The sequence below is a fragment of the Cryptomeria japonica genome, chromosome 11 (genome assembly GCF_030272615.1).
Source record: "Cryptomeria japonica chromosome 11, Sugi_1.0, whole genome shotgun sequence".
Classification (NCBI taxonomy): domain Eukaryota; kingdom Viridiplantae; phylum Streptophyta; class Pinopsida; order Cupressales; family Cupressaceae; genus Cryptomeria; species Cryptomeria japonica.
Genome location: NC_081415.1, coordinates 384,991,887 through 385,063,975, shown reverse-complemented (window position 1 = coordinate 385,063,975; position 72,089 = coordinate 384,991,887). Strand labels below are relative to the sequence as shown.

At 37.4% G+C, this 72,089-nt stretch overlaps 2 protein-coding genes across 3 annotated transcripts; one reads left to right on the top strand and one right to left on the bottom strand.

Moving 5' to 3' along the window:
- Positions 1 to 21,859: 21,859 nt before the first annotated feature.
- Positions 21,860 to 68,062, bottom strand: LOC131071624 (WEB family protein At5g55860). 2 transcript variants are annotated; one of them, XM_058007551.2, is made up of 4 exons: positions 66,967 to 68,062; positions 66,726 to 66,817; positions 24,429 to 24,616; positions 21,860 to 24,281 (listed from the first exon to the last, which is right to left on the bottom strand). In XM_058007551.2, the coding sequence occupies exons 3-4, from the start codon at positions 24,594 to 24,596 to the stop codon at positions 22,377 to 22,379; spliced, it is 2,073 nt and encodes a 690-aa protein (XP_057863534.1). In that variant the 5' UTR covers positions 24,597 to 24,616; positions 66,726 to 66,817; positions 66,967 to 68,062; the 3' UTR covers positions 21,860 to 22,376. The 2 variants fall into 2 exon arrangements, with proteins under 2 accessions (XP_057863534.1, XP_059069988.1); XM_059214005.1 differs by having other exon boundaries at positions 66,726 to 68,062.
- Positions 53,719 to 54,144, top strand: LOC131071568 (uncharacterized). The gene has a single exon (XM_058007453.1). It carries the CDS (start codon positions 53,719 to 53,721, stop codon positions 54,142 to 54,144), a length of 426 nt encoding a protein of 141 aa, XP_057863436.1.
- Positions 68,063 to 72,089: the final 4,027 nt, after the last annotated feature.

Sequence of the window (72,089 nt, the reverse complement as noted above, 5' to 3'; positions counted from 1 at the left end):
TAAATAACAATTTTTTGAGATATCAAAATCAGTCTCTGTGCAGGGGGTATATCTCTCACTTCAATCACTGGATCAATCTGGATTTCGGATATGTTTTATGAAACCTATTTTTATAAGCTCTCACCAAAGGAATCATGGAAATTCAATCCGGTCTGCAAGATACACTTAACATAATACAAGTCTAGAACAAAGAACATTTTCTGATTTTTGTGACAGAAAAACTATCATGTTTCGGGGGGAATATCTTTTCATTCCACCGTTGGATTTTTCCCATTTTTGGATATGTTGTGCACAAAAACGTTGTTCACGTTTCCACCGGAGAGATTAACCAAATTATGTCTTCTTAAAAGGATATGGTTGACTAAGTGTGGGTCTGTCCAAAGTGACCAACAACAACTGAGTTTCTTGTTTTCAAATATTAACAAGGCACGACTTATATTTGTAACGATGGAGCCCGTAATTAATTCATAAAGCTTGTGTATTTTAAGTTATAATATTTTCAGATTAAAACATTATCATTAAAGATTACATTGAAGCCAAGAAAGTGTTGAAAGAATGAAGACAATTATTTATATCCAGTTGTCAGTATATGATATGCTAGGATTCAGTTTTTGGAACTGAAAGTGTCTCACCGAGAGGAAAAGAAGGATAAATATGTAAAGAAAGGGATAGAGAGGGGGTTAGAACAGTTAGAGATAGACTTAGATTTTAGAAAATTTTGTTTTGTCTAAAAGAAGTGATCAGTTTTTCCAGAATCTGAAATTGGAAAGAACTTATACGTGTATCTTATGTCTTTGTTGCATGGAATATACAAATAAAGATCATATGCATTTTGAGGTGGAAAATCTTTGAGTTTGAATCCGTGAAGTAGTGTTTCTTTGCAAATACTAATCTAATCAAAATGTCTATGAATATCTTTCTGATGGTGAATGTTGTTATTAATCTGGGGCTTCTTTCTATTTTGTTTAAAAGGGTATATGTTTGAAGAGGAACTTTATTGTTCTTGTTTATTTTATGAAGTGTTGAGTTGGAGTTATTGAACTTTGTTTCAATTATTTCTGATTCTCATGGTGAAACATCTTGAAGATTGTAAACTATTAGCCTCTCATCTAAGAATGAAGTAGGCAGCCTTACGTGCTTTCAGGTTAAAAGCATATCAGTTTATTTAGTTAGATTATTCCCTGAATAACTAATGGAGGGAGTTGTATCTGTCTAAAATTCAGAGGGAAGTGATGTATGTCACACTTACCCAGCTGTTTAGTTGAAGTTTTTTCTTTCAAAGAGGGTAACGGAGTTGTGAATCAATCTAATTAAAAGAAAGACAAAATCTGTTCACTAACAGACGCCTACCTATTCCACCTTTTTGAGTGCCTTAGTGTCAGTTGAGGAAACAATTGACTCAACCTCCTAGGAAGATTGTGTGACTTTGAGAAGCACACTTGTCAGTTGATCACACTTTTGTTTTCACTCAATCTTTTCATCTCTTTCTTCATCCAACCTGCACATAATTGCATTCAATGCAACTTGAGAGTCTTGTTTGACACTCTCATGTGTTTCAACCTCAAGTTCCACTATTTGCATTGTTTAGTCGGTAGGCTAGACATTATCTTTTCTTTTGCCCGCTGCAGGTATCAAAAATTCAACATACTTTCTCTTAGTAGTAGGATCCACCAACACTCGAGAAATAGTCTTTGGATTTTTAGTCTCTTTTTCCGTGTATTGAACTAACTACTCGAACTCAAAGTCATCTAGTGAAATCACTTGTTTCTTCCTTTTGGGTGCCACAATATCCATCCATGGTGGAAAATCTGCTTTGGTGGTTGGAGTTGTGGCCTCCTTTTGAGTAGTCACTAGAATCTGAGACACATTCTAACTTGATGATGTGGAAGAAGAAGATGAAATTACTTGCACTATGCTTGTGGTAACATATGGTGGTTTTGTTGATAGAGAAACAGTAGTCATTATTGGTGCCTCCCTTGAAACAATTGTGGTTACAATAGTTGATGGTGTTTCAGTAGTGATAATGGTACATACAATAGGTGGAGCTTCAGCCATGATAGTTATAGAAGGTAGGGCCACTAACTGCTGCTCTACATCTATTTGCTCCAAAGATTCAGTGAAATCCAAAATTGAAGACTCAATAATGGATGCAGGAACATCATCAAAACTCGGGAGACTAGACAATGTAACATATTCCTGATCACCGTCCCCTTGTGGTAATTCTATATTCAACCCCTCATCATCATATTCTTCTATCTCTTGATCTGAATCTGATTCAATAGAATGAATGACGATGTGTAGGAGTTGATACCTGTGAAGTAGTGGGGGTAGTACTTTCTCCTTGTTGAGTTGATTCTTCTATTTCTTGCATTTCCTCTTCATGAGGAATCTCCCCTTCTTCTTGTTATTTTTCTAGTTCATTTGCAGCTGGTTGTTCAGAATCCTTAGATGTTGCTTGTGGGGTTGATGAAGATTCACCGTTCTTTGAACCTTTGATCATGAATTTGATTTTTGGTTTTTTTCCCTTAGGTTTTGGTGAAGGAATTGTTCTTGGTCCTTAATTCAGATGTTTTTCCAATTGGACCATCACTATCATCATCATTACCAGAACTGGAAGGAAGCTGCTTCATTCTAATCCCCATCTTCAACAACCATTCATTAGTATTAGCCAAAATAGGAGCAATTATTTGGGTAATAAACTTACTTTCCTTCTTGGACCATTGGATGAATGGCAGGGGAGAATCAACAACCTTTCATTCAAAGTAGACGGGGTCCACTATGTCATCAATATCTTCCATTGTATCTGGGATCCTAGCCAAATTCAATTTCTCAATCTGTTCTAAGGTGAGACAACTGAAACCCATCCTCCTCACATCTTCCTCAGCTTCACAATCTACCCAAGCATCTTCAAGCCGATATACATGTGTATAGCTCCTCTTGATTTTGTTCTTCATCCCACGAAAGTCAAAATTATCGTGGGCTTTGAACCTCCTCATAGTCACCCATTGCATTTCATCCTCCATATTTTTTGCCTTTGGGTTGGTCAACACCGAATATCGACCAATAGATTCTAAAAATTTGAGGCTAGTTTTATAAGCCTGTGTCTGCCTCTCATGCACATGAATCAATTGTCGACATAATTCCATGAGGATAATTTTATCTAAAGGATACCTTGGCAACATAAATGGTTCACCTGTAAAACATCCTATGCAGATATATGTGAAATTAGAAAATTGAAGGAATACACAACCAAAGAAAGAAACTTTGTAATTGTATGCCGCTTCTAAAAGTTTTTTCTTCTTTAAGCCTTTATCAAACATACACTTCCAAACAACAAAGGTGACATCATTAACCCTTCTGAAGTGACTTCTCTGATTATCAATTATAAGCTGATAATAGTTATCCCATACTGGCACTAGTCTTCTATCATCCTTGGTAGAAAAACCTGGATATTGCCTCATGGAGGCGATTGCATACACAAGGTATGAGGTCATATAGAATTTCAATGTTGTTTTGACCTTCTTCTGGTAACTTCTTCAATGCTGAACACCAAACTAACAATATGTAGGAACTTTGTGAATACACATTCATGCCCAAAAAACCATGTTTCATCATGAACTTCTGAATTTTCTAGAAACATTTGCACAATACTTCTCAAATAATGTTCTATTTCTGGCTAAAAAAAGTAATGCTCATAAATTCCTAGGGAAAAGGTTGCATCATTCTCACAATCACCACTATTAAGACCATCATTCTTAAAATAATTTTCAGCATTTGAACTAATCTCGAAATAGAGAGACACTTCATCATGCATGGGATCCAACTTAGCTGAAACAACTTCAACATCTTTTACTGAAATTAAATCTGCAAATTCCCTATCCAAACTTAATGCATGAAATGAATTAATACCTGAATCCTTCTCCTTGAAATCCCCTTCTTCAATGGATGACAAGAACTGCTCTATGATCTCTTCACAAAAAGAAGTACTATCCAAACTGGTCAACAGTTCTTGGGACTGCAACTCTTCATTAGGAAGACATAATATTGCTTTACTGTGAAAATGAAATGATTCTATGAAGGACTCATCACAAGCTTTTAAACATAAAGAATCATTTTCATCAATTTCATGTATAAGTTTGAAAGCTTCATACTCTGGTTGCATGTAAATCTGAAAATTTTCATCTTTTATACTTTTTGGAACAAGATAACTTTCCATACTATCAAAACTAAAAGTTTATATTTCTGGGTAAGAGAAAGACCTCAAAAAACCTTTTTCATTTAAGCTCGCAGGTTCTCCAATGTTGTCTTGATTATTCTCACTTACCATTGTTTGACTTGCATGAGATTGAACTGTTTCTTGCTGAACTTCTCGCTCATTCAAGACAAGGTAATTGTAGGAGTGAGATGAAACTGAGATGACTGGAGCCTCATCATCATCAAATTTTAATTCCTCTTTCAATTGGGATACCCTTTTTTCATAGTCATGCAACAACCATGTCTTTTCTTTCAGCTCTTTCAACTTGTGAAATCTAACACAAAGACTTCTCCATAGAAGAGTGGATGCATGATCATCTTCCACACTTATATTATTTCTAACAGCATGAGAAATACTTTCTTTGTAATGCTCCAAGAAGTCATGCAGTATTTTATCATCTATTGCAATAATTTCTAAGATTGAAGGATCTGGTCTTTTCCCTTTTCTCATTGCTCTTGCCTTGAGCATGATGTTTATATACAAAGTCGCCAATCTCCTGCAGAGAGATAAATATAAAAATCTAAGGAAACAAAATGCACTAATCTTTGATTTCGAATCCCCAGCAGAGTCACTAAAAATTTGTTAGTGAACAGATTTTATCTTTCTTTTAATTAGATTGATTCACAACTCCATTACCCTCTTTGAAAGACAAAATTTCAACTAAACAGTTGGGTAAGTGTGACATACATCACTTCCATCTGAATTTTAGACAGGTGTGGGGTAGAAAAAGTGACACTAAGCAAACATGCCCTAATCTCACTTTCAACCACACACTTGTGGAATACGAAAGAGCCTAGAGGTATCACACAATTGGCTACTTCTTCTTGTGGAAGAGAGAGCCATGGGCTACCTATTAGGATTTCTATTCCTTTGTTGTAATTGAAAGATGAAATGATGCAAGTTCAATCCCTAACCCCAAAGTGCAAGTATGAACTAATGACAAGATTGCAGAATTGAACTTAAATAATGAAAAGCTGTAAACACAAGGACAAGACAAGAATGCAAATGCGTACCCGGAGTTAAAATCTGACTGAAAATGTTCGGGACGAGGCCGCGGGCGCCACTGTCCTGATTCTACCCCTGAAACTGCTCCGAAAACTGCTGTTTTGCAAAGCTGTCAAAAATGCTGAAAACTGCTGTCAGAAGGACCAGGGCGCCCAGCGCCCCTGTCCCAGGGACCAGGGCGCCCCACGCCCCTGTCCTGGTCTTTTGCTTTGAGATTTGGTGTGTTGTTTGGTCTCCGTCTGCTTCTTCCGGATCTGTAACTTGCGGCGTCGTCCGGATTCCAAAACCTGCACTTATATCTGAAAAGGTGTTTGGGCGGCTATATAGGGTTTTGCCTTAGTCAAACCCCCGCTTCGGTGATTTCCACCTCCACGAATAGCCAAGTTGTATTGTAAAATGTATTGTGTGTGCAGACCTAGTGTGTGTGCAAGGTCCTAAAATGCAAGAAAGCAAACTAGAGCAACCTAGAAAGTAAACCCTAATTGCTTGTAAATGATAATGTAAATGCTCTAAATCAAGATGCAAAGTGATCTAAAGCATGAATAAAGGATATTTGAAGCTTATGCAAAGACATGAAAACAACATGAAATCATACCCAACCCTCAAGGGAGGAGTACAAGCCAATCTTCAGTCGGTAATCTCCTATTGTTCTTCAATGTCTTCCAAGCCCTAAATGGATGAATGAAATTGATAAATGCTTGATAGAAAGATGTTGGATGTTGTTGAAGTCTTCAAAGATCTACTCTTTCGCTGCATATGAGGTTCCTCAAAACAAAAATCGGATCCCTTCAAATGAAGAAAGAGAGCTCTTATATATGAAACCCTAGGTCTTAATTTCAACTTTAGGCCGACTTAGAGATTGAATCTCCCACCAATTTCTTGGGGTTAAGCTTTATTTTATGATTGGATCGCGCTCCTAAAATTTCGGGAAAAATGTCCGGGACCATGTTGCACTCCGGGCGCCATAGTCCCGACAACTTTTCACCAAATTTTCAGGACTGTCGAATATGATGATTTTAGAGAGAATCCCGAAGTTACAAGTGATTTCGAGATGTTTTGACCCCCGAAATCAAGCCCCCAAGTTCAAAATAGGACCTAATTAGGGTTTTTGATTAAATGATGTATTGGAAGAATAAAATGAAAGGGGCACACTTTAATGAAAGGGCCCAACTTTATGACGTGGGAGATGATGAAATAGGACCTTAGACCTAATTAATTTAATTAATTAAGTGCTAAGGGGAAATGCAATGCAAAATGCAAAATGCGCCAAGGCGGGTGCTAAACTAGGTGTGAAATTGTACCACCCTAGCAAGTGCGTACAATTTACGATGCTACATTTAGCCCCCACTTTAGCGGTCATATGAACACTACGTGCATATGCAAGATAAAGTACAGAAAAGTAAACATTATTTGAAAAAGGATATATCCATAAGTCTGTCGAACGAAGCCCCCAGCGGCATCTGCAGTACACAGTTAGGAACCGCACCCTACAAAACACACGTTAGATCACAAAATCACCTAATGCTTACTAAGGAAGGTGATGAAAATTCGAGGGTAGCTATATGCCCCCCCCTGTTTCGGCTTGCTAATTTTAGTGAGTTGAAACAGGGTATCATGTTTACCACTTCGAATTGTTAAAGAATATTGATGACAAATGCTCACAAGAAGATTTGATATGAGATCAAAAACTAATGGAGAATCATTTGGTAAGAAAGAGGACTAAATCTCAATTCCAACACAACAAAGAGTGTGAGGATTTGGGAGTTCTCTAACACAAGATGAAGGATGTAAATGGAAACAAAATGCAAAGAGAAGAAAAGAAAGGAAAAAAGCATGAATACACACATTGGTGATCTATGAGAAGAATAGTGAGAGAGAAAACATGGACTTCTCGCCCCTAGATCTTGTCTAGGTGATCCATGGGAAAAAGGACATGGAAAACTAGCCCCCAGAGTCTGTCTAGGTGATCCATGTAAGGGAGGAGAGTGAGAAAGTCTAGCCTTATGCCACTAGTTCCACTCAACCTCGTGCATGTGTGTGTAAGGGAGGTTAGAAGCACCTCATAGGAGTCTATGCCCGAGTATGCTACAACCTGTATATGTATAGTACAAAAATGTGACATCTCGCTCTAAGAGTCTGTGCTCTGGTTCCGAGAATAATCACCTTGCGTAAAAGAAAAATGGAGACATCTCGCTCTAAGAGTCTGTGCTCTGGTTCCGAGAATAATCACCTTGCGTAAAAGAAAAATGGAGACATCTCGCTCTAAGAGTCTGTGCTCTGGTTCCGAGAATGACCCATTGCTCAGAAAGTGTAATGTTTATGTCATAAGAAAAGTAGAACAAGGATACCTACTTTCATCACAAAAGAAGATACCCCAAAAATGCAACAATGTCATAGATCCAAGCAAGAGAGTTTTGCACTCTTTAAGCAAGGATAAGATAGTTGAGAAGGGATATCCTGTAGTATGTGTAAAGGAGATCCTTAGAGGAGAAAAGATCTTTGTACAAAAGTCACCTATCCCCGAGAGGAATTGTCTTAGACAAATATAACATCTTCTAGAATAAGACAAAGAAGAGAATAAGAATGCAATACTTCCTTCTTTTGTGAGGTGAAAGTGATTCTTAATGAAGGATGACGCTCCTTTTAACCCAATTAGGAGAGTGAATACATTATGGATGCATTTTACCAAGTGCAAAAGAGGTTGTAGTCAAGGACTTACACCTCTTGTAAGAGAGAATCCTTGAACAAACAACAACAAATGCATACAAGGAATAACATCAAGTAATAAAGTCCACACCATCCACGAAATAGGAAAAAAGTGGATCCTTAGATAAAAATAAGAAAAGATCATTGCCTCAATGAGAAGGACTTACACAATCTTCTAGGGAGAGATTTGGACATAAGCAAAAGAAGAGATATATGAAATCACTCTTGTCCCCATAGGAACAAGAAAATTAGGCTATTATGTTGCTTCAAAAAAAAAATATGATTGCACTTGAAATTGTACCATCATGAATGACAATGAGCCCCCAGTAAATGAGCTACCAATGTCACATAATGATGAGCAACATAATAGCCATTAATGTTATTTAAAGACATGATAGATTGAATGAGGTATTTGAATATGACATGCTAAATGCTCAACTATAAGTGAGATCAAAAATATGTATAAAGTGATAAAAATTGAAGAAGAAAAGTCACAAGAAATCTTAGAAGAGGGATGAGTGTAATTTATTAGAGCCTTATCCCTAGAGGAAAGGACTTTATGATGAATAGGAGATAAAGATTCATAAGTGGATTTAGAAATTTGAGGGGAGTCATAAAGAGATTTGTTCATCGCCAAGATTTCCTTATGAGGGGAATGAGAGTTGATAGAAGTAGAAGATGATTTAGTTGAAGTGAGATCATCATCACTACTAAATATAGCATTCACATTGAGAGATGGTCTTTTAGATGCTTTAGTGCGTTTGCAGGGATTATAGCCAAGTCCAAAGGCATAATTGTGAAAATTAGTCTCTAGAGGAACTTTTATCCCTTGTTCATGAGCACCACAACCTTTTCCATGATACCCATGCTTAGCAAAAATGCGAAAACCACGACCATAACGATCAGCCATTTCAGGAAGAGAAGGTGGTTTTTCATAAGACAAAGAATCAAACTCTTCATAATTAGAGGTGTGAGGAGAAGAAGTTTGAGAAGCGGCCACAAAATTATTGCTCATAGGTTCAGGTAAGATTGATTGATCTCTAGTTTCTTCCTTCTTTTTACCTTTAAGATCTCTAGGAGGAACCCTATACTCACCTACAAAGGTGGGATTAAAGTCAAGGGATCCCCAATCGTCTTCTGCGAGAACCTTCTCAGGATCAAAAGCCTTTTCATGTGTAAACTCAAGTCGAGAAGGATCTTCTTCAGGAGCTTTAGACTCATCCAAAGAATTTTGATTATTAGAGGGTAATGATTCATCCATAGGTATCTTGTTTAACGAGTCATCACTAGAAGAGGAAGGCTTAGAAGAACTCCCCTTGGAAGTAGATGTTTGCAAACAAGCCTGAAGATTAGTATCACCTATCAAGGTATATGTCTTATTGTTATAAATAAATTTAACTTGTCTATGCAATGTAGAGGGGATAGCTTGCATACTGTGAATCCAAGGTCTCCCTAATAACAAGTTGTATGTTAAATTTCCCGACATAACATGGATAGGAGTAGGCAAAGTAACAGGTCCCACTGTGATGGGTAAGGTGATAATACCTAATGAAGACTTAGCCACATTATCAAAGCCTCGAATGGGACGAGAGTCAGGCTCAATAAGGGATGCATCCACATTCATCTTACGCAATAGATTAATGCTACACACATTAAGGCCAGAGCCATTATCTACCAGTGTTCGTCTTATAGCAGTGTCATTTATGATAACCACAATCATCAAGGGATCATATTGATGTTGAATTTCGCTAGTAGGCAACTCATCTTGGGTAAACACAATTTGAGCTTTAGGATTCATCACAGAGTTAACTAAAGATGCTATATTACTAGATGTATTTGGTGGAGGAACATTCAAATCTTTCAAGGCATCTTGTAACATCCCATGATGAGCGGAAGAAGTTTGGATCAAATCCCAAAGGGATATCTTAGCAGGGGTAGCTTTAAGTTGTTCTATGAGATCATATTCCTTACCGAGAACTTGTGAAATACGTGGAGCTTGCGGAAGAATTGGTTGAGGATTAGGAAGAGACACTAGAGTAACAGGAGGAAGATTAGGCTGCCTATTATTTCTAGTATTATAAGTATGGGCAACCGCATGATAACTCTCTCTAGTCATTTGCTTAGCATACTCATAAGGGCTCTTAGTAGAATAACCTCCTTGCACAGTAATAATAGGTTTCTTAGGAGTGCAAAAAGAATCATTAGCATAACCGCCTTGAACCACTAAGATGGGCTTATTTAAAGGTTGAGAATTTTGAGAAGGACGAGCACCTTGGACAGTGAAGAGAGGTTTGTTAGGTGTCCCATTCACATGTATCAAATTGATTGAGGATGGTTTAGAGGAATGAACAAAAGTGTTGGAAGAATTGTTGATAGTCTTCTCTTGCACTAAAATCTTATCACGGATTAAATCAATTTTAGGAGAGAGACAAGGCATAGGCATTGATGTTCTAGTAGGAAGAGTAATACTAGGAAAAGTCATATCATCCTCTATCATCAAATGATCTACATGGGGAATAAACTCTCTAGGAGAAGGATCAACATTACTCTCTAAAGTCTCACTTTTGAGAGGGAGATCTCTGAAAGAAATGTTAACCATCTTGCTTTGAACTAGGGTTTCCTTATGAGTAGAACCAAATTGAGGAGAGGGAGATGCTTTATTTTTAGAGGGAGAATAATTAAGATTCAAGGAAGGTGAGAAACTATCAAGGGAGTTTTCAATCTTGATTTCATCCCCTTTGGATAGGGTTCTCTCATGGGGTAGAGAATAATCTACACCTTCTTCTAATGGTTCATCCCAAATAGTGAGGTTGTTGAAAGGAATGTTTGAAGTATTGTCAATTTCGGGAGAGGAGATAACATTGTTTATTAATTCCTCATCCTTAGGAGGGAGAGCATCAATAGATGTGTTAAAATCATCCTCTTTCCTCAAAATATGTTCAATATGATATTTAGGGGAGAGAGAATTAAGGAAATTTCTTATTATTTCATCTTCTTTCTCTAAGGGATGCTTATGGGTAAGACAAACTTTAGGAGAAGGGTAAGCATTTATCATTAATTCATCATCTCTAGTGGGAATTTTGTTGGAAAAGGAAATTCCATCACTAGGAAATGTAGGGATAATGTCATCTTCTTGCACAAAAGGATCCTCATGAAGGGAGTGTTTTTTAGGAGGAACATGAACATATTTCTCCAAAGATTCATGCTTAGGAAGGAGATCTTTGAAAGAAGTGTTCATAACCTCTTGTTGCACTAACATGCCCCCATTGGAAGGACCAACTTTAGGAGAAAATAATTCAATGTCCATCAATACCTTTTCACTTGGAGAGGCATCATGGAGGGAAGGTGAAGTAACATTAAGAAAGGTGTTTATGATATCATTCTCTTCCTCTAGGATAGCTAAATAGGAAGGGCACATTTTAGGAGAGTTATCAAGATCACTCTTAAAGTCTTCATCCTTAGAGCATGGGAGAGTCTCAAAGGGATTGATAGCAACTCTTTTAGGCACTAAAATGTTGTTATAGATAGGGGGAGGTTCTTTAGGAGAAGGAAAAATTGAAACAAGGGAAGCTAACCCATTATCAAATGAGTGCATCATGACAACAATTTTCCTCTTTCAAATGATCACACATGCAAAATAGAAGGAAATGTTTAATTTCAACCAATGCAAGCACTTAGAATGTAGATTTAGAAAATGAAATTTATGATTCAAATGAGTTCCTAAATCAGATTTAAAATTATTGATCCAAATTAATCTATCCACAAGTTCAACTTTGAATTGAAAAATTAGGGTTTTAGCAAAAATTTCCTCTAGATTTTTGAATCTTGCAAGAAATTAAAACTTGTAAATACAAATTTGAATTTGAAATAGCATTAACACTCAAATTTGAAAACATAAATCAGGATTAGAGAAGATTGGAGTTCACGTCGGGTTCACCAAAATGTGGGGTAGAAAAAGTGACACTAAGCAAACATGCCCTAATCTCACTTTCAACCACACACTTGTGGAATACGAAAGAGCCTAGAGGTATCACACAATTGGCTACTTCTTCTTGTGGAAGAGAGAGCCATGGGCTACCTATTAGGATTTCTATTCCTTTGTTGTAATTGAAAGATGAAATGATGCAAGTTCAATCCCTAACCCCAAAGTGCAAGTATGAACTAATGACAAGATTGCAGAATTGAACTTAAATAATGAAAAGCTGTAAACACAAGGACAAGACAAGAATGCAAATGCGTACCCGGAGTTAAAATCTGACTGAAAATGTTCGGGACGAGGCCGCGGGCGCCAATGTCCTGATTCTGCCCCTGAAACTGCTCCGAAAACTGCTGTTTTGCAAAGCTGTCAAAAATGCTGAAAACTGCTGTCAGAAGGACCAGGGCGCCCAGCGCCCCTGTCCCAGGGACCAGGGCGCCCAGCGCCCCTGTCCTGGCAGGACCAGGGCGCCCCACGCCCCTGTCCTGGTCTTTTGCTTTGAGATTTGGTGTGTTGTTTGGTCTCCGTCTGCTTCTTCCGGATCTGTAACTTGCGGCGTCATCCGGATTCCGAAACCTGCACTTATATCTGAAAAGGTGTTTGGGCGGCTATATAGGGTTTTGCCTTAGTCAAACCCCCGCTTCGGTGATTTCCACCTCCACGAATAGCCAAGTTGTATTGTGTGTGCAGACCTAGTGTGTGTGCAAGGTCCTAAAATGCAAGAAAGCAAACTAGAGCAACCTAGAAAGTAAACCCTAATTGCTTGTAAATGATAATGTAAATGCTCTAAATCAAGATGCAAAGTGATCTAAAGCATGAATAAAGGATATTTGAAGCTTATGCAAAGACATGAAAACAACATGAAATCATACCCAACCCTCAAGGGAGGAGTACAAGCCAATCTTCAGTCGGTAATCTCCTATTGTTCTTCAATGTCTTCCAAGCCCAAAATGGATGAATGAAATTGATAAATGCTTGATAGAAAGATGTTGGATGTTGTTGAAGTCTTCAAAGATCTACTCTTTCGCTGCATATGAGGTTCCTCAAAACAAAAATCGAATCCCTTCAAATGAAGAAAGAGAGCTCTTATATATGAAACCCTAGGTCTTAATTTCAACTTTAGGCCGACTTAGAGATTGAATCTCCCGCCAATTTCTTGGGGTTAAGCTTTATTTTATGATTGGATCGCGCTCCTAAAATTTCGAGAAAAATGTCCGGGACCATGTTGCACTCCGGGCACCATGGTCCCGACAACTTTTCACCAAATTTTCAGGATTGTCGGATATGATGATTTTAGAGAGAATCCCGAAGTTACAGGTGATTTCGAGATGTTTTGACCCCCGAAATCAAGCCCCCAAGTTCAAAATAGGACCTAATTAGGGTTTTTGATTAAATGATGTATTGGAAGAATAAAATGAAAGGGGCACACTTTAATGAAAGGGCCCAACTTTATGATGTGGGAGATGATGAAATAGGACCTTAGACCTAATTAATTTAATTAATTAAGCGCTAAGGGGAAATGCAATGCAAAATGCAAAATGCGCCAAGGTGGGTGCTAAACTAGGTGTGAAATTGTACCACCCTAGCAAGTGCGTACAATTTACGACGCTACAATAGGTACAACTCCCTCCATTAGTTATTCAGGGAATAATCTAACTAAATAAATTGATATGCTTTTAACCCGAAAGCACGTAAGGTTGCCTACTTCATTCTTAGATGAGAGGCTAATAGTTTACAATCTTCAAGATGTTTCACCATGAGAATCAAAAATAATTGAAACAAAGTTCAATAACTCCGACTCAACACTTCATAAAATAAACAAGAACAATAAAGTTCCTCTTCAAACATATACCCTTTTAAACAAAACAGAAAGAAGCCCCAGATTAATAACACATTCACCATCAGAAAGATATTCACAGACATTTTGATCAGATTAGTATTTGCAAAGAAACACTACTTCAGGGATTCAAACTCAAAAATTTTCCACCTCAAAATGCATATGATCTTTATTTGTATATTCCATGCAACAAAGACATAAGATACATGCATAAGTTCTTTCCAATTTCAGATTCTGGAAAAACTGATCACTTCTTTCAGACAAAACAAAATTTTATAAAATCTAAGTCTATCTCTAACTGTTCTAACCCCCTCTCTATCTCTTTCTTTGCATATTTTTCCTTCTTTTCCTCTCAGTGAGACACTTTCAGTTCCAAAAATTGAATCCTGGCATATCATATGCTGACGGCTGGATATAAATATTTGTCTTCATTCTTTCAACACTTTCTGGCTTCAATGTAATATTTAATCATAATGTTTTAATCCGAAAACATTATAACTTAAAATACATAAGCTTTATGAATTAATTATGGGGTCCATCGTTACAAATATAAGTCGTGCCTTGTTAATATTTGAAAACAAGAAACTCGGTTGTTGTTGGTCACTTTGGACAGACCCACACTCAGTCAACCATATCCTTTTAAGGAGACATACTTAGGTTCAGTAATTACAGAACTAGATCAAGAAAAGAAAGAATGTGATAATGAGATTGACTAGATTCAACAAGGATAGTTGAGATTCCTTGTTGCTTGTATGATGATGGTCATAAACTTATATCCAATGAGAACATCATACAAGAATTTCTTTCCTTAATTACTCACTGGGCAGATTAAGACTTCTCAATGAATGCATTTGATAAACTGCTTGAGATACAGGTTAGTTTTGAAGTTCTTGTCTCAATGCTGAAGGATGGAAGAAAGAAATATGTGAAAGCTGGAGATGCAGTTTCCAGGGTTCATGCTATCACTAGCTCTACCACAATGTCAGACAAAGTCGAGATGGAAGTTGTTTTGACTCAGTTCGAGGAATTCAAGAAAATCAATGAGGAGAAGAAAGAAGAATAAAGTGTCCCCATCGACACTATCTTTTTATATAGTTGCATTCTTAGTTATTGCAAATTTTCTTGCAATTGCATTTTTATTTTATGCAGTAGTTGTAGTCAAGTGGGATTTTGTAGTTGAATTAGTCAACTGTGCCCACCTTTTTCTCAACTTTTTTTCCTATATAAGGAGGACCTCTTTTTGTAAATATGGACCTTTTATTATGCTAAGCAAGACTCTGCCGAATTTTTGCCTCAACAAAGACTTTGAGCTCTTTTGATATAAAAGTTGATTCAAGGAAATAAAGATAGCAATACGCTGGATTCCAAACTTTGTGTTGGGCTGAAGATTGTGTTTATGATTGAATTGTTCTTATGTTCAGTTCTCATAATCATTTCCTAAATACTTGAATCTTATTGGTGATATTATTTATGTGAGTAAGAGAGCTTTCTAATTGTGATAAGTAGACTTTGTGCTATTTGCATATTTGGGAAATCTTCTGATAGTTAAGTGATTACATAGTAAGATTTGTATTGCTATTAGTTGCTCTAAGTTTTTAGGAAAATTAATCACATCTTGGAGACTTTGACCTACGAGTTGTGATTATAGTTGTAATTGTGGTGATTAGAATAAGTTGCAATCACGTAAGACTTTGAGCTTACATGATTGTTGAGATATCATTGTAAAGAAAGTTCTATTAGTTGTTAGTTTTGTTAGTTGTAAGAAATATCATCAAGTGAAGGGAAATACATTAATTCTGAAAAAAGAGAATTATATGCACTATGCTTACCTCCAAATTTAATTTCAAAGTTGTTGAAATACTCAAATTCTTCCAGGGAACCACACCTTGATGAGAGGAAAGACTTTGTCTTAACATAGCTATGTGTGAAATATATATTTTGTCATTGGTACGCTGGTGACAAAATATTCACCCAACAGATTATTTGGAAGGAATGGAATAACAAGATCTTTCGCGATGTGGAAACCTCTGTGGAGGTGGTTTCCATGTCCTTCCTTAAGCTCTTACTGGAAAACCTTTTAGTAACACTTGTTAAACCTCCCCCAAGCCCCCCTCAATTCGTGACACTAAGGTATCTCTACAATGGGATCTTCCACGCTCCTTTGCAACCTTTGATAATACTAAGCCCTTGCTAAGAATGAATACCAGATGGCTACTACCTCCTCTTGGTTACTACAAGATAAATGTTTATGGTGTTGCCAGACATTCACAGGGGTTGGCCACTACTGGAGGAGTTTTAAGGTCACATTTTGGTGATATAGTAGTTGCTTATATTGGTAATCTAAATGGATGTACCAACAATCAGGCTGAAGGCCTGGCTTTGGCTCGAGGTCTTCAAATTGCCCCTTTATTGGCATGTGTGTCACTCTCATTGAAGGTGATTCCAAACTTATTATCGATACTATCAAAGGGATAAACTGAATCAACTAGACTATTGGTGGTACTATCAAAGACATTCTCAGGCTAATCTTGCGGTTTGACTCCTTTCAAATTGGTCATGTTCGCGGAGAAGGTAATAGGGTTGTTGATGCTTTAGCAATGCTTGGTCTCCCTATCCAAGGTTTGAGATTTTGGAGGAGGATGAATTCCTTGCCCAATAATGTCTGACTAATCCTTTAAGGAAAGTATATTAATTAGATCCCCCATGGATAGTCATTTCTCTTTTTAAACCTGCCTTACTCAACTTGGTCGCAGGTGCCTCTTCGACAAGGAGTTTTTGAATTTGAAAAGACCCAACTTGGCGTTGATTGGCAATGAGGGTTACCTGACGTGGAATTCCAAATGGATTGGAGTTCATGGTGACCACCTCATAATCATGACTCGGTATTGCCTTTGTCTATTTCTTTTGATGATGCAACTTAGTTGCATTGGAACTCACGTGACTACCCTGGGGGATTATGTGCTCATTAAAGGAAGGAGCTTGTGTGAACACGTGGATATATCAATATTGATGATTTTTAAGTCTCGATTGAAAGGCGACGATATTAAAATCTAATGTCCTTTTGCAAGATAGGATTTACCTTTCTCATGTGACACCTATCCGGAGGTTACTTCGAGTAATTATGTTACTGTTGGCTTGCATGATTTCAAAAATCAAAACAATATTGTTAAGGCTAAACTCATTTTAACAAGGCAGTGTTTTTTGGCTATCTCCTTTGTTAAAAGGTTAATATCAATGATTTTGTGAAAGTGACTTGGTTGCAAATATCCAAGAGTCGGTCATGAGAGGAGAGAGGGTGCGTTTTGAGCCTGATGAGTTTAAGAAGGATTCGATTGATTGGCATTACTGTGTTGAAGGGGGAGTGGCAAAATATTTGGAGAACCTAAGGGGGCATGATGAACAACTCTTAATTCAGTTTTCTACATCCTGGAATAATCGAAGGGTTGTTATTGGGGGAATCTCCTTTGAAGTCTTTGAGGAGGTTATCGCCCATGCCACTGGCCTTTCATTGGAAGGAAAAAGATGGAAGCGGACTAGCCACGTTGCCAATCGTGACAACCTTAACAAATTCTTCAAGGGGAAGGAGGCCCCTATCAAATTGCAAGGCGACTTTGCTAGAGAGAATCTTCAACACCTGTGGAATCTGGTATGTTTAATGGTCATGCAATACTTTACCCTTACGGGCCATTATAAAGTTTTTTATTATTATCATAAGCCTTTGTTGAATCATTTAGAAACCATGATCTTATTTGCCTTCCTTTTTATTCGCTACATTCCTTGGAAAGCTCTATTAAGGAGGCCCTTGAACCTATAAATGAGGACAACCGACCTATCCCTCTCCACTAGGGTCTAATTTATAGACTCTATGCTTACCACTCGGCCTTGTGCCCCCTGCGTAACATAATGTTAATTCATCCCCCTCTTCATGTATCTCACCCCTTGGTTGTGTTTGCAAGTGGAATTGCCCCCATTGGATTTTTCCAACTCTCTAGCAAAGCCTTTGCTTCTTCACCACTCCCTTCTTCCTCTATAACCATCATGAAGTTGAGTGCCCCAACCTTTCCCTCTCTAGTTGCTTGCTGCTTAAGAGCGGAAAACCATTTTCTCTAAGGGCAAAAGAAAATCCGTTGAAAAAAGGAAAAGAATCATAATTATCAACTCTAGTTATGAGGATATAGATGAAGAGGACCCTAATGTGGAAACCGGGGGAAGGAGAAGGTCATGAAGAATTGCCTCTTGAGGTACTGGAGGGAAAAAAGAGAAGAAACAAACTATTATTGAAATGGAAAAGGATACTGAAGAGGGTGACGGTGATGGTGGAAATCTAAATGAGCATGAGGGAGAGGATGTGGACACAAGGGATATTGGTGTTGGCAACATGGGTGGTTCTTGCCCCCCTACTGGGCCCTTAGGATACAAATGAAAAAAATGTGGACCTTGCTAATAATATGGATGTAGTGGCCCCAGAGGAAATTCTACAGAAAGTGGGCCCAGTTATTGTGATGACGTCAGATATTGGTGATGAGGGGGTTGAGGGAAAGGAAGGGGATGTTGTGGAAAATATTGACACGGGAAAGAAATGTGGTAAGAAAAAAGGGGAAAAGAATAAAGAAAAAATGCGTTGTCATTCTGCTGAAGAGGATCAATAAAATGTGATGATGGAAGAGAATGTTGAGCCGACAGACCAACTCAAGGAAGGTGAAATACATGTCCTTAAGCGTGAGGTTCAGGAGTTGAGGAGTTGTTTGGACAACCACGTGATGAATGATGAACTGCAAGCTTTGAAGAAGAGATAAAGGGGATGAAGTGCAAGTAGGATACCTGAGACAAGCAACTCGCCAACATCAACAAGTTTTCTATCAAAATAATGCACAGTTTGACAGCAACCCTAGGTTTGTTGCAGGACAAGGTTGCGGAAGAGGATGCAGATAAACAGGCTTGCAAGGAACTTTACAAGTTTCTTACTAAAGATTGGGACAATGTGTTAGACTTGTGTGAATATTGTTGTTATTGATGTCAAACCAGTTATCCGGTTTGGACCGGACAATTTATGCAGTTTTGTGTCATACGGATCCGGTTTACACATATCAATTGCATTCAACATCCGGATTGGTTTGGATGTTGAATGCAATTGATATGTGTAAATCGGATGTCGTTTGCATGTTGTATGCTCTTTTTGTTATGAGAAGGTGTTGTGTGTTCTAGTATAGCTATTGGTTATAATAAGATGGAGTTGTTGTAATGGAGTGATATCAGGAAGATCCTCATCTCCAGAATTTTGTATTGTGTTTGCTCTGGTTTCGATGTCAGTTATATGTCTCGATATTAGCTATTTTGGTCATGTCAGTTGTTGAGGTACTTTTGGTATGTGTAGAATCTGTATTTTGGAGATTGGAGACGTTATGCTTATAATGGGTTAGTATCTATGGGTCCGGATGACCCTGTCCCATTCCGATAATATCAGTATATGCATTGACAAATGAAGTATGAAAAAGGAAGCGTGTTGATATCTTGTGGAGGCCAACTTGGTCAAGGTTTTATTGGATAATGTGTTGAGCTAGGCCAACACATTATCACGATAACAATTTCAATGCAAGTATCATATCATTGGAGGTAAACTCATAAAAGAACAGATGTTAACTGAAATAATTGCAACAGTGTGTTTTGAAACATAATAACATTACCTGAAATAAAAGAACATAGGTTATCTATTTTTTATTAATATCAGTTTTGTTCCTCTACTATCTGATGAAAAATCCAATTAATATTCTCAGATTGTGCAGTATTTTTAAAAAATATACGCACAAACTGAAATAATTGAAAGAATGAACTTTCTTGTAAAAATTCCAGATTATATACCATATAACAGATCCAAATACAAGCTACAATTTGTGTATTCAATCAATACATGACACCAACAATTTCCAATCGCCATTGCGAATAATCTCCGTTAAGCAATGCCGCTGGTTTGCTCAACTTCACGCGCGGGCTGTGGAAATGCTTGAAATAAAAGCAGGAAATCGACACTCATTGCTGCCATTTTCTGGAGATGTACGCAAAAACAAAAAAACTCTTATAAAATCTAGATGTCTGAAGAAATTTTTTATCTGAAGAACCAAAATCAATTTACCTGGAGCAACATGAAAATGGCAGGGCAGGAGCAGCGTGAAAATGGCAGCAGAAAAGGAATTTAAAATTATTTTGGACAGCATAAGAATTTAAAATTATATTGGGTGGGATAAGAATTTAAAATTATTTTGGGCGGGAGTCAAAACATCCGTTCAATTACTTCTCCGGTTTACTCCATCATCATGCTATCGCATGAAAGATGGGATATGTTATGTTATGGCATCTTAGACATGTCTTACCATGCCTGTACGGGTGCATTTTTGTATGGAGATTAGCCGCTCCTTTAAAGAGTGTAGAGTACCACTGTGCCACAACTTGAGGGGTGGAGAGTGTAGAGACCCATGGCGGCCACTATTGCACGTCCCTTCACATAGGAAGTAAAGGGGTACCTTCTTCCCTAACACAAAATAATTTTGTATTAGTTTAAGATTTTAATACTTCTAAATATCAATTTGATTCTTCACAGATGTGCCGCCTGCTTTTATGTTTGAGGAAAATCTCTGCAGATTTTTGCTTACAAAACAAACACAAAATGGCTACCCCATGCAACCGCTCTAGGAGAGTTCATTAATCCTTGAAATGAGTTTTCACATTTTCTTTGACAAATAGATTAATGATGTAAAATCCAAAATGAACAGCAGGTGTTCTTGCCAGAAAGCAATTTTAATATCATAATAGATTGCTCGAGGCAATTGCTAATCACTGATTATGAGTTGATCTGTGGGCGTTGTTATGCGATCACTCAGCTGGCTATCCCTTCAATTTGTTAAATATCTTCATCTATCTGTAGGGGCCATCTCTTCACTCACCATTGTATTCAATTCCTCCAATGATTGGTCTGGGCAGTGAGTGGTTGCGATCTACGACAGGTTGGGTTTGGATGGCCTGTACAGGAGGGGTAGACCTATAAATGTTATGTCCAATTGTTTCCTTTATCTACTTGCCCAGTGCTAATCTCATCTAGTTGCACTGTGACACACCCTTTTTCAGGAAGCAGGTTTATAGTCTTGCCTATTTTTGTTGGTTCACTTGCAGAAAAGTTCAAAAGTATCACAGGAAAACATCTGTACAACCTGGCAATACTTAAAAAACTGAGACCTATTATAATTGAAAATTAAACTTTATGAATTAGAATTGTTTAAAACATTTTCTAAGTATCATGACTATTGGGTGCTCAACAAAGTATATCATCATGTATGGGTTGGGATGGGGACTATAAACCTCAATTGACAAAAGTAAATCCAAAAGATATTTTTAGAGCACCAGCCGATTTAAACACTTCCAATGGATGTTTCATTTGCAGTAGTCACCATCTATGTTGCAGCTATGATATATGCTGACTGTTAAAAATATACATCCAGAAGTGCATTGCAGATACTCTATCCATAATGTACATAGACGCCACATATTCTCTTGGTTCAATGTTGCATTATAATAATTAATGCCCTGTTTTCTAACAATTAAGCCTTTTTATAACCCAGAATGCTAAAGTGTTTCCTGCATAACTAAATTGCAACTGATGCACAGAATCATCACAACATGCAGAGGCCATTTGCTCACTCAGTATTGAACTATATTTCTTAGTGCAAAGTTGATGATACTCAGAGGACAATTGATCTGATTGATATTACGTTAAATTAGATTGTATTTAAGAAATACACGAGCTGCTAGAAGATGCAATATAAGTACATTGTGTGTGTCCCCTGGAATAGGAAATAAGGTAAAGCAACACATAGTGAAGCAGTTGTGATGAATACAATGGATTAGTGCATAATTAGATAGCAGTTTCAAAAAATTAGTTGCAAATTTAGAACATAGGAAAAGGCAAAATAAGTTTAAATCCTCAGAATATGCAACTGGTAGCACGCACCCATGCCTTCAGCAACACAAGTAGGAATGGCTCTGGCAAAGAAATACCAGTTATGCCATATATTCTTATAAGGCTGCCATCTCACGAGATCATTATTTCATAAATGTTGATTGAAATAATATGAATATTTATTTTAAAATAGTTCTCTCCAAAACTCTAAGCTTACATTGCCAAGTCTTTCACTACCGAATAAACCAAGCAAAGCACTTACTCGATAAGGGTCAAACATTTTATAGCCTTTAACAGAACCAACAGTGTCTATACAGTAATAGGCTTGCTATCAGACTAACTTTGTAAAGTCACAAATACACATTTATTTGGCTTCAGGCTAGGAAATTTCTGTGCAAGAAACATGTACAGGAAGTTTTTTTCATATTGAATAATGAAACATTGCTAGAAAGTCACATATTTCACTGCAGACAGAACGAAACTGAGGAGACTGCAGATAAAAGAATGCATTAAATGTGTTCCACCTCCATATGCTGCTACACATCAATGGAACCTCATCCAACAAACTGATGGTGAAGAAGTTGATATTTCATTAGCAAATTAAGATTGCTACAAATGCTGCTTAAACTCAAAGCCATGTAACATTCTCTCAAAACTGATTTTTAAGAGAACTATCATTCAATTGACTTTTGTTTCTACTAAATATGCGCCCAATGTTGGGAATGAGATGTTTCTTCTTTTTCTGAGAAACATAGGCATCAACAGATTGTCCACCCTGTAGTTGTCCAGGAGAGGGAATCTTTATATTCAGCACCTCAGCAAGTGATTCGGGGTGAATCGATTTATTTTGTATGAATGACCTGGAAGAATCATTGTTTCCAGTGTTTGTTAACTCTTGTGCAGTTTCAAATTTTACAGACCTCTTCCGTTGTTCACGCTCTCTCCATCTCCTTAGCTCACCTTCAACTGCTTTCTTGGCTGCTTCAGCCATCTCTGCCTTTTGCAATGCTTGTGCTTCTGCGGACTTCAGTTCTTCAATTTCTCGATTCGCAATTAGCAATTTCTTCAAGATTTCCTGTTCACTTGCTTTTACTGCATCAACTTGAGCCATAGCTGCACCCACCTTCATATCTGCAAGTTCATCTGCTTCTTTAACCCTCCTATTTAAGGAATCATGCTCATCTTGTGAAATTGTGATCCCAGCACCAGAATCTGAAGTAGAAGCTCGTGCAGCATTTGTTTTCTCAGAGAGTGCTTTTATTCTCTCAATTGCTACTATCTCTGCTGCTTTAGCTGCCTCAGCCTCCTTTAAAGCATCTTGCAATTTATTCTCAATGGCTGTAACAGTTGCCTTTGCTTGATCAGATTCATACCTTGCCTTTTGAGCTTCTTCTCTCATTGCTTCGGCCTCTTTCTTAGCCTCTTCAGCTTCAGAGGCCAGTTGTTGTAGAGCCAGTGACAGACCTGATGTAGCACCTTTCGCCTTTGCTTCAGCTGCTGCAGCAGCTGCTACTCGTGATCTGCTTTTATGAAGTTCAGCATTCAAAGATGCTGCTGTCGCTTCTGCTTCTGACTCTCTCTTAGTTAATTCAGCAAGTTCCTTCCTTACCTGCCCCAGTTCTTCCCTTACACAATTCAATGAAGCTTTTAGAGAAAAACTCTCTTCTCTAGCTTTCTTCAGATTCTCTTTTGCTTCCTCAAGCTCCACAACCTTAGATTCTATTGAAGAATTTGCATCAGACACAGTTTGTTCTGTTTTCTGAGTCTCCAATTCTACCAAACTCATAGTTTTTTTGGCATCAAAACAAGCTGTAGCAACCTTGGACTGAGACTCTTTTGCTAAATCTAGCTCTATTTGCAAATTTTCTATTTCAACAGATGTTTTGGCCAACATTGCCTCTTTATGCTTTGAAGCATCAAGTTCCTCCTTCAAAGCACCCATATTTTCATATATTTTTTCTGCACTCTGTGCAGATTTAAGTGTATCAAGTTCAACCTCTTTTTCTTTTAGAATAGCAGCTTTTTCCTTCTCTGCTTCTATGGAAGCTAATTTAACAAGAACAAGTGATTCATTAGCTTTGGCAATTTCCATTGAAATCTCCTTTGCTTTATTAGCATTCATTTCTTTTGCAAGAGTTGCATCTTCTGCCTGTTTGATTGCTGATAATTTGGTTTCCAAGGAAGTTGCATGCTGTTGTTTGATTCTTCGAAGCTCCTTCTTGGCAGCTTCTAACTCAGCTGCAGCATTACTATGATGCTCTCTTGCAGAATCAAACTCTGTCTGCCAAACTGTAATCCCACGCTCTTTACTTTTCATGTTTGCAGCAACTAGCTCTTCTGCACAGAGTCTGGCGTTTTCAGAGGCCTCATTAGCTTTTACTTTCGATTCCTTTGTCTTATCTAGCTGGTAAGTCAAACTTTCCACCACTTTCTTGGCCTTTTCAAGCTCAACAAGTGCCTGAACCTTTGTGCCCTCCGCAATTTTGAGCTGGTCCTTCGATTTTGCTAGTTCCTTTTGAACTAGATGCAGTTCTGTCTCCTTTGATATCCGCCTCTATAAGCAACCAGAAGAACATCAGAAGATAGAACATGACCCAGCAAAAATAAAATCATTTGACTAATATAAGAAACATAACCAAATAAACTGAAAAAAAATATTCCAAAGTTTCAACCATAAAAGAGAGGAACAGCTTCAAATAACCTGTCCAACTGGAAGCTTAATCTTATTTGCATATATTTGTCCTCCAAGAACTCTCTCTCCAAACAAGCTAACTGCTTGTTTCACTGACTCAAATGGTGCTGTAGTGTCAATTTCTGCCCTTTGAAACACATGAGGAGGTGCACCATGAGATGTTGCACTGCTTGCCATGTCTCCTCGAGTTTATAGCCCTGTCCAAGGCATAGGGTCATTATATGAATACACAAACAAAGTACACAATACGAACAAAAATATTAAAATGTTCTACAAAAAATGTCCACTAATTAACTTCATGCATTCTTCCAAGCTTTTGAATGGTGGCTTAGCTCTATAGAAAATTAGATAAATATTTTTACTAGTTTATAATATATACTGAAAATCTTATATGAGTAGAATTCCTAATTGGTCAAAATCCACTAACAAACTGCAGTCCTTGTTGATGTTCCAATGCAAATGAAGTTCCACAAATGTTTCTCAATAATAAATATTTTTAAAGATTGTTAACCAGTATTATATAACCTAAGAATGTTTAATGTAATGTTTACCTAAAAAAGAGGAAAAAGAAGCACTAAAAACTCGTCAAGTCCTTTATTCAAGGGCAACAGACTCTAAAGTCCAAACTCAAAACAATCTGAAAATTATTTAAAACTTTGGCTTTTCCAAGAAATCTTCCCAGCAGAGTTGGAACAGCTGAATACTGTTGGCAGTTTGGTCCACTCTAAGGAAAATGGCTTAGCAGGAATAACAATGAGAAGAATTTATAGATCTGCATCAATCAATAAAATCAAATTATTTCATCCTTACTCAGTTTTGTGTATGTGCACAGGTGTGCTCAAGTTTTTATGTTTCTTGGCCAATCAACCGCAATCTCTTCATCTCCCCCAACACCTAGTTGAGTTGCCTATACACTGTTAGTGTATTGGCCTTCTCTATGGCCACTGGATTGGCTAAAATAGAAAACATTGACATATCTCTAATTCTTAAGTAATCAAAAGCATTACAAGACTGGGACTCGGCTCAGACATGTTTGGCTGATATCTGATTCAAACTTGTACTCAACACTCAAACTCAGTTAGGATTCAGAAAATTGAAAAATCTAAAAACCATGAAATATAAGGATAAAATGTGAGCAACCTGTTATTGCATAATTAGTCTTCTGTTCTTAACTTTGCAATGTTACAGTTGAAACCCAATCTATTATATTTACTCACAGCATGCATCAATGAAGAGTATATGCAATCCCAAACTGTAAATACAAACATACCAAAAAAGGAAACACAAACCAAAATAAAAAGAAAAACAAAGCAGGAAATGTTGCACTGAAATATCAGAGATAGGGTACATGAAATATAGCCGTGTTTGGCATTTTTCAGTCACATTTGGCACGTCTTCATGTGAAGGGCATCCTTTCCAGTTGTGGGCAGAAGGAATGACATTTTCAATTTTTTGGGTTTCCTACAGTCATGATCAGAAGGCCAAGTCTGGGTCACTGTGACTCACCTAGGGTTGCTTGCCTTGAGACTCACTGGTTTGGGAGATTTATTTCCCAAGAAAACTGTATATAGGCAATGGTAGCAAACCAAAAAGCAAAATTTAGAAATAAATTGTCCATGCACATGGTGCTTAGATCCCATATGGAACAAAAATAATGTATCCCTTCTATGTAATAGAATGTACATGCAGTAGCTGTGGGATAGTTTATTGAATGGTGGTTGTCTCTTTTCATTTCAAGGGCAGGTGCCCCAATTGGACCCCAACTTATCTAACTATATATATATATATATATATACACGAAGGAAGAAAATAACCTTCTTTTCATTACTTAGAATTACAGATATGCCAATGTTTGTGTGTGTCTGCCTCTTTGTATTTGTGTGTGGGCCTGTCTGTGCGCACGTGTGTATTCATGCATGCTGGTGCATGTCTGCATATGCACGCACATGCATGAGTCTGTTAGGGTGAGGGGCAAGTTGGAGGAGCCGGACTGGGGTTTTACTGCTAGGAACTTTAGAGAACCAATTATCAACTACTATAAAAAACCAATAAACCCTAATAGCTAACAAGAAGTATCCCGTTTCTTTCAGTGGGAGCTACCAGTAGACCACATAATGTTAAGCAGGTAAAGTAAGAACCTTTACTCCTGTTTCTAGCCTCAAAGATGTAGCTCCTTATCCTAGTCTTTTTTCCAGCTGATATTTCATTTCAAAATGCTCTCAAGATGCTTAGTCAGTTATTCCTTAATAGATCAAATGATAATCTACAAGGGATTGTTAAAAGAAATTGTTGTTCAATTGATACAATTTGTTTAAGGATTTAATGATACCAACAGATCCAACATTCTCTGTCATCATAAATGAAACCACCACAAGTTTCTTCAATATTTTGAAAGGATTAAGGTCAGGCGTGAGCAACAGGAGGAGATCTCATAAAGTATCAGCAAGATGGATGTACTAATAGAATTCAATTATCCTGTGAAAATGAAAATAATCTCATTTCAAGTTCGTGGATGATACTTGTTTTGAAAGAAAACTTTCAAAGAAAGAGGCAAGAAGAATTAAACAGATTTTGGAAGACATGAAGTTTCTTCAAAATATAAAGTGAACAATCAGAAGATTTGTTTTTATATATTTCAAAGGTAGAATATTAAACAGTGAAATTTTGGAATTCAAGACTTCTGCTCTTCCTAGCTCTTTTCTTGGAATGCCTCTTTGTCAAGAAGAATGATTATAGACCTTTAGTCAGCCACAAAATTTTGGATTCAGGTTAAATTGATCACATGGAAATCCAAATGACTCAATCTTGCAGGTTGAATTTGTTAGTGTTTTGACTTGTCTTTTTCAAGACAACATAACACAAACAATGTATAAGGTAAACCTCTCTTCAAATAATAAGTGGAAGCTCCCTGAGAAACCAAACCGTAAACACTTAGCTATAGACAAAATATATTAACACTACACAAAACATTTTTTGAGGGTTTGGCAATAGTAAAATTAACAAAACAACAGTGAGATAAAACCTCTCTTCAAATTATAAGTTGAAGCTTCCCGAGACCTAAACTAACCCTAGGCACTAAGCTATAGACAAATTACAGAATTATTAACACTAAACAACATATTTTCTAGGGGTTTGGAAATAGTGAAATAAATGAAATAAGCTTTTCCCTATCTTTTTGCCTTGGGTACAAGCACAAGAAAGGTAACAGCTCTTGTTTTACAAGCAAGATTTGATGGATTACATCATTTTCCTAACAGCCAAAAACAGCAAGCATCACATTGATTATGCTCACAAAATTTTAAAAGCAATAATAACTTTAGCAAACAACACATGATCCCAGGACTTGAAAAGCTATGTTGCATACAACGCAACAACCTAAATAGATAAATAACATCAATAAAAAGCTTAATGCTATTATCCACTTTCAAGTCGATTAATGAAATCATTACACTGAAATGTAGGGACAAATAAACCAAATTGAACAATAATTTCAATAGTATAAGCATAGCTCAGCTATTATTAAGAAAACCTATTCTCTGAGCACTTATTTTTAAGGCTACAAAACCCAATTTGGGTGTTTAGGAACAACAGTTACTTTATCCAAAAACCAATGTCTTTAAAGCAACAAGCCTAAAGCTACTAGAAAGGTAGAAAAGAAAGCACTTAAAAGCATAAAATCACCCTAATAAAGATGATGTAAAAGCTAACTAAAAGCAACCTAAAATAGGCCCTCAACCATTCTATTGAAAATAGGACCTCCAGAAAAAGAAACTGCTAAAACAAGTCATGGCTAAAAAATAGCAATCTGATGCATGGATCTTCTCTATGGTTCTACAAAAAAAGCAACCATTATAAATAAAAATGACTAAAAATGGCTCTTTCTTTCTTAGACATGGTAGACCACCTCAAAACATTTGAAACCCTAACAAACCATAAATTCATGAAAAAAAACACCCATTTTGCTTAAGTTTTCACCTTGAAATCCTAGCTAGTTCAATTGAATCTTCAAACTACAAATTACTATTCTAGGGTTTAACAAGCTTGAAAATACACTTTTGAAAACCTTCACGGAGCCCTTGAAAGAGATAATAAATATTGAAACAGGTTGCTTAAAACCGATGACAAACAAATCTGAATGGATGCACACAATTATGGTTCCCCTGCTTTTAACAGAATATGACCACTTTTGAGGGGTCTCTACCACCCAGAATATATCATATTCTTCCTAGGAGTGCTTTTCTAGTGCCTTTACCACTTAGCTTGGTCTAGTTGGGTAAAGAGTGCTGCTTCGCTATCTTAATTTGTTTCCCCTACTACAGGCTCAAGTATAGAGTGTTAGTTTAGAATGGTGGCAATGGGACAAGTCTTGGTGAAACCTTCCAATTGAACAGATCTACACAAATATGAAGGGCAAGTCAAGCACTTCCTCCACTAGAACATATGACCAGAGTATGAATTTCCTAGGGTAAATGATTTCCTTTGGGTAGCAGCTCTAAGAAAACCATTTAATTATATGCTTTGAAGAAGAGAGGGTTTAGTGGTCTAGGTCCATTAATCCTGTATCTTATTCAAAAATGCCCTAGAGGAGATCAATCATTTACAGCTGCACTGCCTTTTGCTTCAAAGTTTTACAGTCATTTCTTGGAAAGGATGGAAGTTGATAAGTTAGGACCAGCGGATATTAGGTGATGGATCAAAGCCTGGTCAACAAACTTTAAAAAAAGATCCAAGGAAGGCTGTGAAAAATTTCCCTGGTAATCATAATGTAGAACACCTAGCTAGAAAGAAATAGGAGAATTTTCAAGGATAAGAAAGAGAGTTCAGCATATGGATAAATGTTGAGGTTGCCTCAACAAAACTGGTAAGTTCTTGGCAACCCAAGAAAGATGAGATAGAATATAGGGAAGGGGAGTGGATGAGAATTAATTCCCCTTGACCTATGGAATTAATTGCTCTTCAACACAATTGAATTGTCACTTCCATTTGTTGAGTCTAATGGACAAATCTAAGCTCATATCTTTGAGGATCCTTTATTTGACCAAGAAGAATTAAACTATGGGTTGTGTGTGAAACATATGTTTGAATGCCTAGATAACTATATCAAATATTTGCATTATTTTGGACCACTCCAACGAAATCTCAGATTTCAGCTCAAGAATATATTATTAAAAAAATAGAGACCATGCTAAAACTAGATCCAAAACTTCAGACATTAACAAAATGAAGTTTTTATTTTTAGTTTTTAATGTGTTCTTTTATTCCACCTGCATTTTTTTGCTTGTTTAGGTTTGCCTATACAAACCCTGGGATACCCAAGTAGCACCTAGAGGTGGATCCATACCTAGACCTATTTAAGCCAAGTTTGACCTTGAGTACCCATGAGATTATTATCATAGAAAATTACTAATTGAGTGAAACTGACATAATCTACCAAGTAACCCAAATTTTCTTAAGTCGTGTTAAAACAAAGATCACAAATGTGCCGGAATCACCAAGTATGTCATATAACTAGTATGTCCCCATGATTTTTTTATAGATGGTATAAATTATGAATTCGATAGTAAATAAGGACTTCCCAATCATTCTCCATTGCTATTACAATCCAATTCTCTAGAAAGGCTATTCCTTTCCCTCTTACATCTAGTACACCAAAATTTCTCTAATCCCTTGGAAGAGTGCAAACATTCCACTACGAGGGATCCCTTTCTTCCTTGTTTACCCCATAAAAAGATTTTGTATCTTCTCAAAAACTCTACAATTTGCAAAATATTCAAAGTATATGTCAAAATAGAAAACTAAATTCAAACTGAAATATGAGGAACCTAAGGCAAAATCAAGAAAACCCATATGTCCAATTGCAAAGTAAGAACCAGGCCTAATTATTTGCAAAAATCCAATACTCTATGCCCAGGTAAAAAAACACCCCTTTATGTAATAAAATAACAAGCAACATTATTGGGTCAGCCATAAGGCCACATCACCGGCTTTGGTTGAGCGGTGGTGGTAGATAGACAATGGCTTAGAGGTGGTGCATGATGACCAAGGTTTTCGAATAGGTGGAGGTGGTAGGGTAGTGGATGTGGATCCCCATACTTCCCATTGCTATTGAGCAGCCATGGGCTAGGATCCTCATGTGACTTGGGCTTTCTCCCCTTGAAAAGAAGTAGCTCTCAGAACTTGGCCCCCATTCACATATATGACCGAAGCCTTAAGCCCTAAAATCTTTGGTGACCATGCTAAAGTTGAAGTTAAAATATTTCCAATTGGATGTTCTAGTTGATAATGGAGTTCTCCCTTCAAAGGATATGTATATTGAACAGAGAGCAATACTGGAACATCAAATGAACACACTAGAGGTACTTATCAAAGATATGAGGAAATCACAAAAGGAATGTAATGATAAAGGGAAAGACATCACCGAGAAGATATCAGCTCTCCCTTGCACTTTCCTCGATGAAAATCAAAAGCCCCTTCACGAAGACATCATCATCAAAGAATTCAGTCCGCTAATTGGTGAAGAGGTCGATAAACAAGTTTTCTCATTGTCCTCAAGTGATAAGTTAATAGATATCTAGGTAAATCTGGATAATCTAGTCTCTCTTCTGAAAAAACATAAGAAATGTTTCATAAGCCTCAGAGACTCTATAACCCGGGTCAAGGTCATCACAAGTCACACTAAAGGACCTGATCAAGAACAGATGAAAGGGGTTCTACAAAAGTTCGAAGAGTTTATGAAATAGGATCAAAATGACACTTAGAATTTTTCATAGTTTAGATTTGTAGATGCATTTTGGAATAAGACTTTAACACCTCAAGTGTCATTTTGTATTTACATTTTTGCACCTAGGCAATGCACGAGTCCAAAATCAAATAGGACTCTTCTTTGAATTAGTCATAGTTTTTTCCTAGATTTTCTTAACGCACCTCACCTATATATAGGAGGTTGCTTATTGTAATTTCCATCTAGAATCTTTAATATATGTGCAACAAAACTCTGCCCAAGTGAGAGCAAAATAGAAACTTTGTGTTCCTATTGCTATTTTACAAATTTGATCAAATAAGAAGAAAGCTTTGGCATCCAAACTTTGTGTTGGATTCATTTGTGGATTACATTGAGATTGTTCTTATGTCATTCTCATTGTAAATTCTTATTTTTGCTCAAGTAAAGGTGTGGTTGAGGAGATATTGTTAATAGAATTAGAAATTAGTGGATGTGATATTATTTTGAAGGCTTTGTGCTTCATTTTGGTGTTTTCAAGATAAAAGTTAGCTGAAATATAGTGAGATAGCACCTCAAAGACTTTGTGCTTTATTGTGCCATCTTGGAAAAGGAAACCTTAACTTGAAGACTTTGAGCTTTATATTATTGTTTCAGATAAAGATTATCAAAAGTTATAATAAGGAATCAAATTAAAGACTTTGTGCTTTGCTTTGATTTTCTTAGTTCACACATTGAATTATAGAAGAATTTATAAAAGGTTGATAGGACAACAGTGAGTTTTAAGACTTTGAGCTTAAGCACTCTTTCTCGTCCTGGAGAAGCAATGGAGGACTTTGGGTCTTTATAGAAACTTTGCTTATTTACTTATCCATATTTTGATCCTTCTTGCTTTCTAAGTTAATTTGTAAGAGTAAAATTGTAAGAATTATTGCTGCTCTATATTGTAAATTATTTTCTGAAAAAAGAGGAGAGAATAACATCTATTCTGAAAAAGATCATAGGATGATGCACCACCTAGGTTAGATTAGAAGTTGAAACTTGTATACTATTTTAGAAAAGTAGAGTAGTGAATTGAAAGGTGGAGCCTTCCCTTAGAAATTAGGAGAGATTTAATCTCATTCACTGTGGTTGAAACCACAATTTTGTAAACTCTCCTGGTTTGCAAAATTTTCAACCAACAAGTTTGACAAATAGTGTCTCAATTTCTTCAAAGTTTGGATTATGGCATTAAATTTCTAATCATAGATTATCTCATTCTTGTATCATTCAACTTCTCATTAAAATAGGCTACTGGTCTACCTTCTCAAATTCATACTACTCCTATTGCAATTCCACTTACATCACAATCAACCTAAAATAACTTGTCAAAATTTGGCAATGCTAACACTCGTTCTTCAATTACCTTTTTATTTAGTAATTTTAATATTCTATTTTCTCTTGATGTCCATTACTTTTTCTTGTCTCATCTCATAGTCTCAATTAAAGGTGCACAAATGCCACTGAAATGTCTAATGAATCTTCAATGCTTCAGCTTAGATAACAAATCCCACGTATATCAATTATATTTTCATAAAACTACATTTCTTTACATCGATCAACAACTTTTCTTCTCTCAATCTCTGCAATACTAGTCTAATATGTTATAGTATTCTTCTTTAGTCTTATTAAAGATCAAAATATCATCCAAGTAGACAATCACAAATTTACCCAGATATTTCTTCAACACTTTATTCATCAACCTCATAAATGTGCTAGGTGTGTTAGCCAACCCAAATAGTGTAATCAACCACTCATACAGTCCATCATTTGTCTTAAATGCGATCTTCTATTCAATTCCTCTAATTCTACTTTTCAAACCAATCTTGGTAAAATACTTCACTCCACTCAAATAATGATTAATCCATTGTGCCATCTATCCTTACCAAAAGGAATCTATAACTTGTAGTGATCTTCTTTATTGCTCTAGAGTCCATACACGTTTTCCATTCACCACTTCTTGGGTTGTATTACCACAAGCACCACACATGGGCTCAAACTCTCCCTAATCAAACCTTTCTTCAACAAATGTTCCACTTGTTTGTTTCGCTTTGCATTCTCTACTAATGTCATTCAATGGGAAGTCTTATTTGGTAAACTTGCTGCTAGAATTAGATCCATGTGGTGACTGATGCTCCTCACCATGGTAATCCATCTGGTACATAATTTGATATGATGTCCTTATACTCAATTAGAAATTCTATAGTTTCCTTCTATGGTGCTTCCTCCACATATATAACACCACAAACTATAGGAATCAATGAAAAACACATTTTCATGTCTTAGACCATCAAAAAAAATTTCCATCCACTAAACAAATTTTGACACTACTACACAACGGTACTATGTTTCTTGTCATTCTTTTTCACAATATAAGTATTATTTCTCTCATCATGTATAGCATTTCTATCATATTGCCAAAGTCTACCGAACAACAAATACCATGCAATTCATCAAGATACGTATTTATCTTGAATTTCACGAAACATTGCCCACTTACCAATACCTTGTGTTCTTTCTACAACCAAGCAATCTTATATGAACTAGGATGTCCTAACCTCTTCAAATTTAACTTGTCAACCATTCTTCCTGAAACCAAATTAGTTGTGCTAACTACTAACATGTGGTATCAATGATGACTTTACAACATTCATCTTTAGTCTTGCATACCATTCTATATAAATTCTTCCTTCGCATTACCTACATGTCTCCTAATTGTATTTCATTGACTTTGTTAACATTCAAATGTTCTTTGACCTTCAGCTCCACACTGAAAACAAGTTCCATGAAAAGATCTTTCATCAATTCTACCATATCTTCCTCTACCTCTTTGGTATTGTTGTGACGTTTTCACACATCGCCCCATCGCAAATGGGGACCCCCTCTTTTTGCTTGTCTTTTGTTCGTTTTCGCTTTCGTCTTTAGGATTTTGTTAGTCAGTCAGTTGTCTGGATTTAGGGTCAAGCCTTAGGGTTTTTATTTTTGCCTTTTTAGGCCAAAATCCAGTCGTTTTTGAGAGCTTTTGAGCTTCCTTTTCTAGGATGCAAATTTTGAATGCAATGAATTCGCCAGAATGGTCTAATGTTCAATTGGAATGTTGATGCAGAGCTTAAATTTGTCTAAGTGTTGAGAGTGAAGTGTGAATTTTTGTCCGATTGAATATTTTGACTAAATTTTGACTTTTTTGATTTTTGATCCTGGGCATTGGAAATGATTTGTTGTTGCCTTGTGAAGTGTTAAAATGTGAAAAATCATGTTATTTTGGCCTGTAGGAGCAAAATCGCTCCTGTCCCTCAGTGAAGGACGGGAGCTCGTTTTCAAATATCTCACTATTCCTGCAGAGAGTCCAGATGAATTACGAATTGGAAGTGATGGAGAACGGCGAGATCTTTCCATTGAATATAAATTGAAGATTTTCATGAGCATAGAAATGCCTCCAGGAGGAAAATCGCTCCTGTCCCTCAGTGAAGGACCGGAGCTACAAATCAAATTTTGCCTTGTCCTTGCGAGATTTCGTTCACTTGATGATTTGAAGAGGTCCAAAGGAAGATGCTTTACCAAATGAATATAATTTGAAGTGCTAACACAAAGGAGAATGGTCCAGAATGCAAAGTTCACTCCTGTCCCTCTCCAAGGGACCAGGGCGAAGTACCTTATAGCTCTCGTCCCTCTCCCAGGGACCAGAGCGAAATCCTTCATAGGGCAAAATCCAGGCAAAGATCAAGCAAGTTTACGTTCAAAGGCAAGGAAGAGCGTGAGATGAACTCATTGAATACAAATTGAAGATTTTAAAACGTCCACAAGGGTCCCAAAATGCCTAGTTCGCTCCTGTCCCTCTCCAAGGGACCAGGGCGATATCACACCTAAAGGACATTTGTTTGCAGGACAAGTCGCTCAAGTTTAAAAAATCCTAGCGAACATGCCAAATCCAACGTGGAGATAGAGATTTTGGACGTAAAATTGCAAGAATCAAGACAAAAGTGATGAATCGCTCCTGTCCCTCAGTCAGGGACCAGGGCGATGAGGTTTGAATCTTCCCATTTTTTCAATTTTGGCGCTAAACAAACATTTTGAATTTATTTAAATGCTAAGAAAATCGATAATTTTTGAAAATTCAATTAAATGGCATTTAAATATTGCACTTAATATTAATTAATTGTTTTTTGCCTTCTAAAAAAATCGAAATTGTTAAATTAAAAAACGTTGGCAAATAATAATTAATTATCTTAATTAAAATTGAATGAAGCGCTTGGTATTTTAAAGGTCGGCTTTGTTATTTGTTTTAAAATCGTTCAAATTGCCTTATTAATTACCAAGTCGGCCTTAATGAATTGATGGTGTAAGCGCTTATATAAGGAGGGTGAAAGATTTCATTTTTACATCACCATTTTATCATTCAAATGCGATTAAAGGGAGAAGTGCGAGGTTGTATTCAAGGGAGCGAATTTTGTTTCAAAGCAAGGTGGTGCGAACTTAAGGTTTTCATTTGAGCGAATTTGCCAAGGCTTGAAGATCACGTCAAAGACATATCAAAGGTGGCGAAATTGCTATTTTGAAAAAGGGGATCACGTTGAAGAGAGATCTAACGTCAATTTTGCCTAGGCGATTTTGTTATTTTGCATTTTAGAGTTAAGCTCTCAAATAAGGTATGGCAAGATCTCTTGTTTTAATTTCGAATTTTTGATCATCATTGCCTTAATTTTGAATTCATAGCTCAATAGTCGTTTTTAGGAAATGATTAATAAAGGACTTATCATTAAGTTTCCTAAAATTTGCTCTCTAATTTATGTTATGTATTGCAAAATCATGGTACTAATTTTGAAATGTTGTGTAGGCATTAAATGGAGATCTCTTCAAGGAAAATCAAGCCGGATCAAGGACGGTCTTCGCCAGGACGGTCTTCGCCAGGACAGGGGCGACCTCTTTCAATCCAGCGTTCCAAGGCGAGGTACATCATCATCTTGCACATCAAGGACAAAAGGAGTTAGGACAAGAGTCAATTAAAGATAGCCTCTCAACGACATCAAATTGAATATCTAGCAAGCTACAAGTGTCAGATGAGGTGGCATCCCAGTCATCACTCCTCCAGTCAGTGTGGTCCACCTCAGCATGTCCAGAGTCAATGTACCTAACTCATGGAAGGTGGCACAAACTCCGATGTACCTACCCCGGCTATCCATTGGTCGATTTTTCTAGAAGGGACATGTGTCCAAGCAATACAATTTTGTCATTGGTCAAGCATTAAATGTTATGTAATGGTTGTAACAAACCCTAATTAGGGTTTTCATTGTTAAATCTTGGCCATTGATCTTGATTTGATCTAAGCCATCAAATTGTATTGTGGGTACTATATAAGCCCAGGCATTTCATTTGTAAAGGCTAATTAGCAATAAGTTAGAGATAGCATGTAAATAGTTGGAAGAGTTAGAATATAGTTGATAGAATAGTAATTAGAGTAGAATAGGAGGACAAGGCAAGAAATTGTTGCCATTGATTGTAAACAAACTCCATTTTCATTGAAGTAATGGTGAAGTGTGTCGTTTCTTGCAATTTGCATGGTTTCTTGTTGAGTCTTCAATCTTAGATGGTAGATGATTAGATGAATGGAGGAAATGTGATTGATTGATGATGGAATTCGTATATCCATACTACTAGCAGTTTGTTGATTGCAGACTTGCCTTGTGTAGTCAACTGGAATCGTTCAGCTTAAGCTCAATTTCAATTTGTCGCTTCTTCATTGATATGCATCAACTTGGATGGTATCTATGCCTGCAGTGATGATTTGAACATCATGTAGCTTCCCTTAGAAGATCGCACTAGCCTTGTGTAGATGTTCCATTGATGTCAAAACAAGACCTAGTTAGAGTTTCATCAAAAATCAAATCATTGCTCCTACATTCTTAGTATTAGGATTAGATCCTCTCTTCGCCCTTATCCTTTTTTCATTTTTTTTCAAATCTAAGTTAGTAAGAGCCTGTGTCCAGCAAAGTAGATCGGAAGTTCAATCATCACATGTAAGTCCCCTTGTGATCCCAACAAATCACATCATACCACTGGAGCTTGTCCACACGTAGAGACCCTACATCAAAGAACCTTGGAGTCTACCTAACTGATCCTTTACGCGAATCTTCAGCAGTTAGAGACTATTTTCTCAAGAGAGGATAAGATGCCTTTAGGTATTTTATTCTGTGTATGATGGTGTACAAAATACACGTCAACAGGTATCCATTTGTTCTATCATTGTGATATAGAATATTACTACCCTTTTTTCCATCACAATAAGAATTATTTCTTCCTCCATTGCATTATGTATTGTTACTTCTTCTTACTTCCACATCTTCAACACAGGGCCTTCTATTGTTATGTCATGAGCTACTTCTCTAGAATCTTCACTCTCTTTCTCTTTGTCAGTTCTACTTCCTCCCAAATCTCCTGTTTGATTTCTCTTCTACCTTTAGTGCAAATTGATATGCTTCTTCTACTATCTTTAATCTCACAAAGCTTAGTACTTCCCAATACTTCTTCTCAGTCCATTGATGTATCTTGCAACCTTTTCTTTACTTACATCACTATGCTCAGTCCTAATGATCATCTTGTAATCTTCATATATTCCTTCACATTCTTCTCCTTCTACCTTAGGTTTTGTAAGCTCTTCAATAATTCTAACTCATAGTCAACAAGTTTTCAACTTTACCACCATCCTATCTGTAGCGTCCTAAAATTGTGACACTTGCAATTTCGACTGCATTTGGGTCTTCACGATGGCGACGCAACACTGAACCTGAATGGAGACCCCGAAACTTGCTCACGACACCAAAAACTGCATTTTTCCAGCACCCTGGCCTGATCCTCCTTGCACCCTACTGTCCCGGGAGGTGGGACCAGAGCGCCCAGCGCCCTGGTCCCTGGCCCTATTTTGGGCCCGGTCTCCTATGGGACTTCGGGCCTTTTTGTTTGCAAATTGGAAAATAACATTTCCTGGTCGGCCTAAGGTCGGGAAAATCAGTCTTTTAACCCTAGTTGGCAAGTATATAAACTACTTTTCCTCTCTCATTTTGGGAGGAGGAAAAAAGGTGAAAACGATATTCAAACATTCAAGCATTCAAGCATTCCTTCAAGCAATTGATCATTCTAAGTCTCCATTCAAGGCTAAGTGTTGCATTCAAGACAAGGATTCAACCATTGAAGAGGAGATCACTTACAACACATTACATGATACAACATACAACATACAACAAACAACAACATCTATACCTTCGCATATAAGGATACAAACATCCTTACAACAAGGTATTAGTACTTGTTTTATATTACATTTACAAGCATTTCTCATTTCTTGGTTAATTCCAAAACCGGGGTTTGACCTAAGGGCAAACCCCTCATCCCTAACCCCCCCAATCGTCTTCGCTTTTCTGTGTGTAGGTTGCAGGTACGCAGCTGAAATTGAAGATCTGGAATCCTGGTGCAGAGACGAACAGATCCCCCTTCGTTTCGCGGATTTTTCGGAGGACCGTGTGCACGTCGGGCGCCATCGTCCCGTCAACTTTTGCTCAAATTTGCAGGACAGTGCCGTCTTGACATTTTACTGCTAATTCCAGGTCCGCAGCTTCATATCATATCTCTATCTCAGTTTATAAGTGAATCTTTCCTACTTTGCATGCATTCCTAGCTCAATCTTTCTATCTACATTCTTTACAAAAGAGGGTATCCTTGCTATCACAACCCTTGAAACTCATATAGAATCCAATCTTGCATTACGTGGGATTGGATCTTGTGGGTTTCAACCCCTCTTTTGAATGTAAAGTCCCTCCTAAGTGAAAACCATCAACCCTAGTGACTCTCCCTTCTCTCTCCTTGGAGTTGGGGAGGGGAGAACGACTAGGGTTCGATTATTTTCCGCTTTACACTATCCTATTTTATCATCTTATCTTTCTCCCTTTTATTTCTCTCTAATTGTACTTCTTTAGTGAACATAACCTTTTCAAGATCTACAAACTTCTCATATTTAAATTAGATCATACATCCAATCAATCAACTCCATAGGATTCAAATCAAATAGTTAGAGATCCACCCTACAATATGGAGTCGAAAAGTTGAAATAAGTAATTATTGGTCTTTATGAAATTGTAATGGGTGGAAGTAGGGGTTCACTAGTTTATGCATGGATACTAGGAATTAAACCTATTTCACAACAATCACACTCAGAAGGAGAATGGACTCATAGGTTCAACCTCAAACTTATTAGAAAAGGGTTGAGCTCAAGGTGAATTCAATACTCCTTGATTGAGTAGAAAATGAGCTATGGAAATGATGTGAATTGAATGTGAGAATTAGGGTAAGAAGGTGCAAAACTAAAATTGACAACATAAACAAGTGAATGCAGAATTGATAATCACAAATCAACCCAAATTTGGAAAGGGGATGCAGAGAGGAACTTGTCATAGAAATTTGAGTTGAAATGTAGTGGACAATGACGGTTAGGTGCCCTTTTCCAACTAGTGAAATTTTGAGCACCAAATTGGATTTGAAACCTTGAGATCATGTGCCTACTTTCTACCAAATTTCAGCCTGAGATGGTGTTGTGACATATTCACACATTGCCCCATTGCAAATGGGGACCCCTACTTTTTGCTTTCTAGGGTTTGATTTTTAGGTCTTTTAGGTTCTTGTCTATTGACCTTTTGCATTTGAAGGGTCGCTAGGGGGCTCATTAGGGTAGCAGGCTCTGCTTGAGTCAGGTGGATCTCCTCAAGAGGTCAGGTCAATTGAGTGATTAGGGGTAATTTAGATCATTCCTAGGGTGTTTTTTGTGTACTATCTAGTCGCACTTCAAGTTGCTAAATCAAACCTTGGTTGAATGCATAATGTCCTCCTAGGTCCCATCCCTTACATCAAGGGCAAAGCGAATTCGCCTTGAGAAGTCTGGAATGTCATCCTGATCCTCAAATGTCCTGAGATTTGGCTAAGTCTGGAATGTCATCCTAATCCTGAAATTTGACTAAGTCTGGAAAATTGAAGAATCCTCCAAAAATTAGATTTTGCATTATAACTCCTGGAGGTCTGAAACCACTCTCAAACATCCTGACAGTATATATGGAATATAACTTAAAGTATAAGAAAGAAGAAAGATATAAGGAAATGTCACTTATACTTTAATGTTATATTCCATATATGAATCCTGACGGAGAGGCTAAAATGTCAAATTTCGCTCCTAACCCTTCCAAAGGGTCCAGAGCGAATTTCAATTTCGCTCCTGACCCTTCCAAAGGGTCCAGAGCGAAATTTCACAAAGGACCTAAGTTCTTCACCTAAATCATTGAATGGTTGAGCAAATTTGCAAGGATATGGAAGGAAATGGATCTAGGATCAAGTCTAAGACAAAGTCAAGTTAGTTTGAAGGTGAATTGAGCCTAGAATAGGAATTTCGCTCTTGACCCTTCCAAAGGGTCCAGAGCGAATTCCTCTATAAGACACTCTACATTGCCCAAAGCCATGAGCTAATCCATGTCCCAGGTATTATTGAAGGCAATTCACTTGTTTAAATGAAGAAATGTGGGAAATGGAGTCAGAAATCAACCCAAAATGCAAATTTCGCTTTGACCCTTCCAAAGGGTGGCAGAGCGAAATTCTTGTAAGACCCTATTTCTTCACAAAATCTTGAACTAGATGCCAACTTGAGGAGAAAATTCACTTGATCATGATGGAAGGAGGCCTAAGAAGTTATATCCAAGCCAAATAAGGGAGGAAAAAGGTGAGAAATGAGCCCAAGTAAGAATTTCGCTCCTGACCCTTCCAAAGGGTCCAGAGCGAAGTTCACATAACCTTCATTTTCTTCCTTGTCATGGCCAAGTTTTGGACTTCTAAGGCATGGTTGGAGTGACCTTGAGGTGTTCTAGCCTTTGAAAGAAGGTTTGAGGTGATGAAATGGTGAAAATCAGCCTAGAATGGAAATTTCGCTCCTGACCCTTCCAAAGGGTCCAGAGCGAAATTCTCCATAAACCTCATTTTCTTCCTTGTTTAGACTAAAAGCCTTGTTCCTTGGACATAGTGGGGGTAAATGGACATGTTCTTGCCTTAGGAAGTGAATGAAAGCATTGAAAAGTGAGGATTTTGTCCAAGATTGGGAATTTTGCTCCTGACCCTTCCAAAGGGTCTAGAGCGAAATTCTCCATAAACCTCATTTCTTCCTTGTTTGGACCAACATCTTAGTTCCTTGGGCATATTTGGAAGTGGATTGACATTTTTTTTGCTATGTTACCCCGAGTTTCCAGGATGGGGATAGCAGGGGACGATGGGATGAGTTTCCGGGACGGCAATTTTTTTTGCCAATTTTGGGGATGGCGGGGGGACGGCTATATAAAATATAGGGAAAATTTAAAATATATAGTGAAATTTTAAATGCTCATATGAAAAATAGATAAAGCATGTATATATAGTATATACATTATATTCATATGAAAACATAGATAAAGCAAGTATATGTACATTATAGAACCTTAACATACCACATTTGTGTTCAGAATTCATTGTCAATACTCAATATGCATTCATAATTGAAAATACATTGTCAATATGCCAACACTTGTTTGCATGTAGTTCATTGTTTATTTCTAGTTGAAGGATATTTTGATAGTCTTCCATTTCTATTATGACCTACAACCGCTTCTTTATGCACTACAAAGTTTTGGATGTTTGTGAAATTCTATACCAAGCTGTTATTCAAATTTCTAAGTGCTTATGGCTATGATTCAGACCTATTTACCTTTCATAATTGTGAAAAGTCCAATATTGAAGACCTACAACCACTTTTTTACGCACTACAGCGTTCTAAGTGTTTGTGAAATTTATTACCAGGCTGCTGCTCATTATTTCTAAGTGCTTTTGGAAGTTATTCAGACATGTTTACGGTTTAAAAATCCAATTTTATAGACCTATAATAAAATAAAAAAATGTTTTTTTGAGCATTTGAGTCTTTTTTTGTTTTTTAAATGTGTTGGGAAAAGGGGGAAGGTTAGGGGACGGGGGAACGTCCTCAAACCATATTGGGGACGGGGGGACGTCCCCTTTGAGAGTCATTGTCGTCCCCAAGTTTCTGGGACGCTTCCCACAAATTTTGCAATTTTGGGGACGGCGGGGGGACGTCCCCTAACCGTCCCCAAGTCCCCGAAACATCCCCGATATGGGGACGGGGGATTTTAACCCGGGGACGCGTCCTCGGGTTATGTAGGTTTTTTTCTTTAGGAAGTGATTAGAAGTGAAGGAGTGAAGGATTTTGTCCTAAATCATGAATTTTGCTCCTGACCCTTCCAAAGGGTCCAAAGCGAAATTCTTGAAAACACCTATTTTCCCTTTGGAGGAGGTCAAATCCTTGGTTTTTATGGCGTGGATGGAAGTGAAGTGATGTGTCCTTGCCTTTTGAGGTAGTTTGGAGTTGAAAAAATGAGAAATGAGCCCAAGTAATAATTTCGCTCTTGACCCTTCCAAAGGGTCCAGAGCGAAATTCCCAAAATCTCCTTTTTCTCCCAATTTTGTGTCAAGCCAAGTGTGGATCAGGGTGAATTAAGATTGGAGATACCCCTAGGCATGCCTTTGAATAGCTTATGACCACCAAATGTAAAGGAATTAAGCTAAAACTTGAATTTCGCTCCTGACCCTTCCAAAGGGTCGAGCGAAATTCTCTATAGGTCCTATCCTTGGCCATGGTTTTTAGCGAAATTCTCCTTTCAGGCCTTTTTGAGGTCAAACAAGTGTTGTCTTCGTGAAAGGGGGATCCAAAAGGGAGAGTCAAAGGAAAGTAAGGTATGAAGAATGAAACTAGGTGAAGGAAAACAAGCAAATCAAGAATTTTGCTCTTGACCCTTCCAAAGGGTCCAGAGCAAAATTCCCAAAATCACCTAGTTTGCCCATGATTGAGATTAAGAGATGGATTCCCAGGCCTTGGTGGAGAGAGGGCTAGCATGTGCTTGTCTTGGGAGGCATTTTGGAGTAGATAAATGATAGAATTTGAGCCTCAGGAAGAATTTCACTCCTGACCCTTCCAAAGGGTCCAAAGCGAAATCCTTAAAACCTCTATTTTGCTCCAATTTTGCATCAAACCTAGTGTTGATTGAGATTAAAGGCATCCTTAGACATGCATTTGAGCAAGTTGTGGTCACAAAATATGAAGATTTTGTCCTAAAATGTGAATTTCGCTCTTGATCCTTCCAAAGGGTCCAGAGCAAAATTCCTTATAAGTCCTGTCCTTGGCCAAGGTCCAAAGCAAAATCCTCTTTTTTGGTCTTTTTGGAGGTCAAATCAATGATGTCTTCAGGAGAAAGTGATTCAAAGGTCAAGAGAAGTTCAAGGCAAGGAGATGAGGTCTAAATTGAGCAAAATAGCAAATTTTGCTCTTGACCCTTCCAAAGGGTCCAAAGCGAAATTCTTATAGGGCCTGTTCCTGGGGAGGATCTTGAGCGAATTTCATTCTAATGCCTTTTTGTTGATGATTTAAGGTAGAAAATGCTATGTGAGATAAATATATCATGTGTACTCAATCATCTTTTGGTTTGTTTTGCAAGTGGAAGAAAATCAGACCAGGACAAGGACGACCTATTCTAAGCCCATCACCATCAAGGATGTCCCAGATGCATAAAGGAGGAATCAAGGTGTTTTGAAGCGTTGGAAGAATTCAAGTGTTCGAGGAGTTGCAAGCTAGCCTCAAGACCTCATTCTACCACATGAAGAAACCACATGATGACAGAGAAGAATGACACTTCAAGGCGAGGTATGCTACCAGAGAAAGAACACTTGACAATTAGGAAGCCTCATCAAGCATATGGGAGTCAAGGAGGTACATCATTCATTGCGTCAAAAGACAGAAAAGAGATCAACCAAGACACAAATGTCAGACAAGGTGGCATCCCAGTCATTTTTCCTCCAGTTAGATTGGTCCACCTCAACATGTCCAAATTCAATGTACCTGACTCATCGGGGACGACACAAACTTTGGTGTACCTACCCCTGCTTCCTATTGGTCCTCACTCCTGGAATGTAATTTTCTCATTGGCTAAGTAAGTTTGTTATAACAAACCCTAATTAGGGTTTCTATCCTTTAATCCTAGCCATTGATTCTAAGTCAATCAGAGCCATCAATTTGTAAAGGGCTCTCTATATAAAGCCTTGGCTCCTCATTTGTAAGGATTAATAGTCAGAGAATAGTTAGGAGATAGCAAAAGAGAGATAGTCAATAATTAGTAGCTCAATAGTAGATAGCATTTTAGAGTAGAGTAGAAAGAGAAGGCAAAGATTGTTGCCAAGAGATTGTTGCAAAAGACATGTAAACTTCATTGAAATAATGGTGAATTCTATGTGTCGATTCTACAATTTGCATGGTCTCTATACTTCTCAAATTTAATTTCATGTTATTAGATGAATGGAAGAAATTTGTATGATCAATGGTGAAATTTGTATATCCATACTACTAGCGGTTTGTTGATTGCAAACTTGCCTTGCATAGTCAACTGGAATCATTCATCTTAAGCTTAACTTCAATTATCGCTTCTTCATTGATATGCATCAACCTGATGGTGTCTATGCTTGTAGCGGTGATCTGAACATCATAAAGCTTTCCTTAGAAGATCGCACTAACCTTGTGGAGATGATCCTAGCATGTCAAAGCAAGACTTAGTTAAAGTTTCATCAAAGGTCATCCATTGCTCCTACATTCTTAGTGTTAGAATTAGATCCTTCTCCAACCCTTATCCTTTTCCCTTTTTTAAAATCAAGGATCAGTAAAGACCCACGTTCCAGTGATATCCAAAGCAAATCAGACGCTTAGGTCATCAGATGTAAGTCCCCTTGTGATTCTAGCAAAATCACATCATACCGCAAGAGCTTATCCACACGTAGATAACCTACAATCAGAACCTTGGAGCTACTCCGATTGATCCTTCTGCGAGATCTTCAACATTCGGGGAAGCTTTATTCAAGAGAGGATAAGGTACCTTTTAGGTATTTTATTCTGTGTTTGGTCGTGTATAAAAGACACATCAACAGATGGGAGGACAATGTCGCCCCAAGCACACTTGTCTAGAGGATTCCAAATGAAATTTGGAGGGGTCCTCTGTCTCTAGGTCCTGAGTACTTTCCTATCTTCAATCCTTGTCAAAAGCTCGTAGCTGAATTTGAATATGCACACAAGAGGATAAAGTGGTGTTTGGGGTTGTATAGGGGTTTGCCTTAGTCAAGCCCCGGATTGGGACTCGGCCCTACATCTATGATGAGTTGGAAATAAATCCTCCATGTGTTGATGCAATAGCATGATAAATCATCATAAAATCCATCATCAAATCATAATTGAAACATAACTAAAGATGCCTTGATGTAGATTGTTGCTTCTTAGACTCAAATTTGCTCTTGAATTGGAATAATTGCTCTTGGAATGAAACTTGTAGATGTTAGAGGATGTGATGATCAAATGAATTATGAATGATGCCTTATATAGGGATCTCAAAGTAAAATCACCTTTTGGTTGACTTAAATTATCATATTTTCACATTGGGGATAATTTTAGAAATGGCAAGATTGACATATTATCGTCCCAGAATTCTAGCCAAAAAGTGTCGTACAATGTCATCTCGACCAAAATTGTCCCGACACTTTAGGCCCGAATTTTAGGATCACGAGATAATAGGGCCCCGATATTAGAAATGTAATTTATATGAAAATTTCTAATGTTTAGATGTAGGAAAAGGTGCATTGAACTTTGAAACAACATAGGACCATATAAGCATGAACTGAAATAAGATAAAGGGCACAATTAAAATAAGGGCCCAAATAAAATGTGTTGATGTATTAAAGAGAAATATAACTCATTAAATTAATTGATTAATTATTAATTTAAATCAATAAAAGTCCTATAATGCATAGAGGAATGGAAAATACTAAAATGAGTGCTAGGAGAGTGTGAAATTGGACACCCTAATTAAAAAGTGTACAACTTATGACACTACATTTAGCCCCCACTTTAGTGGAGTATGAACTTATGCTCATACTCACAGTAAAGTAGAAATGAAGAGATAGAGAATTTACAAGCAAGACAAGCTAGGGATAAGATAAGACTGAGGGATGATCAAGTCCCCAAGCATAGGATCCTATCAATCCATGCAAGCAATCTTCAAATATACAAAGCAAACAACATTAGTACTAAAACAAAACGTTCCAAGTCAACTAGTTGAAGAGACCTCGATGTCAATATGTCTCAATTGCTAATATCATTCTCAGCGTGTTATTGCAAGACCATACATGGACTTATATAAAGAACAAGGACATACACCGATTGAGAGGACAAGAAGAAACCATGATCCAACACTAGCAAAGTGTGTTATGCAATGGGTTCATAGGAGATAGAGAAAGGAAACATGGATTTTACAGGCTAGTAAGCTGTGTTATGCTAGATGATCCATGAAAGCATGAATTCTATGGGACAAGTTGTGTTATGTTGTGTGATCTGTGCAAAAAGGAAAGGAAGAGTCAAAAGTTCTAGAAAGTTGTGTTATGCTAGTCAGCTCATTCTAAAAAAGTGAGATTGCCAAAGCAAAGCTTTCTTTTTACAAGGCAATTAATTGGTGCCAATTGAATAAGAAGTCAAAAGTTCTAACAAGTTGTATTATGCTAGTCAACTCACCCTAATATGATAATGATGGTGTATGGTTTCAAGAATGAAGCGTGAGGATGCAACAACCCATATAAGACAAATGATAGATCAAATGGAAAATGTCTAGTTTCAGGAATGAAACATGAGGATGCAACAACCCGTATAAGACAAATGATAGTTAATAAAGATTGAACCAAGATAACTAAAAAATGCAACTATGAGGCCACATATATGCCCCCCTTAAAATGTCAACATAGCCTTATGTTGATATCTTAAGGTAGAAAAGGACAAGGATAAACACCATCACCAAGGAAATATCCTTTAGGCAACAATGTACATACACTCCAAGTTAAAGAGCACACAACTCCTTTAAACAAGGAAGAGATAGTTGTTAAAGAGATATCTTACAACAAGTGTAAAGAGATCCTTTTGAGGGATGCATGGTTGAAGGAGGAAGGGATCTTTCCTATACATATCTTCCTCTAAGAAGAGGAGATCTTTAATAAAGATGATGTCTTTGAAAGGGGAGGGGAAGGGGACCAAGAATGCACACCTTTCCTATAGCTACAAAATGTGAATTCTTAGCAAAGGATTGAACACTTTCAAAGGAAAGATCATTCATAAAAGACATACCGTTTCAAGCAAGGAATAGGTCCTAACCAAGGAACACACATGTACTCGCATGAAAGATACTTCTATGCGAGAAAGGACAACCAATTTATGAAAAATAGAATTCAACAAAGGAAAAGTGGAATGATTGAAAACTATTCTTGCCCCCCAAGCGTGGAGACAAGAATAACTATGCTATTATGTTGCTACCTAAGTATGATTGCACTTGAAATTGTACCACCATGAATGACAATGAGCCCCCGATAGGTAAGCTAGCAATGTCACATTGTGAGGAGCAACATAATAGGAATTTAAATGTTACGTAGAAGCAATAAATGAGAGTCCAATTCATTGTCATCTAGTATTTGAATGATACAAGTTACAATAAGTTGTTGAATTTTATTTTCCAAGTCATGACATTCATTGGTAGAATAACCATGGAATTGATGATACTTGCAAAAAGAAGAATTGTGTTGATTTTGTTTACAATTCTTTCTTTGAATTTTCAAAGGGAGAGTAATTAAGTTTCTCTAAGAAGCTCATACAAAATACTCTCTTGTGATGAAACGTTAAAAAAAGAAGACATAGATGTATTAGACAATGGGGGAGGGACGTCGACAAAGGAGGATGTTGCAAACCTAAACCTTCTTTGTAAAAGTGTCATGTAAATTTCTCATGAGCCTCAAAAATTTGTTGCACACATCCTAAATCATATCCATTACATCCATGTTTAGAATCAAATGTAGGTGTTGAAATGTCTAGAGGAGAGGGTCAAAAGAGCCCCATTCATCATCAAGACGTGTTGGAATGAGAGGTTGGAATAGAAGATTGGATAAATGATGCACAAGGCTCCTTCAAGACTTTGTACTTGGATTGTGGGACTTTATATCCATTAAAAGAATGTGTAAAGTCTAATGGACCTCAAATTTTTACTAACAAAGCATCATTGATAGGAGACTGTGTTGTTAAAGGAATCATAGTGTGAAAGGGAGATATGCATCCTACTTCATCTTGAACAATATCATAAGGATTAGAATCAACTTTGATTGTGTAGATTTCATTGTTATGTATGAATTTGATTGTGATTGCTTTCATAGCATGAATCCATGGTCTACCTAGATGAAGGTTATAGTTGGGATCGTTGGGCATGACATGGATAGGAGTGGGTAAAGTCATGGGTCCTACTTTGATAGGTAAAATTACTATACCAAGTGATTCTCTAGGAACATTATCAAATCCACGAATATAGAGAGAATCAGGTTGAATTATAGAATAATCCCAGTTTATCTTATCTAATAAGTCAACACGACAAATATTAAGGCCTAACCCATTATTAATTAAGGTAAGTCTTATCTTATGTTCATGAATGCAAGGTGTGATCATGAGGGGGATCATCCCTATTTTCAACCTCGAAAAAAGGTAATTCATCTCATGAGAACATAATATCCTTTGGTCTAGCACAAGGAGGGGAACCTACCTTTTGTAAGGCTTCTTGGATCAACCCATGGTAAGATGGTGAAGTTTGAATCAAGTCCCAAAGGAAGATTTTAGCTAAAGTTGTATTAAGTTGTTCAACAAGATTAGGTTCCCTACCAACATGTTGCTTAAGATGAGGAGGGGGAGGGAGGGAAGTGAGAAGAACATTGGGATCTTGCTTCTTGTTTTAAGTGTTATATATGTGAGGCACTTTAGGACTATATTTTTGTGCTAATTGCCTTTCCATATTACTTGTTTCACATATGTATTTTGTAACTCTTAAGAAATAGTCAGGAGGTCTCTTTGGTTTCTTAGCATTAGTCATCGATTAGTTTTAAGGTTGAGTGGCATATTGAACAAATTTAGGCTTCGCATGACTAGAAACATTAATAGCATTGACTTGATTAGGCTCTTTGTTCTCCAAGGATTTATCTTTAGGAGAGAGAGCAATGGAAATATTGCTAGTTACATTATCCTCTTGTACCAAAGTATCCTTATGAGTAGGACTACTTTTGGGAGGAGGACAAGCAAAATTCATCAATGCTTCATTTCTAGAGGGAAGGTCATTGAAATGAAAAGAAGGTAAGGTATCATTAGAAAAGGTAGTCATAATATCACTCTCTTGCAACAAATGATCTCCATGGGGAAGGTACATCCTAGGAGAAGGATGAACATCATTCTTCAAAGCTTACTCCATGGGAGGGAAATATTTGAAAGAAGTGTTGATAGTCTCTTGTTGAACCAAGATGTCCTCATGGGTGGGATCAAAGTTGGGAGAGGGTAACTCATAGATATGGATAAAAGGCAAAGCTAAGTAATCATCATATGCATGAAAGGGAACATCATGAACATCTTGGATAAAACTTGAAATTGAACTAGCAAAAAAAGATAACTCAATTTAAAACATGCACTTATGATCAAACTCATATGCCACATCAATAAAGATGTAACCAATGTATGCAGTGAAATTGTTTAAAATCAAATGATATGCAAGTGTAAGAAGAGTCGGGTTCACCAAAATGTAATGGGTGGAAATAGGGTTCACAAGTTTATGAATGCAAACTAGGAATTAAACCTATTTCCAACAATCACACTTAAAAGGAGAATGAACTCAATAAGTTCAACCTCAAACTTATTCAAAAAGGGTTGAGCTCAACATGATTCAGTACTCCTTGATTGAGTTGAAAATGAGCTATGGAAATGATGCGAATTGAATGTGAAAATTAGGGTAACGTGCAAAACTAACAATGGACAGCATAAACAAGTAAATGTAGAACTGATAATCACATAATCAAACCCAAATTTGGAAAGGGGGTGTAAAGAGGAACCTATTATAGAAATATGAGTTGAAATATAGTGGATAATGAAGGTTAGGCGCCCTTGTCCATTTGGTGATTTTTTTAGCACTGAATTGGATCTAAAACCCTGAGATCATGTGCTTGCTTCCTACCAAATTTTAGTTTGAGCTGGGAGGACAATGTTGCCTCAAGCGCCCTTGTCCAAAACAAAAACAATGTCACCCCTAGCGCCCTTGTCCAAAGGATTCCTGATGAAATTTGGAGGGGTCCTTTGTCTCCAAGTCCCGAGTACTTTCCATCTTCGGTCTCTGTCGGAAACTTGTAGCTAAATCTAAATCTGCACACAAGAGGAGAAAGTGGTGTTTGGGGTTGTATTGGGGTTTTCCTTAATAAAACCTCGGGTTGGGACTCAAACCTACAGCGATGATGAGTTGGGAGTAAAAATCTGAAATGAAATGCTTGAATAGAATTGTTTAATTGAAATGATTATACCTTCAATTGATGATGCAATTCTCTTAGGATAAGTCCTTCATGTGTTGATGCAATAACATGATAAATCATTATAAAATCCATCACGAAATCATAAAAGAAACATAACTAAAGATGCCTAGATGTAGATTGTTGTTTCTTAGACTCGAGTTTTCTCTTGAATTGGAATAATTGCTCTTGGAATGAAAATTGTAGATGTTAGAGGATGTGATGATCAAATGAATTATGCATGATGCCTCCTATAGGGATCTAAAAGTAAAATCACCTTTTGGCTGACATAGAATAATCATATTTTGCATCGGGGATAGTTTTAAAAATGGCAAGACAAACATATTATCCTCCCAAAATTCAAGCCAAAAAGCATCGAACAATGCCCTGACCAAAATTGTCCCAACACTTTAGGCTAAAATTTTTAGGATCATGAGATAAAAGGGCCCTGATACTAGAAATGTAATTTATATAATAAAGTTAGTTACAATGTTTAGATGCAGAAAAAAGGTGCATTGAACTTTGAAATCACATAAGACCCATATAAGCATGAAATGAAATAAGATAAAGGGCACAATTAAAATAAGGGCCCAAATAATAAACTATTGATGTATTATAGTGAAATAGGACTCACTGAATTAAATATTAATTTAAATCAATAAAGATCCTATAATACATAAAGGAATTAGAAATACTAAAATGAGTGCTAGTAGAGTGTGAAATTGGACACCCTAATTAAAGTTGTACAATTTACAACGCTATAGGAATAAATTTATGATCCTTTTTCACACTCATGTCCTACCAAAGTACTGTTCCAATATTGTCATGGCCGTACAAATCCACATCACAAAGTCACAGCCATGCCAACCAGTCACCATATGTACAGAAGTCTCTAGACTCTGTACAAAGCTATTTAATCTGAGGACCAGCCATACAAGTCTGACAATCATTATTGCCTAGATCTGCTAGCTGTGCAGCTGTACTAAGTTTGTGAGTGAAAATAATTCATTGTAAAACTGAATTTGCGATTTCAGCGCATTATATTCAATGTAATTGTTTCAGCTGCTGCAAAATCAAATAGAATCAGTTTTCTAAGGGTTTCAAGTTGATTTTGATGTGCAATGTTGCTGTCCTAACTGTTCCAATTCATATCTGTGTATATTGTACACCCTAGGGTTTCATAATTGTTCTTGATTGCAATTGAGAGTTGGTACATTAATTTACAGTTATTTGTAGTTGTGATCAGCATTACTTTCGAGTTCAATTGACTCTTTCAATTCTCATTTTGTTTCAGTCTGAAAAATAAAAACAAAACAGAAATTTAGAAAAAATCTAAAAGGGGGCATGACATAGACAAGTCTAGCAGTTCCAGTGATGAGAAGTATGCCACAGCATTTGCATAAAACAATGAGCTAGATTAGTGACAATATTTTGAGTCGGTATTACTTTGTATTTTGAGCTTGATGAATAATATAAATATTATAGTACAAAGGATTGATCATTGGATCAACTGATTGTCAAATTGTCAAAATTTGTATAAAGTTCAGCTTCTTTAGACTTTTACTCATTGTTTACATGAATGATAATTGCAACGTCTTTACCTATATTTTGTAATTTATTTTTCAAATATTAATTTTTTATAGTGTTCTAATGACCACTCTCCTGCCATCCACATAATGCAGGGAAAAAATTGCCATCCCCAAAACTCCCCCATCCCCCAAACTTAGAAACACTGTAATTTTCTAAATACAAATTGCTCACTGAGCAGAAATAGCACCTTCAATTATTGCAGTAATAACTCATTTGATTCTGTATTTGATATTTATCAATTTTAGCAATAATGGATTTAGCAGTTAGTCCCGCTAGTGAAGAAGAGCATTAGTTTTTCTGGTAATGTAATTTTATTAAACATAAACTTAGCGAATGAGAAAGAATATTGAAAGACAAGATTCCAATGTAACAAAAAAAGACATCAACTGACATCTATCAGAATGCAACATGCAACATTTCAACAATTCCTCTCCCTTCACTTCAGTTGGAAAGGGTACTTATAAAAACAATGTCCCCCCATTTTCAAAACTCAGAAAACACTGCAATTATTTGTTAAAGATACATAACTTTGCCAGGGAGAACAGCACATAATGCTATCAAGATGTCCATCCTTTCTTAGTAGAACTTTGGAAGTTTCCAGTATTGAGCGTGCCACAAGCTCACATCCCAAAATTGGTAGAGATCAAATTAGAAAACACAAGATCAATGTCCACATTTTCCAATGTTTTGTCCTAAGTTAATATTTATTAATCATTTGGGATCCCTTCTAAAAGTGTTACATACAGCATTCCATGGGGACATATCACTATGGGTTTGGGCAACATCCTCAATGTCTTGAGGACTTGGGAACTTGGAGAGGATATCCCCTTTTTCAGTAAGGACAGCCTGATTCATTTGGTGCATAAAATAAAAGCGCAATTTCTTTTTTTAAATAACATTAGTACATGGGGGAAAACATCCCCAAATCTTTTCCAGGGATCTCCATCCCTGTCATGTATTGGGGGCTGCAGGGACATCTTGGAAACATCCCAAGAGTCATCTCCAATCCCCTCAAAGGATTGGGAATAGCTTGGAAACAGCCACGAGGCAACGTTAGCCACCCCAAACAGCCTGTAATTTTAAAACCAAAAATAACAAAAAATAAAATGAGTTGGGAGCCTTCAAGGACCCTACACTTCTTCTTAAAGCTCTAAACCTAAAACAAACCCACCTAGAATTAAACACTTAAAACCCACTCATTTTGCCATTTTGTGAGAAGAAGAGAAAGAAAAGAGAGAAGAGAAGAGAAGAGAAGAGCAATGAGAAGAAATGAGGATAGCATCAACAATTCATCATTTAGGGTAAGTTTAACATCAATTTTTAATGTTTTCAAATACATCAGTAATTTTTTGGCCTGTTAATTAGCCTAAAAGGGTTCATCCTTTGAAAGAAGAAATCAGTAATTTATCCTAGAAGCCACCAGATCAAGATTGAATTAAGGTGAATTTCAATGGTGCCATGAAAGGGAATCCAGGCCCATCAGGTGCTGGTTGTGTGGCGAGGAATCACCAAGGTCAAATTATTGCTAGATGCAGCCAACGATTAGGAGCGGGTACAAATAATGAAGCAGAAGTAAACACCACTTTCCTGGCGGTCCCAATGGTGAGAAAGTTGGGAGTGGTGAATCTCCACCTTGAGGGAGATTCACAAATTATAGTGCACGCTATATTAAAACGAGGAGCTGATGATTGGAAAATTGATAAAGTTATTCAAAGTATCAAACGCCTACTTTCTACCTTCCAGAGATTCAAATTGTCGCATGTGCTAAGGGAAGGTAACTGGGAAGTAGACTTGCAAGCCAACATGGCTTTCGACCTACAAATAGGTGAAATCAAGTGGTTCGATGGGCTACTTGATGCTCGCAGTGTAGGGGGAATTATGTAAATTTTGGGGGGGGGGAGGGATGAGGATACAGATCAGCGTAGGGAGGTGAGGTGGCTAAATATAATAGGGATGTTTGAATCAACAATGTGGAGTGAGGATTTGATGCACCAGGCCTGATAGATAAGAACGATGGTGTTGATTTGACCCCCAACTCGTGCGAATCACAGAAGGGAGATATGTAGTACAAAAGATGATCATAGTTGGAAAGGGTGGATTGTGGTGGCGGCGGATGGAGAGCCTTTCGAACAAGGTTAAAATTTGAAATTTATGGAAGATGGGACGCCGTTCCAGCAACTTACTATTTGTGTCATGGGACATGTGTTGAAAGATTTGGAATGTGGCTCTAGCGAATACTTCGTAGGTGGTGAGGTCAAAAACACAAAGGCTCATTAATACCTCATTTAATGAGACACTTGACAAAGTGGTTGGCCATGGGTATTTTTATGATAGGCAAGGGCGTTGACTTGATTGTTGTGTTGGATGACATTCACTTTACTTCTTTGTGAAGTTTCGAGAAGGTGGTAGTGCAGTGAGAAATCAGCAAGAGCACCATGGAGGCAAATTTTTCCCTGCAATCCACATAATCAATGCTTGCTTTTTGGGGGAAAATTTCGGACAAACGTTTGACTCATGTATTTAAAATCGAAGATCAGGACTTTCTCAACAAAGTGAAAATTGTAAAGGGAAATGAATATTTGAATGCTCAATACTGATGTTGAACCAATGTCGACATAGCTTCAGTATTTTTGGCATGGTGTCTAGAACTAGAATTGTGGGATTCTTTGATATGGATAATGAATAATTGTGTGAAAGAATGGTGTTTGGGAATTGAGAAGATAATTGTGATGGCGAGAAATGGAGAAGGTTTTGTGTGCCCTGGTGGCAACTGGCTTCATGTGAGTGAGTTTACTCCTCCACTGATGCCATTCCTCCTTTGGAGTGCTAACTGCAAGGAGATGCGTAGGGCATCTGCCCAGATTGGGCTTAATGGTGTAAAAGACTATTTGAGGTTAAGGGATGAGCGGATTATCAAAGAAGAGCTAGTGAAATGGGGGCCTCAGATAGAGATTATGCAACCAGAGGATGAAATGCCTCCTCTGAAACAAAAATGTGGGCATCCAATGGGTTCCACAAAGGAAGAGATGGCTCTGCTTTTGTAGGGTGGTGAGCCCTCGAGTCACAGGAAACTTTCAGGAAATGTAGACAACATGCAAGCCCAGATCAAGATGGTGGACTCCAGGGGTAATGTTGTTCAGGAGGCAAGTTAGATGAATTGATTCCATAGCATAGGTGTAGTTCAAAGTTTTTTGTATCAGGGGTTAAGCCTCATTTTGTATTATGGCGGGTAGGTTTGGGCGGTTGAATTGTGATAGACTGTTTTTTGCAAGTGGGCAAATTTTTGGGGGTAGTGTTTTGACACTATTTCATGATATCTCTATAGACTATGTATGTTTTTATTTGAATTTGATATAATGCTCCAATTACCAATAAAAAAAAAAAATACTTCAGTAATTTTTTATCTTTCCTTTGAGGTTCAAAGCTCTTATGCTTTTTTTTTAGTTTGCATCAAAAAAACAATATGAGTAGCTGTAAGGGTTATTGTTGTGAGGAGGCTAAGACTGCCGAAACAAGACAAAGAGATGTTGGAGGTTATTCAAGGTTTGGGAGTATGATAGGTGAAATGAAACATAATCTTTTGAAATGTCCTTATGCTCTCTTAAAAACTAAGATACTAGGTTCTTCTGTTTTAGCATGGGTCCTGGTACGAGTATTGTTTGGGTATAGGTATGGCTTAGGTACGACTTGGATTCTTCCTAGGTTCATGGGTTCTCTGTGGGTTCTTCTATGAAGGACCCACAAAAAACCCAAGCACCCAGGAAGAACCCAGGGTCATACCCAAGCATAGTTTTATAAATTAAAATCTCAATTTCACTCTCACAACTTTGTGACATAATTTTTTATTAGAATATGCCAGCAAGCAAGCAATGAAATATCATTTGCGTTGCATTTGTGAGCTATACATTTGAACATGGGGTTAGCAAACTTTATATCAGCATTACTGAGATTGATTTTAGTTGATTTACATTATGCATATGTAGCAGTTGTTTACTTATGTTTTGTGAAGTCACTTTCCTTGTGTTGTTAATGATTTGGCATTTTATCAAATGTTTGAAAAATGAATTGAACCAGCTTCTGCACTTGACACAACTAATGGTAGCGGCAATCCAATTGATTGTGGTTCAAAAAATGTTGATATTGACGTTGATGCTTCTGATGAAGAATATGAATATTAAAATTGATTATAATTTGAATTTTCATTATGTAATGACATTTTGAGATTTGAGTATTTTCATTTTTGAAATTCATGAATGAGGTATCAAAATATTCTCTCTTTTGATGTTTATTGAAATTTATAGGCAATTATGGAGTCATAAGTATCACTCTTCTTATAGTTATACATTGATATAGTTTATTTTATAATTTTGATGTTTGAACATATATATAATATATGTATACATATAGATATATATAAAAATATACATACATAAATGCATGCATGCATTCATATATATATATATATATGTACGAGCGTACCCGTACCCAAGAATTTTTTATTTTTTTTGTCATACTCATGAATCCACACCCATATCCATATTCGTACCCATACCCAAATCAATAACTTAGCTTAAAAACTCATGCAAGAAGCCCATTCAATGCCACCAAACCCATTTTGCAATTGGTGACAATTTTAGACACAACTGAAAAAAAGATCAGGGGAAGGGAGAGAGGAGGCATTGATTGTGCCATGCATGCAAGAGTGATTTCAAAGGGAGCTACACTAGGGTTTATAATAACTTTTTGAGCATACCAAGACATGGAGTTAGAATTTGCAAAAAAAAAAACCTAGTTGAGAATGCCAAGGTTTCTATGTTGTATATTAAGGGTGAGGCAAAAACTAAGGGTTTTCCAATAGAATCTATACATTATGTCCATGTGTACCATGGATGTTTAGACTTAGAGGTGAGAGGCTTAAAAATAAAGGCTAGTGATAGGGCAAACACAGTTGTAAGGATGTTGAACTTGCAACCATGAGAAAAGGTAGATGATGTAGTTGTCAATGTTTTTTACGACCATGCCATCCCATTTCATGTCGCACATTCTCCCTATATTAAAAAAATTTTAAAATTCAAACAACATTGGTTCATCATATGTAATGTCCCCATTTTAGCAGACATGGTTTTTTTTGGTGATTAGCCTATCATTCTGACCCTCTTAGGCTAATGAGTATGGATAGAGGGTCTCCCGAGGCTTGTATCAGCTCCAGAGTTCAGTGTGTTTCGATCTAGGTTTCGTTTGGTATCATTTGGACTTCATTTGCTATACTTACTATTTATAGTAAGTTTGAGATGTTAGAGATGGACCCCTTCTATTTTTAGTAAAGGGGTATGGTCATATGCAGCTTCATCATGTCAGCTCCCAGCTCAGACGGCATTTAAAAATGTTGAGTATTAATGGAGATATTAATGTTTATTTAGTTTAAATAAACATTAATGTTTTGAGCTTATATTATTAAGTTATGATATAATTTTATATTATAACTTAAGTAAGGGTCCAAGTATCATTAAAGGGGACCATTTAATTAATTAATTGTGGCTCTTTTACCAAGGTGAAATATTAAATGACAAAGTGAAAATATTATATCATTAAATGTCATTTAATATCATTAAATGTCATTTAATATCATTAAATGTCATTTAATATCATTAATTGATTTAATGCCTTATTGGAGAAAATCGAACCTTCATGGGAAATATATATAAGGCTTTTGAAAAGAAGAGAAGGGGGATTGATTATGTGATTGGAGTTTTTGATTGAAGTTTCTCTGGAGCATTGAAGTGTAGAATACCAAGGGTTTCTGCAGTATTCAAGGCTTGTCGGCATTGGAGAGCGTGGCTTCTTCATTGTAACAGCATATAGAGGGTGTGCAATATCATCTGATTATGCTTGTGAGAGTTGGCTTCATTCAGAAGTCAATATTGAGCTGTTTGGAGGGTTTATTTCAGAGTTTGTTTGCAGATTGAAAGAGACTACAGTGCACTACAGTGTCGTGAACAGTGCGCATGAATAGTGCGCTACAGTGTCGTGAACAGTGTGCATGAACAGTGCGCTACAGTGGTTTGAGTTCTCTAGAAGGGGATTTAGAAAGGTGAACAGATATATATATTTGACAAGGGCTTTGCGTATGAGGAGAACCAAACCAATATATCAAGGCAGCCATTGAAATTCCAGGTTTTCTATCTATGGTCATTGTATTAGAAAATCATTACTTCATTGCATCATTTTCTATTATGATTATATCATGAAATACTTGGAGGTTGCATATGTTTAATGGAGATATAATTTGCATATTCCACATTCATGGTAACATTCAACATTGATCAGCCACTTAGCTTTCATGCCAATTGTTTGCTTAAATGCCTAATGGCTGTAGGTATACATTGGGATGCATGACAAGTGTTTGTCTTAATGTCAACTAGCTGTACTAGTTAATTTCAGTCATTACATATGTGTGGAAAGGTCTAAAACAGCTAGTATATCATTTCTATAACAACTTTGCATTGTTAGAAGCTTTCCATAACTTCATTTGCAGCCTACAAACCCAAAGAAAACAAATAAAGAATTCACTACAGCGGCTTCAAACATTGTATGCCAAGTGTTTGACAATATTCCTTGGGGTTCAAATAAGCGAAACAGGGTCAGATTAGCCAAGGATATTACATTGGTATCAGAGCGGTTTCCTACCAACCTGTTGGGTAGATTGATTCAGCTAGTTAATCATGGTTACTTCAAGTACCCAGAATTAGTTGGACCAGAATAGGAAGCAAGTGTATTCCTCATTGGAAAAGTTAAAACAAAACCAGAAGAAGCTGGATGAATTGATTTCACACCCTGCAAAACTTGATAGAATTGCTCGGTATATGACATCTATTTTTAAGGATAAAAAGGTGAAACTTGAAGAGAATGTGGTGATTATTGACACTCAAGAAGTTGTTATCAGTCATGATAACAAGTCTGATTTTCATGACAGCAGCCTTGCACTTGAGCGTAATGATGATTTGAAAGTCATGGAAAGTTCAAAAAGTGTTGTGGGAGTGACCTTGGGTATTGGCACTCGTGATACAAGTGTCAAGAATAAGGATTGCATGGGAATTTTGGCTCCTAAGAGTTTTGATCTATATGACAGCAGTGATGAAATTTTGCATCAGCATGAGAGAGCAGTGACTACACATGTGCAAGATGCTTCTATTAAGTTGCCGCATGAAGGTACTCGAGATTTGGGTACTAATGGGGTAATGTGTGATGTGGATTCATGTCATTTAGAGTCTGATTTTTCAGATCAGACCTTAGAGAACAAGTTTGAAGATTCATGCTTTGGCATAGGATCCCAGAATCATGAGTTGGATGGCCATGTAGTTGCATTGGAAGTGGAAGTGTGTGAAGATATTGTCATAACAACAACTTCTACCTTGCCAGTTGAGCCATCCTACGAGGTACATAGCAGCAGTACCTTAGATATTGATGTGTGCACAATTGATTGCACACATGATGTTGTTGATCACGAGGTGAGTGATGTTGATTCGGTTTCATACCATAGTGTAGATTTGGGTGGAAAGAATGAGTCACAGGGGTATCATCATCTAGCTGGGCAGTTGAAGGTTAATACTGATATGATTGTTACAGCTTTGGAGCATTTTGATGTTGCTCGACAAATGTTGGCGACCTTTGGTTGGAGTACTCCTGAGACATATGAGCACGGTGATAGTAGCATTTCCCTAGCAGAGTTCCATGCACTCCGAGCAGCTATTGGGATAATGAAACAGAATTACTTGCAGTTACTTGCTGATAGGGATTATCTTCTTGAGTGGGATTGCACTTGCTACGATGCACTGAAGGGAAAGGAGGAGGAGGTTGATGAGCTCACCCATGAGCTTGAGGTGACTATGGACTCGTTGGAGAGTGCTCAGTCAGCCCTTCGTGAGTCACAGTCATAGGTTGAGGAACTTACCGTGGCGTTGAGTTTAGCACAGTCTTCACCATCTGTGGATACAGTTGAGTTTCCTATAGCATCACTTGGTGATGAGTTTACACCCACGGGTTGTAGTGATGGGTATGTTGAGGATGTGGTTACATCCGTCACTGATGCAGGTACAGGTGACTTAGCTGGGATGAGTATTTGGGTTGAGAGTAGTAGAGAACCACTTGTTGCATCAGGTTCTCCCGAGGTTAGTGCTATGACAAATGATACAGGTCAGATTGTTGATAGCTCGTGTGGCAGTGGTGGACTCTCCAGAGAGTTGTGTGTTAGTATGCGACATTACTCCATCCACTTCACATGGAACTCGCATAGTGTCATCTGGTTGGGAGTATGGCTCCCATGTAGATTTGTTTCCCTCTCCTGGAAGCAAATCTGTTACTTCATCCCATGCAGCTGATTTTGGATGCCAGCTTGTTGTTTCTCAGAGTCAGAGTGATCAGCTGCAGGTCTTAGAGGATAAGGTTGACTCAGCCTTATATTGTTTTTACTGCACAGATTCATTTATTGAGTACCTTCTTGAGAGTCCTGAGTTTCGAGAGGGTCCGTTTGGAGCCACCAAGGATACTATCATCCGAGGTTCTCTTGCCATCAGGCGTGGTGTGGGAGTAATTATTGATACTCTGACTACAATGCTTCCTAATAGAGATTTTGTGATTGGGTTTGCAGAGAGGGTTACCAGAGCCCCTACCCAATCAATTGTTCGGGGTCAGAGATTGGAGCCATCTCATGATTCCAGTATTGTTAGAGATGAGCCCTTGACCGAGGTTGGAGCGTTTTATCACAACTACGCAGTGAGGAGTGCTCATCACTTTTCTTTTGATCCACACGTGGAGGACTTGATGATGCATCAATGTGGATTGGCTTTAGGATTATACCATCCATTGTGGGATGGAGAGTTACCATTTTCAGTGGATGGAACTAGCAGTTGCAAGTACCCGACTCAGTTGATTGTTGGTGGCTACTTGCTCGAGCAGTGTTCAGTTTCCCATCATATTGATGTGTATCCGGTGGAGATTGTTACTCCTATGACACAGAGGCTATCTTTGGATACATGGCTTCAGAGAGACTATGGTGACAATGGGCATGATGGTTTGGTTGGATATCACATCCATGAGGGTTTAGCAGAGGTTGTGGAGAGATGTTGCATAGCAGATGTTTCCAGGTACTCCTATCTTCACAGTACAGATGGATGTGTGTATAGATTGCACTGGGATCCAGGTGATGACAGAGTTAATGTTGCAGTTTGGATAGGTCTCGTGGGTTGGCTTCATCACATCTCACATGGTGAAGTGGCGATCAGTGTTGAGCAGCAAAAGTCTGAGGGAGGTTTACATGGCAGATTTCTACCCTGGATTTGGAATCCAGGTATACTATGTGGGACACTAGCGAGTATGTTGAGGGATCCTTTGTGTGCATCCGAGTTCCGGTTAATGTTCTCTGTTTTGGGAAGCAAACATTGTCAGTTTTCAGAGTTGCTTCCACTTGATGTTCATGTTCTTGTGACACTTGCTGTTGAGGTTGATGTAGTTTGGCAGGTCTTGTTAGTTGTGCCCTTGGTGTGGACATTACAGGAGTTGGTTGGTAATACCAGGGACATTACACAGGTCTTCATTTGGGATCCAGGTGGAGGAGTTTCTTTGCAGTCGATATTGCTTGGGGACAAGCAATTCCAGGAGGGGCGGACTGTAATGTCCCCATTTTAGCAGACATGGTTTTTTTTGGTGATTAGCCTATCATTCTGACCCTCTTAGGCTAATGAGTATGGATAGAGGGTCTCCCGAGGCTTGTATCAGCTCCAGAGTTCAGTGTGTTTCGATCTGGCTTTCGTTTGGTATCATTTGGACTTCATTTGCTATACTTACTATTTATAGTAAGTTTGAGATGTTAGAGATGGACCCCTTCTATTTTTAGTAAAGGGGTATGGTCATATGCAGCTTCATCATGTCAGCGCCCATCTCAGACGACGTTTAAAAATGTTTAGTATTAATGGAGATATTAATGTTTATTTAGTTTAAATAAACATTAATGTTTTGAGCTTATATTATTAAGTTATGATATAATTTTATATTATAACTTAAGTAAGGGTCCAAGTATCATTAAAGGGGACCATTTAATTAATTAATTGTGGCTCTTTTACCAAGGTGAAATATTAAATGACAAAGTGAAAATATTATATCATTAAATGTCATTTAATATCATTAAATGTCATTTAATATCATTAATTGATTTAATGCCTTATTGGAGAAAATCGAACCTTCATGGGAAATATATATAAGGCTTTTGAAAAGAAGAGAAGGGGGATTGATTATGTGATTGGAGTTTTTGATTGAAGTTTCTCTGGAGCATTGAAGTGTAGAATACCAAGGGTTTCTGCAGTATTCAAGGCTTGTCGGCATTGGAGAGCGTGGTTTCTTCATTGTAACAGCATATAGAGGGTGTGCAATATCATCTGATTATGCTTGTGAGAGTTGGCTTCATTCAAAAGTCAATATTGAGCTGTTTGGAGGGTTTATTTCAGAGTTTGTTTGCAGATTGAAAGAGACTACAGTGCGCTACAGTGCCGTGAACAGTGTGCATGAACAGTGCGCTACAGTAGTTTGAGTTCTATAGAAGGGGATTTAGAAAGGTGAACAGCTATATATATTTGACAAGGGCTTTGCGTATGAGGAGAATCAAACCAATGTATCAAGACAGCCATTGAAATTCCAGGTTTTCTATCTATGGTCATTGTATTAGAAAATCATTACTTCATTGCATCATTTTCTATTATGATTATATCATGAAATACTTGGAGGTTGCATATGTTTAATGGAGATATAATTTGCATAGTCCACATTCATGGTAACATTCAACATTGATCAGCCACTTAGCTTTCATGCCAATTGTTTGCTTAAATGCCTAATGGCTGTAGGTATACATTGGGATGCATGACAAGTGTTTGTCTTAATGTCAACTAGCTGTACTAGTTAATTTCAGTCATTACATATGTGTGGAAAGGTCTAAAACAGCTAGTATATCATTTCTATAACAACTTTGCATTGTTAGAAGCTTTCCATAACTTCATTTGCAGCCTACAAACCCAAAGAAAACAAATAAAGAATTCACTACAGCGGCTTCAAACATTGTATGCCAAGTGTTTGACAATATTCCTTGGGGTTCAAATAAGCGAAACAGGGTCAGATTAGCCAAGGATATTACATCATATGCCTCTTGAAGAACATAGATTGCACACCTCCCTCTTTGATAGATATTAGATAGTATTCGAAGGTGAGTTTGTTGATGAACATGAGGTAAACCTAGATAAGGATGAGGTGCCCAATTATCAAGAATGGTTGGAGAAATTTTAAATGTTGGCCACTTATCAATATTATAGACAAGTCTAAGGCCTCAAATGTTGCATAGGTTGTGACCGACTCAGCACATGTCTATGAATTAATTGGCATGATGCTGGAGGGTTTTTACAAGAAAAACTTTTGGACCTCGTGTTGTGTTCATGTGTTGAATGATGCATTGAAAGACATTAGGAAGGTAGACTGGGTGAAGGCAATGTTGGTAAAAACTAGACATACAGATGTTCATTTGCAACCACCACACCTTTCTTGCTCTCTTAAGGACTTTACCAAGAAAAGAATTCTTCAAACATATGGAGCCTAGATATGTCACTTACTTCACCTTACTAGAGAGGATGTTTGAGGTGCAGAAGCCTCTATAATTAAAGATGGTGAGTTCTAAGTGGCATAGGGGTGTAGAGACCAATACAACTGAAAGGAAGAGCGTGAAGTAGATCCTTGATGATGATTGGGGGTGCAATATGAGATAAGAAATTAATAATATTTGCAACTTACAAATTATTTTCATTTTTTGTGTTTTAAATTTTAAAATTTGAAAACTTTAGCAAATTATTTTTGTCATTTGAGTCACTCTTTTTTGAAAAAATTGTTTGCAGATACATTTCTTCTTTCATCTCACCTATTGTGTGGATGGTTAGGTACATTGATACAAACTCTCCTAGTCTTGGAAATATTTACGAGACATCTCACAACATAATTAGGTAAATGAAGTGAGCAATTCATAACAAGGACCCTAATTTGGGATTGTATGGCAAACATATTAAGCCCATTATGATGCAGTGGTGGAACAATGTTAACACTCCATTTCATACGACAGCTTAGGTTCAAAATCATAATACTATGGATCAAGGTCTAGGAGAGTACCCCCTCCTTAAGATGAAGAAGTGAAAGAAGGGTTTATAAAGACCTTTCAAAAGATTTACAACATTGAGTAAGCATCCAAACTTCGACAACAGTGGATCACTTTGGTCTATCTTCTAGCTCCAACATTCAACAAACAATGAGGGCCAAGATAGATAAAACTATATTAGCTCAGACCAACCTTATCGGTTAGCAGACATGGCATGGTAAGAATATAAATGGCATTGAAGATGCTTGCCTCTCACCTCCTTGCACAAGTTGTCAATTGCTTTTAGAGCAGTGAGGAATTAGCCCTCATATGGTTTCATTCAATACATCGGGAGGAATAGGCTTACCTCTCAATGAGTGAAGAAGTGGTGGTCATGCATTAGCAAATTCAATCTGCATGTTGGGATGTTGATCTTGAAGATGCCACACAAATTGATAAGGATGCACACGAGAGATTGGTTTGGGGTACCATTGGTTGAGTTTTTCCCCTCATATTGATGTGACTCAACTGGAGTCCAATTTCGATGCAGATAAAGGACTAGATGCAGCAGCGGTAGGTCTAGTCGTTATGTTGTTTGTCTACATTTTTTACATTTTGTAGTTGTATCCTATGGGCCTTTTGCTGTACTAAGTGCACTTATTATATTTGCACATTGACAACCAGAACAATGGAATTTTGTTAATTCTGTGTACCCACTCTCACATGAATGCTCAATTCAACTTTAATGTTATGTAATATGGTTATATAGCAAATATAGTGAATGTCTTATAAAATGAATAATTTAAATTTCCTATATTTTAAAAAGTTTCCTCTTTTTTTTAATTGTCCAACCCCGATTAAAGGGCCTCCGTCCCTACCATCCTAGAAATCCCCATCCTAAAAACAGTGTGGAACATAGAAAAATGATAATAACAATTTTTTAAATTTAACTGTGCAATTTTTATTAAAATCACACATAGTTAAATCCAAAAATTTGTTATTATTTTTAATATGGACTGTGGAAACTACATGATATTAATAGAAAAAGAATGTTAAAATTACCTAAATGTTAACAAGGGGAGGATTGTCACTGCAAATTCAGCACATTGTATGTACTTTTACAATTTTTGCTGCTTTTAATTTGTTTTAGTAGTTTTAATAGGCGTCCCCGAAATTCAGGTATACTTTTGTCATCCTTGAAATTGTATTTCTCACATCCTAGGAACTCTGAGAAACATTGATTACATCAAAAGGCAAAGATAGAAAATCAAGGTGAAGTATTCTATGGCAGCTAGCCTGATTCCTACTATTGCAATCAAACAGCGGAGTTCAAGAATCAATCTTGCAGCATTCAACTATGCTGATTATACAGCTTGCTATTTAACATTGAATTCTCCCATAAGCATGCAATTCAATCATTTTCCCCTCATATGAAGGAATGAAAATTTTTGGAACAATCAAAAAACACAAGTAGAGTGCACCCTTTGTCTTTACAAGGATACCAGTCAAATTTTGAACTTGTGAGGCTCAGGGCTGCAACATGAACCCTCACTAACTAAAACACTTAATTTTAACCATGATTCTGGAGAAATTCATTAGCAAGGGTACAACCTGGATGACAGAGGCTTACACCCAATCACAAGAAGAATCAGGCCAGCCTTGGGAGCATAAAAGTCCAATAGTTGCACTTCTGAATAAAGGTCAAAAGGATTTACATAATTGATTTGGCTGAGTCTGAGATTCATAACCAGATATCCTGAATAAGCTTTTCGACCTTTTAAGTTTTTGAAGTTGCTAATGACAATTCATAATTAGATATGCTGTTATGAGATTCAAAATCAAAGATCAAGGCTGCTCACTACCTTTGATCATAGAATACATGAGTCCGTTCCCAGTGGATGGGTAGTAGAAACTCACACTCGTTTCTCAAGATTTGAAATTCTAAGGTACAGTATACAGTTAGATCATTAGGGAACCTTCGTGAAGATGATCGAAATATTATACTGAAGTGCATGACATTTAGGTTCCCTGAATTTGAGGTCGTGTAGGCTGATATAAGATCCCAAACACCAAGACTAGCATCCAATGATTCGAAATCATATGCAGAGGAACGCTGACCTGGAGTTTGAATGCTATTTTATTTAAAAAACAAGTTTTGCCATCACTTTCAAAAACCCTCAAAGCAACTCAAACACAAATTACAACATAATCCATCCTAGGATACAGTAGACTGTAAACTACACACAGCATCTTCACAAAATAAACTTACAAAACTTAATGATAACGTTCATAAAGCTGAACATACCTGGAATTCTGCAATTCTTCCTAGCAAAACTTGCTCTTTAAATCATCAAACGACAAACACGTCACTATCAAAACCCATCACTTCCTGCAAAACTAACCCAAATGCAGAAAGCATGAAGAACAGATTATGAGTACACCCATCAGTTTTATCATTTGCGCTGGGCAGGGCAGATGGGTAGCTCCAAATTAGATGAATTTTGTGATGAGCACTTCCAAAATTACAGGAATCATATGATGGATACCTCCAAATTGGACGAATCCTGTGGTGGGTACCTCGGCAAATTATAGCAACAGCAAACAATTGCTGCCAATTTCAGTGGCAGAATTGATAAATTGATTCAGATGGATGAGTTATCTGGAAAACTATATATCGAATGTTGCATAAGTTTCTGACAAGGATAAACAGCCTGTTTCCAATCCTATTGTAGGAACTTCCTGAATTATCTCCTACTTCAAAGGCATCTCTCTCTTTCTATATGGTATGTTGCGAATTTACTTTTACATAAAACATTAAAATACTGCAATCAACTAGATTGTTAATACGACATTTTAAATGGTCGGGTGGACAGTATTTTCCTATTAAACAAAACTATATAGAACATCTAGAACCTCAAATTCTGCATCAGCTCAGCTTAAATGATAAGGGAGTGCTAAGATTTGTAGAAAATTAAATGGTTAAAATGTACAAGTGAGGTGTTTGGTATGAAGAGATGCAGATCCTGGGTAATACATTATATTAGACTCCATCTTTATCATCATTTGGATGTGTTTCTTGGCTTTCACTTTACTAAGTCTAACAACAGGTTTGGAGGGGTCATTTTGGTTACATTGGGGGCCAAGAAAGAAGATGAGTAAGGAGTTAGATACAAGTGGGCCTCTCCATCCACCATGCAAGCGTGGATTGGAGAGGCTTGTGCTTGGCAACAGGGAATAATACTTATTTTTATATTGAAAGTGACCACACTGTGAAAAACGGTTTGCTTTTCATATATTGTTGTTTACTAATATACTGAAATGGAAGATTAGAAATGCGACAAAAGTTTAGAGATAGAAATGCGACAAAAGTTTCATAAAACAGAAATAATGAAGGTTTCCAAATAAACATCAGCCGGCCAAACAAACTAAAACACTAAAAAATGAATGGTTGACAAATGATTGTGTCCATTGTTCATCGAAAAGCAGAAGTGCTGAAGAGGATTATTGGTCTTTTCTTTTAAACTGTCTTTCGTTTTCCTCAAATTCTCTGTGGGGATGGAAAAGGAGGAGAATGTTCCGCATAAGATAGGATATAACAGTTGGGGAACCCGTCATCAGCCGTTTACATTGGACAATATGTCTTTGAACCGCTTGCTTTAGAAATAAAACAATATCAGCTCAGCCATGGAGAAGAAATTCAATATGTCTTTGACCCGCTTGCTTTAGAAATAAAACAATATCAGCTCAACCATGGAGAAGAAATTATCCAACACCATTATATTATAAAACTAGTATATTTATATTTTATTTATGTAGATGATGTCAAAAGATATCAAATTTAAAAAATATTTATTTTAGCATAGATTAATTAATTTCATATGACTAATATTTATTAGAATTTAGTATTTTTTAGAGTATGAAATGATTTGCATAAAAATAAATAAATTTTTTAAAAATTTAGATTTAAAAACATAAATTTTTAAATTAGAAGTTTCTTTTAAATCCACATTTAAAAATATGAAATGATTTGAAAAAAATAAAAATAGAAGCTTCTTTTAAATCTAGATTTAAAAGCACAATTTTTTAAATTAGAAGTTTTTTAAAATCAAAATTTAAAAATATAATTATTTTTTATATTTAATAAATAATAATAATAATAAGTTTTTTAATGATTAAGGTCTTAGGATCAACTTGAATGCGGGTCTGCTTTTTCGCTGACGAAGCTGCAAGTTTGAAATCTTCGAATATTCGAAGGGATCCTGCTCTTTCCGTCCACGGTGGCGAGCGACGGTGGAGGATCGCCGGCGACTCCCGGCAATGACAGACATCCAGGTGTGTTCTCTCCATTTAAAGCATTAGATAGCATGGATTTAAATGTAAGTCCTGGCTTCGGCCTCCCTCCCGATCCCGTACCCTCCTCGCATGCGAGCGGACCTGAATGCCCGTCTGATGGCAATAATACTACCTTGCCCATCCCACCCAAACCAGTCACTGCTATACCTACCAGACCCAAAACATTTTCGGAAGCGGTTTCGAACGCAGGCTTTGCGGTGGATGTTAGTGCTAGGTTCCTCTGCCCCGCCTCCGATGGAGCCTCCAACGCCGGTAAGGGCCCTGGGGTTGCTGATAACCCTTTCTCTGTTTTGCCAAATCCTGAAATGCTGGTTGAAATATTGAATGAAAAAAACAGACTTAGGAATTATGCTATTTTTTTCTCTGCTGTCGAACTGGATAAGTGCCCTCCACGCAAGTTTCTTGATGACTGGTTTCACAATTATTGGAGTTTGAAACTAGGTTTCCACATATCTTTTTGCAGACAAATACAGAGGGGCCTATATGTTATTTTCTTTGTCTCGCAGGAAGCATAGGCCGAAGTTGTTAAAAAACAATACTGGAATGTTGGCTCCACTTCATTCCGCGCTCTGGCATGGTCACCAGAAGCCATACACGATGAAGTTATAGCTCTCTCCGCCCCTAGGTGGATTCTGGTTAAACATGTCCCTCCCTACCTATGGCGTTTTCTACCACAATTATTGGAACCCTTGGGTAGGGTCATCCGAATGGATGATACAGTTAGATTGGTACCCCATTTAGATGCCCGCATCCTCATAGCACTCAAGCCTGGAATAGATATCCCGGAAACCCTAAATATTGACATTGCTGAAGAAAAGATTACATGTCCTATCGAAATCCTAGGCGGATTAAATGCCTGTTTTTTGTGCCGTAGAGAAGGACACAGACGAAGAGACTGTCCAATTATCCAAAGGAAACTGGATACTCCTTCTGATAAAACCATTAGAGATAACCCTCCCCAAATCCCTCCTAGTAACAATACTTCCGCCTCTCAACCTGTCCAGCCATCTACCCAAAATGCTCGCCTCAACCCTCATTGCACTCCTCTGTCTTCAGTCTCTGCCCCTCCTCAGGTCACCAATACCGTTTTCCCTCTGCCCACACAATGCCCTGATGCCTCTGTGGGTATCTCGGATGGTTTCTTAACTACTACCAAGAAAAGGCGTAGGAAAACGAACAGAAAGAAGGATGTATTGAATCCGCAAGCCCCTCCCATCTCGAACAGCCCCATCTCGGATTTCCCACTAAATTGTGATCTTACTGACAAAACTTGTATTACTCCTAAAGCCCTAACCTCACATAAAACTCTTAAGGAAATCAATGATAACTGTATCATTGAAGTTATTCCCGCTTGTAATCCCACTATGGTCTCTTGTAACATCAAGCAGCCCATGGAGGAAGACAAACTGATGATGCTTGAGTCGGATTATGAGAATGAAGGTATGGAAGAATTCCCCATTTCGAAAAGACGGGGAAGACCTACGGGATCAAAAAATAAAAACTCTGGAAACAAAAAGAAAGAGGATCCCTCCCCGAATAATGCGACTCCCATCCAGGGAGCGGATATGCAGTGTCTTCCCCTGACCACTGGTTCTCAATGAACTGTATATCCTAGAATATAAGGGGCCTTGAGTCCCCGGATAGGAAATATGTCATAAAAAAATACCTTGACTCTCATCCTAACCTGGACTTCTTGATGCTCCAAGAGATCAAAGCGGTTGATTTCACCCTCCATAATAATTTGGTTTTTCTATGGAAGGATGCAGTTAAGTATCACACCCTTCATTCTAGGGGTAGAGGAGGAGTTGCTCTTCTTGTTAGCCCTAAATGGAGTAACTATATTACTAATCATGGGATATCCCCATGTAATCGAGCTGTCTAGGTTACCATTAACCATAACAACAATTGTTTTGGCATATGCTCTGTTTATGCTTCCAATGATTGGAATGAAAGAATATCTCTTTGGGACTGGATTAATGATCTTCCTGACCTGCCCTGGATTGTGGGGGGTGACTTTAATATGGTTGAATCTCAGATAGATAAGGAGGGGGGCCTCCCCTTTACCTGGAAGGATAGAGAAAAGCTTCACTGGGATAGAATGAAAAGAAATAAACTATTCTTTGATCCTCTTGCTGGAAATAAAGATCTTTCACCTGGAATATGGCACACATGGTGCAATTTTCAGCAAGGGGACAACAGAATATATTCAAGGTTGGATAGGTTTTATGCCAATAAGAATTTTTTCTCTATCCTACCAGATAAATGGGGGAACTCTGTTTTAGTCACATCGACCACGCTTTCTGATCATCACCCCATAAAAACTAGCTTTATTATCAATAGATCACCGACTCCTTGTCGGTCTGCTGATGCTAAATTCATACTGAATACCAGTCTTCTGAAAGATGAAGATATCTTAGCCGCTGTTAATATTATCAACTTGATCAATAAAAATCATTATCCTCATCTTAATGATATTGAAAAATGGGACCTTAATGTTAGCTCTTGGCAGAACTTTCTTAAAACGATTGGCCAAAAAAGAGCCAAAGACTATAGACGCATTGAAAATACCCTCTCTGCTAACCTTCAGATTGCTGAATCCCGCATTCAAGCCAACCCCTCTGACTTCAACCTTACTGCCCAGCTCATCTATGCTAAGGATACTCTTAGTAAACATCTCCAGGCCAAAACTCGAGGTGCAAAAATTAGATCTCGAGCCAATTGGTTACAATTCGGAGACAGGGGATCAAGATTCTTCTTCAATCTTTTGAAGCATAAACAGACTAATGAAGCTATTGACAGAATTATCATCAATAATCAGGACATTACCAACCCCGATATGATAAAAGATGCCTTTGCAAAATACTACCAGGATCTCTTTACATCCGAAGATTCTGAGGAAGCAAATAACATCAGGAACCAATGCTTCTCCCTTATTCCCAAAAAGATCACCGAACAGGATGCTGCTCTCCTCTCTGCTGAGATCACAGTGGGGGAAATCGAGAAAGCAATCCTTTCACTGCAGAACGACAAGGCCCCCGGCCCCGATGGCCTGCCTGCTGAATTCTATAAAGCCAACATTAGTTGGATCTATCATGATCTTCTTAATGTATACTCGGCGGCATTAGTTAGAGGTTCTTTAGGTATGAATATCAATAAGGGCATCATCAAACTCATCCCCAAAGATGGAGATAAAGCTCTTATTAAAAACTGGAGGCCGATTACTCTGCTTAATGTCTCCTATAAAATTTTAGCGAAAATCCTTACTCTGCGGCTTCAGAACATCCTCCCCAAGATTATTGGCTCAACACAGACTGGG

What these genes read in the sequence shown, in the direction of transcription:
- LOC131071624 (XM_059214005.1), bottom strand. Translation starts at nt 24,596, where the DNA reads ATGGCAAGCAGTGCAACATCTCATGGTGCACCTCCTCATGTGTTTCAA. An exon ending in TTAAGCTTCCAGTTGGACAG is followed by an intron (nt 24,282 to 24,428) that starts GTTATTTGAAGC and finishes GGTTGCTTATAG; the next exon opens with AGGCGGATATCAAAGGAGAC.
- LOC131071568 (XM_058007453.1), top strand. Translation starts at nt 53,719, where the DNA reads ATGAAAGGGAATCCAGGCCCATCAGGTGCTGGTTGTGTGGCGAGGAAT.